The 71,153-nt window shown below is 38.5% G+C and overlaps 6 protein-coding genes across 6 annotated transcripts; 3 read left to right on the top strand and 3 right to left on the bottom strand.

Moving 5' to 3' along the window:
* The first annotated feature begins 15,369 nt into the window (after positions 1–15,369).
* Positions 15,370–21,260, top strand: LOC111391717 (UNC93-like protein 3). Its single transcript, XM_023016967.1, has 10 exons — positions 15,370–15,781; positions 15,978–16,141; positions 16,910–16,973; positions 17,063–17,167; positions 17,355–17,399; positions 18,153–18,400; positions 18,511–18,601; positions 19,230–19,342; positions 19,447–19,570; positions 20,512–21,260. The coding sequence occupies exons 1-10, from the start codon at positions 15,629–15,631 to the stop codon at positions 20,695–20,697; spliced, it is 1,293 nt and encodes a 430-aa protein (XP_022872735.1). The 5' UTR covers positions 15,370–15,628; the 3' UTR covers positions 20,698–21,260.
* Positions 21,261–21,805: 545 nt separating this feature from the next.
* On the top strand, positions 21,806–22,623 carry LOC111391734. Its single transcript, XM_023016985.1, has one exon. The coding sequence runs from the start codon at positions 22,083–22,085 to the stop codon at positions 22,449–22,451; it is 369 nt and encodes a 122-aa protein (XP_022872753.1). The 5' UTR covers positions 21,806–22,082; the 3' UTR covers positions 22,452–22,623.
* Positions 22,624–23,250: 627 nt separating this feature from the next.
* On the bottom strand, positions 23,251–27,757 carry LOC111391760 (short-chain dehydrogenase TIC 32, chloroplastic-like). The gene is made up of 8 exons (XM_023017007.1): positions 27,550–27,757; positions 24,583–24,814; positions 24,428–24,507; positions 24,144–24,297; positions 23,986–24,064; positions 23,820–23,904; positions 23,691–23,737; positions 23,251–23,575 (listed from the first exon to the last, which is right to left on the bottom strand). The coding sequence occupies exons 1-8, from the start codon at positions 27,659–27,661 to the stop codon at positions 23,381–23,383; spliced, it is 984 nt and encodes a 327-aa protein (XP_022872775.1). The 5' UTR covers positions 27,662–27,757; the 3' UTR covers positions 23,251–23,380.
* Positions 27,758–29,848: 2,091 nt separating this feature from the next.
* LOC111391731 (probable ADP-ribosylation factor GTPase-activating protein AGD6) lies at positions 29,849–43,260 on the top strand. The gene is made up of 4 exons (XM_023016982.1): positions 29,849–30,867; positions 30,957–31,046; positions 42,152–42,638; positions 43,040–43,260. The coding sequence occupies exons 1-3, from the start codon at positions 30,046–30,048 to the stop codon at positions 42,635–42,637; spliced, it is 1,398 nt and encodes a 465-aa protein (XP_022872750.1). The 5' UTR covers positions 29,849–30,045; the 3' UTR covers position 42,638; positions 43,040–43,260.
* Positions 43,261–44,033: 773 nt separating this feature from the next.
* On the bottom strand, positions 44,034–48,211 carry LOC111391732 (cation/H(+) antiporter 20-like). Its single transcript, XM_023016983.1, has 4 exons — positions 47,994–48,211; positions 46,884–47,894; positions 44,693–45,613; positions 44,034–44,589 (listed from the first exon to the last, which is right to left on the bottom strand). The coding sequence occupies exons 1-4, from the start codon at positions 48,171–48,173 to the stop codon at positions 44,224–44,226; spliced, it is 2,478 nt and encodes an 825-aa protein (XP_022872751.1). The 5' UTR covers positions 48,174–48,211; the 3' UTR covers positions 44,034–44,223.
* A 4,546-nt stretch (positions 48,212–52,757) lies between these two features.
* LOC111391716 lies at positions 52,758–57,055 on the bottom strand. Its single transcript, XM_023016966.1, has 3 exons — positions 56,294–57,055; positions 53,890–56,207; positions 52,758–53,832 (listed from the first exon to the last, which is right to left on the bottom strand). The coding sequence occupies exons 1-3, from the start codon at positions 57,053–57,055 to the stop codon at positions 52,758–52,760; spliced, it is 4,155 nt and encodes a 1,384-aa protein (XP_022872734.1).
* Positions 57,056–71,153: the final 14,098 nt, after the last annotated feature.

Raw genomic sequence — 71,153 nt, 5'->3', positions numbered from 1 at the left:
TCGATTATACGGACTCAGACATGTCCGTTCTGATAAATTAGCTTAACCCATTAATTTCAGCATTAGAACGTCACCGTGTGGGGGTGACAATAGGTTAGGGGTTGTCATTGCTTGGTAGCCATTGCTTGTGCTAGAAATTAGGATTATTTGCTCTTAATTGTTGCGATTGAGTACTTATTTTTTGGATAAATTAGCGTATTGTGTTTTGTACTAAAATTGTCATGAAATTTCATTTGATTGGATATACCTATTTTGTTACATCGTAAATTCCGCTATGTTGTTACTTCCGTTAGAATACCTAGACCTTACCCATTCGAACGTTTCCTAGATCTAAGATCGCGAGTATTACGAAACCCTAGGAATCTAGAACGGTGTATATTGCGACCGTATGATTACTTTGTGTGATCTATTTGCCCAATTGATTGCTTCGTTTTTCAAAAATGTCTTCACATTTCGAAATTGGTATTTTTAATGGAAAAGGTGATTTTTCAATCTGGCAACAAAAAATGAGGGCATTTTAGTCCAACAAAAGGTGTCAAAAGTAATTAAAGGCAAATTTTCAGCTAATTTTTCAAAAGAACAAAAAGAAGAAGCCGATGAGCTTGATTATACCTCAATCATTTTACATTTGTCTGACGTTGTTTTGAGAAAAGTAGGAAAACTGAAAACCACAAAAGATCTTTGGAAAAAATTGGAAGATCTATATTTGCTTAAATCCACTCCCAATAAACTTTATCTTTTTGAGCGTTTCTTCAGTTTTAAAATGGATCCTTCAGAGGATCTTGATGACAATTTAGATATTTTCAATAAACTTGTCCAAGATATTGTTAACTGTGAAGAAACCGTATCTGAAACCTACAAGCCTATAATCTTGGTTAATTCTATGCTTGAGTCATATAAGGAAGTTAAAAATGTCATTAAGTATGGTAGGGATACATTGACTCCCGAGATTGTCATAAACTCATTTAGGAGTAAGGAGATCGAAATGAAGGCTGAAAATGAAGATAAGAGGAGTGGTGAGTTACACATGATAAGGAGTGAGATGAAGTTTAAGAAAAAGAATTTGGATAGAGCTCAAAATAATGGTGATTCGAGTAGTGACTCGAGTGATGAAAGTGGTAAGATGAAGGGCAAGGGACGGGACAAGTCTAGTGGTAGGCGGTGTTATAGTTGTGGTAAGTATTAGGGATTGTCCTAAGAACAAGGATAAGCAAAAAGGTAAGATGAAAGGTGAGACGAATTTGGTTGAGGGGTCGAGTTATGACCCCAGTGAGGTTTATTGAAAGAGTAAACCTAGTCACTGTATATGCATCTGTGTGTGATCCTTTCAGCATGCGTGTGATTGCCTAATTTGTTGCATGACTATATGTTGCATTTGAATTTGTCTGATATATGTGTTTGCATGAATTTGAGGTAATGTGATTACTTGTGTGATTGTATGCATGCATAGTGGGTTAGGATGCATTAGCAGTGTGTTAGATGTCTTTTGATAAGGTGGAGTATAGATAACTAGGGGTACATGGTGATTTGTACCGAGGGATGTGGAGTGTGACATTTGGATCACGAGTGGAGATGTGATCAAATGTCTAAAATTCTTTATCTGGAAAGAGACCCTGTATAGGTGGAGTGCGAGAGAGACACTTCTATCACTTCTGAAAAGTGGAGTCCCATTATCCATATAGGTTGAGAGAAGTGATGTGGTGATAAAGGATTATCTCTAGAACTTAGGATTTATTGTGACTTGCTATTTTGACATGAGTTGTGTGATCTATTTAGTGAGCATGGTGGGCGATGAGAGGAGATATATGTTCTCAAGGTAGGAGTAACACGAAATGAGATAGGATAAGTGTGGTGAGATCTTTCGTGAGGTTATTTATGCATTTGTTGCATATGTGTTTGATTGTGTGCTGATTAAGTTGGTGTTAATCTTTAATTCTATGTGAACGTGAATTTGAAAAAATCTGTGTGAGGTATCCTATATAATATCTTTATCGCATGATTAATTGTTCACTGTAAGTACTTGTTTCTACCTAAGTGTTCTTGACCTTAGCCCAGGTGAGTATACGGAGCAGGTATGGTGTGTGTTTCAGGTTGGAAACATAAGATTTGTGAGCCCGATTTTACTGGATTATCTTGATTTTGCAAGTATAAACTGTGTGTCTTTTATTGCTTGTAGGTTATTGGGCATCAAGGTGGAGATTGTTGGGTTTTGATACCCAATAACTCCCCGGGCTATGATATAAGACTAATTTTTGTTATCAGTCGGCTTGGACCAAATGGTTGAACGAAATGTCAACGCAACTATTAGAACGAGCCAACCCCAAATTGTATGGACCACTAGAAGTGACCTAATTTAATAGTGTCGCTCGTGGCCCATTACACCTTTACTTGGAGGGCTTTACGTTGTTACCTATTTTGGAGCCCATTGACTTGAGTGTTGGGCCTTTGGGCCGTGACTTTAACCTATATCTAACTTACCATATTTGGACTCCTTACTTGGGCTATATACTTGCTTCTTACTCACTGCCTCCAAAAAGACTCGTGTGTGCAATTGGAGTCTTTTTCTCATTTTCTCTTCTATCTATTCGGTTGTTATTCACCTGTGATTACTTTATGATCATTTCCTGTGTGGTATAGTACATCTTGGTGAGCTCTTTGTGGGCAAGTAAAGCAACCGTGAAGGGAAGAAACCGTTTTGGTTGATTGGGTTTGAGTTCGACAGTGGTGTTGACATTGGTGAAACTGAGCCCGAAAAATCCACCAATTGGAGGTCGATTATTCAACAGTTATTATCTTATAATAGAAAATAATATAATTTTTCGAATTTGCTTTTTGGACACCCCATTAGCTGTTTTACAACTTTAATTTTCGAAGGGTCCCTCAGCTCATGCAACGATCCATCAACATCACCTCTATTCTTTCATTTCTTCACACTGGGGGCTAGGAAGTAAGCCCCACAAACCAAAGCATAAAAGATTAAGCTCTCATTTGATTTCAATTCTTCTAAAAATTCATTTTCAACCACATATTATTCAATAAAATAATAATACATGCAATCTAAAACTTTTTTTTTTAACTTTTAACCACATATTCTTTATTAATCTACTATTCAAAATGCATTATTTCCTCCAAAATGGGAATCAAACAAGGGTTAAGTAGAATTTATTATAAAAACTGGTTAACGAAGATATTCATTCGTATGAGAACACAATAATGTAGAATATAAAAGTATTATAAAAAATGGAGCAAAGGAATTTAAGAGGTTGTCTTATGAAAAAAATAGCAGATTTTGATGATATGGTTGTATAAAAGTTGTGGGATTCATAAATATATGATTAAAATTAATTGTTGACCTTCACTCCAAATTTTTAGCAAATTTTAGTCTTCCAAAACAAATACTAAATTTCACTGCAAGATAAATAATTTTCTCATAAAAAACTATTAGTCCACAATTTATAAATTCTATGTTATTAGTCCCCAGCTTATTAATCTTAATCACGTATCTTAAATATCTATTGTTGAGATAGTAAGAATTTTAATATTAATACACTATCATGCTAACAAATACATCAATCATTAATTTTATCGATAAATTTGAAATGATATTGGAAGTGTCTATATAAGATTGAATCTTTAATTTATTTTATTATTATTATTATTATTATTTTGGGGGGGGGGGAGCTTGAATATAGAGAAAATTAAAAAAAGACGAGACAGAAGAATGATCAAATAGATAAGATTATAGTGTTTGCATCAATTCAACGTGGTCAAGTTGAAGGCAAGTCATTTGTTAGTCAAGTAATTATTTTTAATTATAACATAGGTTGACATTTTTAACCAGTAAAAATGATCAAGAGGAAATGGTCTGGTGAATAAGGTAACTAATTCGCACGTGGTTAGTAATTGGTAGATTGTATTTATGAAACCATGAGCTACATGAAGTTTGACGATTGACTGGCTTGGTTGACGAAAATAGTGTAGAAAGTCGAGCTAGAGGAGCAAGTAGAATAGGAGACTAGGGGAAAATGCAATGAGCTCCACTGTCATTACTTCAATTAAGTGTACAGTAAATCGAAACATAGAAGATACATTCTGATGACCCCAGATCTAGTGAATCCCGAATTCAACCCATGAACCTCGAACTTGATGTCCCCCAAAACCATCAAATCAAGGTCGGGCCTGTGAGGTCGGGTTTGTATGTCTACTCGTCAGTCCTTCTTGACGACCTATGAGAGCACTAATTCTACTCAAACCACAATCCTTAGCCTATTTGACTCCTTCTTCGACTCAAACAGTGGTTGAATACTTGGAATGAAATACTAACTCCTTATCCTACGTGGATAAGGATCACAAGTGGATAAGTCTTTCTAGGATTCTATCATCAGCACATATAAATACATAACCCGTGCTCATTCTTCAGTTATGTTTTTCATTATTTTCAGTTTATAGCCTCACGCACTAAATTTCTTATCTAACTTAAGCATCGGAGGGGCGACGAGCACACATCTCGTTGCCTTTGTTTCAGGTATTCGAAGATCATTCGTGTTCATCCAAGCTCGAAGTTCGAGATCTTTCAGGTACTATTTTTTGGTAGTATCATTGGTACCGTCTGCGGGAAGCGCTACCAAAAGCCGTCGTCAATACATGTTCAGGTCTTTCTCCAGCAAGCTCATCCGTCTCAGATAACCCTCCTCCTCCTGAGGAACGCCATGTCCCTTAAGAAGAATCGTCAGAGATGCCAGCACCTCCTCAAGCTGTTGTTACCGTCGGAGCTTTTGAAGAACTTCGTCAGCATGTTGCTACATTAACCCAATTGTTAAGCCAGAGAAATTTGCACCCGTCCCATACTCTAACCCCCGAAGGTGGTTTTATGGTAGATGCTCGGGCTCGAGTCCGACGTACAGCTCATGATGAAGGCGGGGTTAGAACTTCAGGTGCACCGCAAGTGGCTTCAGGTTCAAGGTCCATTACAATGGACTCCGCTGAACTTACTAGAACCATTCAAGAAGGGATAGTAGCGGATATGCAACAAAATACTCGGCCAGCAGTAGGGTTCACCCCCTATATGCCATTCACTCCAGAAGTCCTCTTGTATCCTCCCCTGGACAGGTTCAAGTATCCTTGGATAAAGGAGTACGATGGGACCACCGACCCCATCAATCATCTCAATGTGTACACCGATATCATGAACTGACAGGTTGCACCAGATGCAGTTATGTGTAAGGCCTTCCCTCAGACCTCACAAATGCAGTTAGAGATTGGTTTTCCACATTGGAACCCAACTCTATTGCCTCCTTCTTAGATTTGGCCAATAAGTTCTTCACTTTCTTTGCAAGCAGTAAGCGAATCAGAAAGACAGCCACATCACTCATGTAGATACGTCAAGGACCTAACGAGACACTGCGCAGTTTCATGACCAGGTTCAATAAAGAAAGGCTTCAGATTCTCGATCTACATATCACCGTCGCAGTCTCAGCTTTGACATACACCATTAAATGTGAAGCATGTAAGATGTCCCTATCTAGAACCCTATCGAAGTCAGTAACCGAGCTACTCACACGAGCTGAGAAGTATATCAATATGGAAGAAACCATGGCCCCAAGAAGAGAAGTTTCCTCGTCAGGAAAGTCTAATTAGAAAAGGCCGCATGAGTCCAATCTGAGACAGGATATACCTAGGGTCAAGCCAAGCCAAGACCCCTCTTCAACATTCTTGACCTGTTTGAACACCTCGAGGTCCAACATTCTGATGGAGATCAAGGATTTGAAGGAACTATAGTGGCTTCCTAGATTGCGGTCTCCACCCGATACTCGCGACAAGAGCAAGTATTGTGATTTCTACAGAGACCACGGGCATACAACCGAGGATTGTTTCACCTTGAAGCGAGAGATTGAAGCTCTTATAAAAAGGGGTTTTTTAAGTTCTTATGTTAGCAATGACAAGCCCCAAGGAATAATCAGAAAATAGACAAGGGCCCAGAGGATCAAGGAAACAAGCAACCAACTGCAGGTACTATCAATATCATTGTCGGAGGAACAACCTCGGGAGGGATTCTAGTAGCAGGCGTAAACAATATGCCAGGGAGCCTACAATTATCTCAAAATCGGATCTTGGTTCTACAAAGGACATCACTTTTGGAACAAGGGACTTAGATGGCATAGCGTTCCCTCATGATGATGCTCTGGTCATATCGGCTATCATCGCCAACTTTGAAGTTAAGAGAATTCTGGTAGACAACGAAAGTGCAGCTAATGTACTGTCTCGTGAAGCCTTTGTTCAAATGGGGATCTCATCGAAACAGCTCAAGCTAGTGAGAACACCTCTCCAAGAGTTTGGAGGTAGGGTCATCACCGCGAAAGGTATTATCGAGTTGCTTTTAACATTGGGGACAGAAGGTAAACAGGTGATGCAGATCACCACTTTCAAAGTTGTCCGTACTCCAATGGCCTACAATACCATATTGGGAAGACCACTGCTCAACAGAAGTCGAACTATAGTCTCAACATTCCACCTGGCTATGAAGTTTCCTACGAGTAATGGAATCAGGGTAGTTCGAGGCAGCCAAACAGTAGCACGACAGTGTTATATGACTAGCGTTCAAAAAATCAAGAACGACATCATGCAAGTTATAGGGCTCGAGCATGAGAATCACGGAAGACTGGCTCCGGTGGAAGGACTAGTAGAGGTCGAGGTCGAGCTTGGCAGGAAAGTGACAATTAGTCGGGGGCTAGATACAGTAGTCATGTCTGAACTACTGAATTGTCTCTCTCGTAACATTGATGTATTCGCTTGGAATGTTGAGGACATGCCTGGAATTGACCCAAAGGTTGCGGTGCACAGACTGAATGTAAAACAGGAGGCAAGACCTGTAAAGCAAAGGAAAAGGCAATTTGCACCAGAAAGATGAAAAGTCATAAAGGAAGAAATCGCTAAGCTTGCTAAGGCACAGTTCATTCGGGAAGTACAACATCCTGATTGGCTTGCCAATGTAGTTCTTGTCAAAAAAGCTAACGAAAAGTGGCGAGTCTGTATTGACTTCACAGATCTGTATAAAGCATGCCCCAAGGATAGTTATCATCTACCTCGAATTGACAATCTTGTGGACGGCACGTCAGGTCATATATTGTACAGCTTCTTGGACGCCTTTTCGTGTACCACCAAATACTCATGGCGGAAGAAGATCAGGAGAAGACCTCATTCATGGCAGACTCGGCCATTTATTGCTATAGGGTCATGCCCTTTGGGCTGAAGAATGCTGGAGCGACGTATCAAAGATTAGTAAACAAGATCTTCGCCAAATTAATTGGGAAAATAGTTGAAGCATATGTGGATGATATGGTGGTGTAGAGCAAACAGGTGAATGGTCATGTCTCGGATATTGAGGAAGTGTTTGTTACATTATGAAAGTTCAACATGAAGCTCAACCCTACAAAGTGTGTGTTTGGGGTGGCATCTGGAAAGTTTTTGGGTTTTTATGATCACGCATAGAGAAATAGAGGCAAACTCTGATAAAATTCAAGCTTTGATGAGTATGGAGGCCCCTAAGTGCAAAAGGGACATTTAGAAGTTGACAGGTCGTGTAGCAGCACTTAACAGGTTTGTCTCCTAGGCAGCGGACATATGTTTCCCCTTTTTCAAACTACTTAGGAGAAATAAAAGCTTTGACTGAAACGAGAAATGCAACTTTACTTTTCAGGAGTTCAAGCAGATGTTATCAACACCTCCAGTCCTTACCAAACTCGAACCTGAAGACACGTTGCTATTATACTTGGCCGTTTCTCATAATGCAGTAAGCGGAGTCTTGATAAAGGAGAAAGGAAGAGTTCAACAGCCTATCTATTATGTAAGTAAGGTACTCCTTGATGCAGGAACATGATACACACTTGCAGAACAGCTCGCCCTCGCTTTGGTAATGGCTGCCAGAACGTTATGGCCGTACTTTCAGTCACATCTAATTGTTGTGCTCACTAACCAACCTCTTAGACACATACTCCAGAAGCCGGACGTCTCAGGAAAACTGTCGAAATGGGCAATTGAACTTGAAGAATTTGAAATAGAGTTCAAGCCATAACCTGCCATCAAGACTCAAGCTTTGGCTGATTTCATAGCAGAGCTCACTCCAAGGCACCCGAAAACACAGGCTAAAGACCTGAGCACAACTTTGAAAATATGGGAGGTCTTTGTAGATTAAGCATCCAATAGCTCGGGCTCGGGGGCCAGCGTTATCATCACCAGCCTGGACAAGACTACAGAAATACAATGTGCGCTCAGATTTGAATTTGAGGCTACCAACAACGAAGCTGTCATTATAGCCCTTGAACTGGCCAAAAGTCTTGAGTTGGAGCATGTCAAGGTTTTCAGTGACTCACAGCTAGTCGTTGGGCAGATCGAAGGTCTTTCGAAAGAAATGATGAAAAGATGAGCTTATACTGTCTGAAAGTACATGACCTTCGGAAGTAGTTCGTGAGTTGTAAAATCCTAAAGGTAGCCAGAGTTGATAACGCCAAAGCCGATGCACTATCCAAACTCGTCTTCATGGGTGTGAACGGGCTCGATAGAACTGTGCACGTCAAGATAGTTGCAGAACCCAGCATAGCTCAAAAGCGAAGTGTCATGGACATCGACCATGAGCCCTCCAGATGGATCCAATAGTTGATTACATAAATAATGGCAACCTACCCGCTAACCCTCGGCTTGCTAGAAGCATTCGGTATAGAACTAACAGATATTGTCTAATCGAAGGAGTTCTGTTCCGTAGAAGTTTGACACTCCCTTATTTAAGATGTCTCAAACCTTCTGAGTCTCTTCAAGCTTTGACTGAAGTTCATTAAGGCATTTGTGGAAATCACCAAGGGGTCTGAGCTCTTGTATATAAGTTGATAAGGTATGGGTACTACTGGCCAAGTTTGAAAAAAGATGTTGCAGATTACGTTCGAAAGTACGACAAGTGCCAAAGTTTGGCAACGTCATACATGCCCCTGTTGAGGAGCTAACTTCCATCCATTACTTAGCTCCCTTTGAACAATGGGGAGTCGACATTCTTAAGCCATTTCCCTTGGCCAGAGGACAATTAAAGTTTGTAGTTGTGGCAGTTGAGTATTTCACAAAGTGGGTAGAGGCTGAACCACTAGCAACAATTTTGGAGTCGAAACTCAGATCATTCATATGGAAGTCTATCATATACAGGTTTGGAATACCGAAAGTCCTCATCACGGGTAATGGAAGGCAATTCGATAATCCACAGTTCAAGAGCTTTTGTGTTAACCATGGGATTGATCATCGGTTGACCTCGATGTCACGTCCGCAAAGTAATGGGCTTGTCGAAGTAACTAATCGGATCATATTGCAGGACCTTCGAACAAGAATAGGGGATGCCAAAGGCGACTGGCCTGATAAGCTGCCTTCTATACTATGGGCGTACAGAACTTCGCATAAGACAGCAACGGGGGAGAGACCCTTCATGCTTGCCTTTGGACTTGAGGCTACCGTTCCAATCAAGGTCAACCTTCCCACAATAAGGAAGCTCGAGATGAATAGAGAGAGACAAACTATTGAACACATTGACTTGCTTGAAGAAGTAAGAGAGCAAGCCTCACTTAGAGCTGCAAATTATCAGAACAAAATGCCAAGGAACTTCAACAACAAGGTCCAGACAAGAAGGTTTAGAGCTGTGGATCTCATCCTTAGAAAAGCAGAAGCTGCCGGACACCTACCATGGAAGCTCGGACCAACATGGGAAGGACCCTTCGAGGTCATCAGAAAATTAAAAGGTGGAGTTTACAGTCTCAGGGACACATTAGGAAAGCCTCTCCCAAGTCCATGGAACGCCGACAATCTTAAAATTTATTACTAGTAACTAGCTATAGCTATAATTTTTCCTTTTAAGGCTTGCATGCCCACTTTATGTTTGCTTTATTTCATTTTTACTTTTCGAGCTCAAACGCCCTAACAGCTCTTGCTCCAATAAGCTGGGGTATGAACGCCCTTGAGCCCTTTTAATAATACATGAAATTTTCTTTATGATATTGCTTCCCTATTAACAAAATTAGCATAAGGTCGTGCCCCACGCATGCAGCTAAAACTTTAACAAAATTAGCATAAGGTCGTGCCCGACGCATCCAGCTAATACCTTAACAAAATTAACATAAGGTCGTGTCCCGTACATGTGCCTCAAGCATGCAGCTAATGCCTTAACAAATTAGCATAAGGCCGTGCCCCGCGCATGCAGTTAATACCTTAGCAAAATTAGCATAAGGTCGTGCTCCGCGCATGTAGCTAACACTGAACCAAGTTAGCATAAGGTCGTGCTCTGCGCATGTAGCTAACTCTCAACCAAGTTATCATAAGGCCGTACCCCATGCATTCGGTCGACACTCGACTAATAGAACCAAACACAAGCTGCCAAGACCTCAAATGGCAGTAGGTCGGGATCATCAGGCTCGACCTCATTGATCCCAGAGTGTCCTCATAACAAAGAATATCAAGGTCGAGGTCGGGGTATGATATAAAGATTATCATACAAGACCATACCCATCTTATCCACAAAGGAAAGAAGTTGTTTAAATTACAAGGGACAAGCCCGAGCTTATCCTTTAAATCATCAGCGACCCAATAGTTGTCCCTCGATATGCGAAGTTAAAAATTACCGCGCGCAATACCGATACTTGATCTCGTTCACCCTTGCCCAACATTCCTATTCGAAGCCTGAAAATACATCCTCGAGCTTCAACGTCGAAGCCCAATTTTTCATAGTCTTGACGTTAAGTATTATTAAGCCATACTATATCCTCGAATTATTACTCACACCCAGGCTATATATGTTAACAATCGAGTTAATTTTTTGTGACATATGATCGAGCTCTTAACAATTATAACAGCTAGAATTCAAAATCATAACACACACACACACACGAACACAAAACCCACGCACGATTTCACAGCAAAAACAAGATGCATGACTAATAACAAAAAGCCCCTCAAAGATCGAAGCCTAGTTCGGGCAATATATTTTACATTTAGAAGTCAAAAGTTCATAAGCCCAGGTCGGGCAATGTATATAGCAATAATAATAATAATAATAACAACAACAACAACAACAACAAAAGAAACCGATCAGGGGTCCCAACATCGTCCCCTCCATCACCATCTTCTTCATCATTGACCTTTGAGGCAGAAAGCTCAAGGTCCTTGGCCAGTTCATTCACCGTTCGTAGCTCCTCGACCATAGGCTTCAAATCCTCACGAAGTTTGGTCCGAAGAAAAGAACGAGCAAGCCGCAAGCCATAATGATATGGTCCAGCCCCGTACTGACCAAGAAGGGTCTTGAACTCGTTGGATTGTTTGAAATCTTCAACAGCCTGAGGTCGAGCCTCTTCTCCGGCCCTCACCAGTTCATTTTCAAAAGTATTTAGACACTGAATGAGCTCGAGCTTTGCCTCCTCAGCTTCATCTTTCGCAGTCCCAACCTCGCCTTGGGCCTTCTTAAGGTCAGCAGGAGCCGCCTCTAGGGCCTTTTCAAGGTCGAGAGCCCTCTTATGCGCAGCCTCGCTTTTGGCCTCGAGCTCGGCTATTTGATTCGAGGTATTTATCCCCTTGAGCCCCAGACCTCGAGCCATGCTTAAAATCTGCAAAAAACAAGTATCACACTGACGTCAGGACGAAACAAAAACTTTTCAAAGGAGACAAAAACAACCATATTAAAAACAAACATTCAAAGTAAGGAGCTCGAGGGTTCGAACCCCTTCATGAGAATCGACCTCTTTCTCATACTTGTCAACTATTTTCTGGATAAGAGCACAATCAGCATACTCCTCGAGCAACTTCGTGGGCATAGGGTTGTCATCATCGGCTAGGAGGTCCGGCCCAAAACAAGGAGTACGGACCCGAGCTGGCTTCTGTGGCATTGGCTGGCTGGGAGATGTCGGGCTTCATGAGCTCTGATCTTGACCCATAGGGGCAGGACGCACGACCTCCCTTACCTGCTTCTTCCCCTTCGATTGGGTTGAGGTCGGGGCCTTGTGATGAACATTATCCAAGAGTGCGGATGGATCGAAAGACATTTCAAGTTCTGCAAACAGCAACAACAAAGGCATTAGCTCGAACTATAGATCGATGCTTAGACATGAAATTACAAGATTACAACAAAAAAAAAAAGAAAAGAAAAGAAAAGAGAAAAATCATACCCTCGAGGCCTTTCACATTGGCAAGGTCGAGGATGTCATCCTCGAGTAGATAGTCGATCTTCTTTGCCAAAGGATGGTCGGGGTCTTGAGGCTTTACAAAAAAAGAATCGTTTTTTCCAACCTTAAAGAGAGCTCGGGGTCTCAGGTGTTCTAAACCCCCCTTCGTGGATAAGTAAATGAAACAGTTATACCTCGGGGAGAATTTCATATCAAAGACCATTCATAAGAGATCGAGTCTGGGCTCGATCTCGAGACATCTACATAATATAAAGAAATATACTAGCAACCTCCAACCATTCGGGGCTAGTTGGCCAGGGCATAAATAGTACGAGGTCAGGAAATGGATGAAAAACCGGTGAAGGGGCCACCTAAGCCTGGCCTTAAGAGCATCTCCAAAAAAGGTTATCTCTCCCTCTCGAGCTCCTAACACGGTCTCAATAGGCCCTGGGGCTCTCACATCACAAATGGGCATAACCTCGAACTCTCTCGCTATCTTAATAATCACATGTTCCTTATACTAGGTCGGTTCTTTGGGGTAGACCAATGTGAGAACTAACAGGAATGGCCATGGGGATTAGGGATGTACCTACGTCCTCAGGTTTATCACTACAGTTCGAGGCTCTGGATGGACAGCTACTATCACTCTTACTCGACCCTTTACTACTGCTACTACTACTCGACATAATACTAAATCAAATAATTAAAACTTAAAGGCCCTGTTCTCTTTACCGTTTTCGGGCCGTTTTCTGTTTTCGATTTTTCAAAACGGTGAAAACGTGTTCTCTTTCCCGTTTTCGAAAACGAATTTTCGAAAACGAAAAAAAAATTTGTGAAGAAAACACAAAACGACTTTTTTGTCGTTTGGGCGTTTTCAGTGTAAAACTTGAAAAAACTGAAAACGCGGGAAACACCTTTTTTTTTTTTTTTTTTGGAAAACGAAAAAAAAATTTGTGAAGAAAACACAAAACGACTTTTTTGTCGTTTGGGCGTTTTCAGTGTAAAACTTGAAAAAACTGAAAACGCGGGAAACACCTTTTTTTTTTTTTTTCGGAGGGGGTATGGTGATTCTCAAAATTTCAAAAAAAAAAAAATTTTGATTTTTTTTTTTTGAGAAACTAACAAAAAGAACGCATTTTCAACAATTTCAAAACAAACACTCAAAATACAAAACTCAAAATGAATTTAAAACTCAAAACATAAAACTGAAACACAAAGAGAACACCCCATTACTTTTTTGGATGATTGCTCACCAACCCACTATCCTCGAGCTCGAGCTTTCTTTTACTGGAGAGTGAAAAGTGAAAGTGAAATGTGGGGACTATTTATAAGGGTCTTTGGAATGTCAACGGTCTATTAATCCTGGCCTTTGAACGAAGACACGTGGCGGCCATTTAAGCTTGTGATCTGACATTGCATGTGGTAGCCATCTAAGATCGTTCTCTGTCATCCCATCGAACGTCTGACACGTGGAAAGACACCTGGATATTTATGCCTCTACATCTTCGCTCGCAGATCATGCTTGGACGAAAATCTACGACCTCGATGCACGGGGGCCTGTGATGACTTCAGATCTAGTGAATCCCAAACTCAACCCATGAACCCCGAACTTGATGTCCCCCAAAACCACAAAATCAAGGTCGGGTTTGTATGTCTACTCGTCAGTCCTTCTTGACAACCTATGAGAGCACTAATTCTACTCAAACCACAATCCTTATCCTATTTGACTCCTTCTTCGACTCAAATAGTGGTTGAATACTTGGAACGAAACACTAACTCCTTATCCTATGTGGATAAGGATCACACGTGGATAAGTCCCTCTAGGACTTTATCATCAGCACCTATAAATACATAACTCGAGCTTATTCTTGAGGTATGTTTTTCATAGTTCCAGTTTATAGCTTCACACACTAAATTCCCTACCTGACTTAAGCATTGGAGGGGTGACGAGCACACACATCATTGTCTTTGTTTCAGGTATTCGAAGATCGTTCATGTTCATCCAAGATCGAAGTTTAATCATCAAGTTCGAGATCGTTCAAGTACTATTTTTGGTAGCATCACATTCAAATATATACACGAATATTTTGACGAAAGATTATGACATTGCAATTATAATTTTGGACCGGCTCAGTTCATAGAGTATATCAAGCACGACTATGAAAATCAGAATTGTGCATCTACTTCTTAAGTTTGTATTTTACAACATGGGTCGAATTTTTTCCCTTTTTCTACTTTAAGTGAGTTTGAGCTCCATTTTTTAGAAAGAATTATTCTTATTGTACAATTGTAGTTGACAACCCGATTGACAATGCACTCACAGGAGTGGGGAACACGATTTTTTTATTCAACTTGAGCCCCCTCCCATGTATCTAATTGTCAACCGAAGTTGTCAACCCCGGTTGTACACATAGCACCACTATTTTAGAAAAATCAGATTGTGTAATAGTGGGTTTTAAAAAATGCGTAATTAAAAGGTCAGTAAAAATTTTGAATTTACATGTACAATTATTTTATTGTAAATTCACATGTTTAAAAATGAGTTTGAGGAAAAATATATTTAAAAAAAATGGAGGTAAAGTAGGGAATTTGTTAAAAATGGAGCAGGTTTATTTTGATAAAATTTGAAAGCAAATCCAATAGAAAAGAGGTCTTATATGCTCAATTTTACATATATCAACTCAAAAATATCTACTTTTGATAATCTTTGCAAAATGCCATTTTTGATTCCAAATTCTCTATTTTACTCTTAATGAAAGAGTAAATAATTTCATATTGCACATATCAAATCACAATTAATGCTAGACACAAAAATATTGAGAATAACATCTAAAGTATAGAGAAATGTCATGTTCGAAATGAAATGTCATTTTAGACATTTAATATGTCGAGAACAACATTTGAAATATTGAGAACATTTAATATTGTGATTTGACATGTGCAATTTTGAAATATAAAAAAATTCAAATATCAAGAAAGATATTTGAAATATCGAGAACATCATTTTAATGTAGCTTGAGTAGCTACTTAGGGATACTCTCGTCCAAATAATTGTAAAAATGGACATTAAAAAATTTTAGACATTTTTACAATTGATTATGTCGAAATGAACAATTTATTTTTATTTTTTTGTAATTTCCTCTTTAGAAAAATCAAACGAAACAAGAACCAAGCAACAAAAAGTCAACATCATCCCAAACAGAGAACTCGGAAAACAGTCCAGTCTCTATAATTAATGGCCGGCTGAACCTGTCTTTTCTTGAGATTCAGAATCTTCGCTGGTTGCCCTCAAATATAAGAAACAGTGAAAACACAACCCTCTTCTCTATGTCTTTTTCTTAACTTCACTCTCGCCGGCTCAAATTCTCCTCTTTCCAATTAGTGTATATATGTGTCTTTACATGTGGGTGTTATTATTTGACTGATTGAACAGAGTATTTTGTTCTTCGATGGCTACGGATGAAGAAACCCCACTTCTCATTGAAACCCCTCCAACTCCAACCTTAAACCACAAGAAAGATGTTCATATTTTATGTTGGGCTTTCCTGCTGATTTTCTTGGCTTATGGGGCTGCCCAAAACTTAGAGAGCACTATCAATACCGTGAGTTCCGGATTATTTTTTTCATACTTTTCTGATTATTATTTCATTTCGTTGTAAAAGATGGGAAATTTTACAATTTGGGATTAGTCTTAAAGTGTGCAGATGAGGGTGAAATCACGAGTTGGTTCGACACCAAATTGCATGTAAAATTGACACACAAATCAATTCCTGATTAAGTATTATTTGATTTTCCTAGGAAGGAGATTTGGGGACCATATCACTGGGGATTTTATACGTGTCCTTTACATTCTTTTCTGTGTTAGCTTCATTGGTGGTGAAGAAGCTTGGCTCAAAGACTGCTCTAATTCTTGGTACAACTGGATATTTGCTGTTCATAGCTGCAAATTTGAAGCCTACTTGGTATGGTCCTTTCGTTTAGTATGATCACTACAATTAAGCTTTACTTGGATTGATTTTAGAAAATTGTACCGCAGCTGACTTTGGGGTCCCGGCATGTTTTTGCAGTTAATATGGATGATCTTTGAAAAGATGTCATTGAAAATAAGTTTACCTTGAATAATTGACCTACTCAATGGGCATGTATAAATTGTTGTCGTCCATAAATTTCAGTGTTCAGGATGTTGTAGTCTAATGCTCAGGATGTTGTAGAGTCTAATGCTCGATGACACTTCCATTCAAAGTTAAACAGCGATGCTTTTCAAGTTATTTTGCACGAGAAGGGAAACCAATGGGTTTTATAATGTTCTCACTTCAGTGTAGCTATATTAAGTTGCTTTAAATATGGGTAACTATGATTTGGATGAACCTAAATTCATTCTGTCTCTAGGTGATTATATGTCATTCTGCCATCACATTTTCTTTTCTTCTGGTTTGGTTTTGCATTACTTTGAAAATTGTAACACTGATTGTTTAATGAGTTAAAACGTCCATATTCCAGACATTGTTATTAATTAATATTCAGGCTGTTCAACTTTTCATATTTATGTTGGATTTTTGAAATTCTTGCAAGGCAACTACTTTCCGTATTGGTTTTTTGGTTTGCTGATGCCAATACGTATGAATCTAAATCTAGCTTCTAAGAATAAATGGAATAATCTGATTTTATGCTCGCATTATTGTCCGATGAATCTATTTTCACACTGGAGTATTTCTCGATTTATATTTTAGGTATACTATGGTGCCAGCATCTTTGTACCTTGGATTTGCTGCTTCAATAATATGGGTTGCACAGGTTCAACATGTTGTTTCAACATCTCAGCATTAAATGGTCAGTCCAATTGAGCTATTATGTTTTACTCTTACCTTTGTGTCTACTGTCAGGGGACGTATCTTACTTCCACAGCTCACAGTCATGCTGCTCGACTTAATAGTGATTTGGCTAAAACCATTTTTTTACACGTTTCTTTCAAGTCAAGGATTCAACTTGTTTAATTATTTCCATTACTCGACCTACAAGTTTATCTCTGTGTGTGTGTGTTTCAAACTCTAAATTTGTTTTTTTGTGATTCCATTTTGATAAATGAGACAATGAAATAGGGTGATGCTTGAATTTCCCCCCCAAAAAAAAAAAAAAAAAAAAAAAAAGGTTACTATTTCGCATTGCATATTGCAGCTTGTCGGCAACCTCATCACTCTGGCCTTGTTAAGAGATGAGAAGGTATGTAAACTTGTTGGAAGCTATGTTTTATATTATCAATATTTACCTTTTTGTAGTAAAAAGTTGTTACATATCTCTTATATACATTATGCCCCTGTTTGATTTAGATAAAAATCAGATTTTTAGTTAATTTTGATAAGAGTTAATGAAATGTGTGGTTAAAAGTTAGACAAAAGTTATGGATCCCATAAAATGTGTGGTTGTAAATGAATTTGAGAAAATAAGGGCCAAACAGGGGCTATATCATTGTTATTTCGATATGAATGAATGAAGAAATAGATTAATAAATTACTTCACTTTCCTTCGTCTACGATTCTGTACAGCATTGTTCAACACTTTGAAGTTATAATTAACGGACGCAACAAATGATTCTGTCTTCTTTGGTTTTATGCACTCTAAGGCATCACTTAGAAGTAAGATAAAACTTGTGCTTTCTAGTTTTTATTATCACTTTTAAGTTTGAGAACTGAAAAAGGGAGAAAGAGAAGGATCCTTCACCATATTTATAAGTGAGGGGGGGTTGGCTGCGTAGTCAACTAGTGATTTATTTAATAAAGCTTTCCACATTGATGTGCTTAACTATATAATGACAGTAGTTGATTGGATGTCCTGAAATGGTTCGCGTGCATTGTTATGCCAAAAAATAAAAACTGCAATTTTTGAGTGATGTCCGGATTTTGTATACTCATATACGTACAAAAGACACAACTATTTATTTAGTAAGTGCTGATGGGTTTGGTGATATGATTGCAGGGAGGAAGTACCAGCGGCACAACTTTACTCTTCATTGTATTCCTTTGTAGCATGACCTTAGGTACTATTCTTATGTGCTTCTTAAGTAAGAGAAATGGTAAGGAGGAACAAATGCAAGATTCTCGTGTCACTTTTTCTTCTTCGGTGGTGTCTTTGCTGAAGGCAATGTTGAATCTATTACTCGACATAAGAATCCTCTTGATCATCCCGCTTATTGCATATTCAGGCTTACAGCAAGCATTTGTATGGTAAAGAATGCCCCAGAATTATGATCTAAGTACTTATGTTGTTTAGACCGGGTTCAATGCTATATTTCTGTTTCTGCAATTGAGGGGATTCTTTTTTTTTTCCCATACAGGGCTGAATACACGAAGCAAATTGTCAAGCCTTCACTTGGCGAGCGTGGTGTTGGTGGTGCAATGGCTGTTTACGGGGTTTTTGATGCTATAGTGAGTAGCAAATTTTGATATGATAACAATTAGTTATTTGTCAGTCAAATTAATTTGATTGTGCCTCTTTACATGCATCTGTCCCAAACTCAATGCTATTTATTTTCCTCTTAATTTGAGTTGGTTTCAAAATATTTATTTTCTTCTAAGTGTCTTGCTCACCTTAAGCAAATCCCTATGTACAGCAACTTCTTCTCGAGACTACTACTATTTATATGATATCCCCTTCTATGGAATTGGAGAATTAGAACAGCGAATTTTGCCTTTATCCTTACTTAGAGCATGTATGGCTAAGCTTTAAAGGTTTACTTATAAGTGAATAAGTAAGTTTCAAATTAATAATTTTTATTGGTCAAAGTTGGAAATTAGTAAATTATTTTGGTGATAAGGTGTGAATTACTTTAAATACAATTATTTATTATTTATTTATTTTTATTTTTAACTATAAGTAAGAAACGAGCAAGTCATCCAAACATGTTTAAAGAAAAAAGTTATTTTTTTTGAGCATGACTCATATGTAGATTTTCTGGCATCTTTAATATGAAGGTTGTGGATGCTTTTTTGTTGCATATATGTGGCTTCAAGTAATTGGTTAACAGTTGCCTCTTGCTCTTGGAACATGTCTCAGTGTTCACTTGCTGCTGGTCGACTTACCTTCGGTCTTTCATCGATCACTATAATAGTCTCTGCTGGAGCTTTGATTCAGATTATTGTACTGCTTTGGCTTCTGCTGGGCTACAGGTCGACTTTCCTATCCTTTTTCATATATTAGAGAACCTTTAGAACTAAGTTCATACATATAATTGAAGCCTATCAAAATGATCATTTGTGTCTTCTTTATTTAGTGTGGCTGGAGGAGTGCTTGGCACAGTATACCCACTTCTCATAGGGGCCTTGTGGGGTATTGGCGATGGAGTACTGAACACACAGCTAAGTGCTTTGCTTGGAATCCTATTTAAGCATGACCTGGTACTCAGTTTTCTCTATCTCCTGTAATCATTTTAATGCTAGAAACATCTTGTCAATATGAACCTCTCAGCATAAGCACAATTGTTTGGACGATTTTGTCTCTCTTTCCCTGTATTTGTTGATTGCCAAAGATGTAGATCATTGTTTATTGTCATCTGAATAATTGATCCCCACCTTTGGCCAGATGCCAGTAACTTGAAATTGATTTATGGTGCCTGGTGTTTGGTTGTTAATATCCATAAGATAAACGTTCCAAAAACCAGGGTACCATACCCAGTTTGACAATCAGTATTTTCAAACTTTTTTTTTTTTTTTTTTGAACATATTTTCAACCACACATTCATACAATAAAATATTCTGCACGAAAATCCAAAATTTTTCTCTACTTTTTAACCACACATTCTCTTAAAAATCATTATTCAAAACTCTATTTTCCCCAAATAGTGGTTGTCAAACAGGGGCTAAGATGGATGTCTAGTCATATTAAAAATGGACAAGATAAGAAATGAGAATATATGCAACAAGTGGAGGTGGCACCAATTGAGGAAAATGACAACTTAGGTGATCGACATATTTTACGTAGACTTAGAGAGGTTCTTGTCTATAGAGTGATGGTTTGAGTAGAACATGTTAGGAGATGTAGACTAGACCAAAACTCATATGACTTATTGTGATTGCTGAGTATCTAATTGCTTTGAATGTTCCAACAGATCTAACAATGAACCTCTCGTAGCAACAAAAAAGGACTTGTTTAGTCGATCCCAAATTTATTAGGAATGAGACTTGGTTTGCTGTTTGTGAGTCCCTTGAAGCTATATAACTTAACTGAGATTTCAGTGTCTATGTTATTTAGATGCATATAACTGTATCCACATTTGACTTCTTGTACTTTATATCTTCTTACCCTACCTATCTAATCTTATAACTTGCGGTGGCTGCAGGAAGGAGCATTTGCACAGCTTAAGCTCTGGCAAAGTGCTTCAATTGCAGTGGTGTTCTTTATCAGTTCATCTATTTCATTGCAGACAATGGTCATAATCTTGTTCGCTGCACTTTGCATTTCACTGGCCGGGTTTCTTTTTCTCATGCTTCAGTTCGAGAAAGCATTTTCATATCATGCATCTTGAACATCACAAACAAGATTTTTGTGACGTTATCCAAGGATTTGCATCACTGTGTTAATATTCCCAAACATGCTGAAAACAAGTATCCATTTTCGATGGTTTGATTGTTGGCCATCGTTTTCTAACACGGCTAATGTTTTCTGCAGCCAATAAAAAAATGATGCTATTCATGCAAAGTGTGATATTTACCTTTTCTTTTGTTGATGTAATCTGTTTGCAAATTGAACTCTTGAAAGCCTTTGTTATTCCTGCGCTAGAAAGGCCTGTTTTGACTTGGTGATGAAAAACATAAAACAAACCCCGAAAAATGAATCCGAGCTATTTAGGATGTGTTTGGTACGCAGGATGTAGCAAAATAAAGAAGAGCAAGGTGATAGAATTTGTCAAATTTTCACTTGTTTTGTTGAATCATGTTCAATTATGTGTCAAGTATGTCATGTAATGGTATTTAAGCTGTAATTTCTACATGGATTTAGTCCGTACCCTGTATTTTCTCAAGTATTTTATGTCTATTGACATTTTTGTTATGTTGATCTTGATAGTACCATGTAAAAGCATTTTGGATATCTACAGGTGTTGTAAGGTCGAGTTATCATATCTCACGTTTCAGTCAAGAATAATGCTACTTTGTCAGAAAGTAAGTGACATAATGGTTGACATAATAGGTGTTGGGCTTGCTGGCAAGATGTGATTAGTTGAAAAAGCTGATTGTGTTTTAAACAGTCGAATGATAGGTTGTTATGTGATATTATGTCAAATATTATGTTAACCATTATGTCTATATAGCATGATTGTCAGTCAACGATGACCGAATTTCCAGAGCCGATCTAAGATTGAAAACGGTTTTCTCTTGTTCGGTTCTTGCTAAATCGATTTCGCAAAATTTTCATTAGTACTGATAGTTCTATATGAATGACTATAATGTTCTCAAGTCGGGTCAAGATTGAATTTGGAAGGCAACGTGTTGCAAAAATGAAATGGAATTCTAATATTTTATTATTATTATTATTATTTTCTATTGAAGAAAATAAATTTAACAAGTCCTTGTATAATAAGAAACTGAGATTATAAAAAATGAAGAAAATGTATTGTGCCACGTAGACCAAAATATAGGTGAAATTCTCCAGTCTTTTCGAACCAACAAAACCAAAGTCCTAACGAAGGAGTTAGTGATCTGTCTCCCTCTTGACATTTTCTTAACCAACTAAACTTTAATCTTTCAAAATTAGTTGAGATTAGGTCCATCTTTATATATATAATTTGCATGCTTGTATTTTGATCATAAAAAAGTTATCCTTTTTCGAGTTTCTGCATTGAGAAATTTGTTCTTCTAGACGAGTTTGAATGAAAATGCTAGAGTTTTAAAGGTTCCCACCAGACTTGTTGAAATGAATTTCAGTTTCATCAACTCAATTTTCCGAAGGCTGTTCTCAAGGGAGCCTCTGATGTTCTACGCTGCCACGTGGACGACGATTTTGACTTTGACAGTGGCTGTGGCATCGTTCTGGCCGGAGTTTGCTTTCGTTTCTGCTATTAGTCCAACTTCCACCTTTTCTCAGGCGTGTCACAGAGAAGGGTATTTGAGATTACCACTGGATATTCCGGGGGAGAATTTTTGTTTTCCGGTTCAATTTTTCAGAAGATCCAAAATGGATATCGTGGTTCCACCGGTTTTTGCGGCCGTTATTGTCACCACCACGGCTTATGCGGTTAGAGCTTTGGGCTTGTGGGAGGGGGACGATGATCAACTACTGTAAGTCGAACGAATCGGAAGGCCTTTCACGTAAAAATCGGTGTATTTCTTATCATTTATTCTCGTACAATTTATCATTTTTAGTTTTTGACCGAATTCTACTCTTTCACACAAAAAGAGGCAAATTGATTTTTCTTTTACATTATAATGAAAGAAGTTAAATTCTTATTTGTTTATTGCTGAGTATTTTCATTCTACGTACAGAACATATTCTATAAATTCTTCTTTGATTTGAGTTTAGACCAATGCAAAAATTTGGTGGCTACTGAACGTTATAACTATGCGAGCCCATGTGGTCACATACTATAAAAAATGTGACTGTTGTGGCCGTTTTTGATCGTTTTTGGTTCGAATTTGGTGGCCTTTCATCCCAATTTTGGCACCACTTCGTGTAAATTGATCAAGACCTATAAATAGGTGATCAAAGTTCAATGAAATTATATACAAAATCATATGAGAAAATTATTTCTTGTTCATCCAAAATCTTGTAGAAACTTTGTCCTTCTACATAATCAAATTCCTTGATTTTCACTTGTTTGTTTGGATTCTTTGGAAGATCATTTTTTGCTTTTGGTGTTCTTTCTTAAGTTTGATTAATTTTGCAAACTATTTGCCATTTTCAATCCTTAAAAGCAAATTGGAAGGAGGTAAATATCATTTGAGGACAATGATACATTCTTCGTGTTTAAGCCTTTGCCGAATTTCATTATCATCTTCTTTTCTATTCTCTCCATTCCTGTATTTTTTTTAACATCTTGTACCATATATAGGCATAGACTATGGAATTCTAAACAAGAAGCAGAGAAGCAGTAATATTCTTAAACAATATTTGAAAAGATCTTACTTACTATGAGGTCCGTGATCATGGATAAAAACGTGTTCTGATGCAAACAAGGTCATAATTTGTTTAAATATCAAGAAATTACATAGGTTTCACAGGGAAACAGAACTTTTCATATTGTTTTGAGCTGCATCAACCAACTTGTTGCTGAAATCCCAGAGCCTCTTGGCTAAAATTTCGTCTCTAGCAAACGTGCCCGATTCATACTCGTTGCAGTCGAGGAAATATTTTCCCGATACACCTTTCAACGCCGGGTGAAGTGCGACATAGCAAGTTGTGGCTGCCCCCTGAATATCCAAATTTACACAGAAATGTAAATAGTGTTGCAACCAAAGGTTCCGCGAAGGTAATACGTGCTGAAATATTGTGCGGTGGTGAGACTGAGACGTCGTGGTGATTTACCTGATGGATGCTTTTCCATAGGATATATGTCAAGAACTTCAAAATTTCTGCAAAGAAATATTAGTAAACACGACAGAATTAAAAACGAAAGGAAGAAGAAAGAATATTTGGTAAAATTTTAGTGCATACTTATGAATAGAGAAGAATGTCTGTAGAGATTTGTTGTTATCAACCCTGGATGAACTGAATTAACAGTAATATTTGCTCCCTCAGCCTGCATCACATTGTAAGATTTAAACCGAAACTTAGCACAGAAATGAAGAAGAGTGATGATAAATGAAGAAGTGGATCGTACCTGCAAACGTCGTGAGAGCTCATTGGCATGTAATATGTTAGCTAATTTGGATTGTCCGTACGCTTTCTTGTCCAAATAACTGATATGTCGCCACAGTAGTGAATATAAACTGGTGCAATTTTTTTTAACTAATATTTTCGATTTGAATAAGAAAGTACCTGGTTTCCTCATTCATCTTATCAAATTGAATCCCTTCATCATAAGTGTGCAGATGTGCTACTGATGTCAAATTTATAATCCTGCCCTCAATGCCAGAAGACCTTGCCGTCTCTTTCATTATGTCAAGGAGAAGGTTGGTCAAGTAGAAGTGACCTGAGAAAAACGAACAATGAATGCCTATAAGGGAATTAACGATTGAAATGTGTCTATTATGATACGTAGTACTCGAAAAGACTAGACAGTACAATATAGTATGTCTTTAGTACTGTCTAGTGATCCATACCAAGATGATTTGTTGCAAATTGCATCTCTATTCCATCTTCAGAAAGCTGATAGGGACAGAACATGATGCCAGCATTGTTTCTGAAAAATTAAGAAATTATTAAAAACATTTCCTTACTATCTGAAATCTGTGCAAGGGCATTGATTTAAAATTACATTAAGATGTTGAGAGGAAGTTTAAGAGCGATGAAGTTATTGGCAAAGGCCTTGACGGATTTAAGGGAGGCGAGGTCGAGTTTCAGTGCATCGAGGCGGGCAGTTTTGTTATCCTTTAGAATGAGTTGTTTTGCTTCATTTGCAGCCTTCATGTTTCTTCCTGCAATAATAACATGTGCATTCCTTAAGGCCAAGACTCTTGCTGTCTCAAAACCTATCCCACTTGCACCACCTGCAATCACACAAGTTTGCAATTAAGAGGGTGTTTGGTAGGAATTTTTATGTGAAAATACATTTTTGAATAGTAAATTGATGGAAAATGTGTGGTTGAAAAATAAGAAAATTTTTTTGATTTACGTGTAATATTATTTTAATAAAGAATGTGTGGTTGAAAAGAAGAGAGAGAAAAATGCATTTTGATAAAAATGGGTGCCAAACAGGGCCTAAACATTTGATTTGGATGCACATGTTTCTATGTATTGAATTGTTAGGCGCACAGTTGACTAAACTTAAAAGTAACTTAAAATTATTATTATTTTTTATTCAATTTTTTTTTTCCAAAAGTAGATCTCTACATACTTTCAAAGTAGCCTAGCCCTGTACAAATTGAGGATTACAGTATAGAGAAGAATTTTTAAACCAGAAGAGAAAAAATGATTTCAACATCTAATTGTGTTTAAAAGTAACTTAAAATAAATTTTTCTTAATGTATGTCTCTGCATACCTTCGAAGCATCCTAGCCTTGTGCGCATTGAAGATTGAACAATGTGCAGTTATGCTTCAAAATAAGCTTTAACCTTAGCAAGCCTCTCTATTTCACAAAATGTTGATTGTGACCAATTTTTTAGTCATTGGGATCTTTGGGCCATTTAGATTTTTCTAATGCTTTGAGAGGTGTACTCAATTGAAACTTTTAATGACTTTTTGAGATTTAAAAAATTTAAGGTATTCAATGTAGAATTTTTGAGACTCTCTAGAAGTATCGATATTTTTAATTGAGATTTTTATAGATTTTTAAGAAGTCACTAAAAGTCACGATATATTCAATTAAAACTTTTTAAAAGTTTCCATAAGTTTTAGAGCATTCAAATTTTAATGACTTTTAAAGACTTTTGTTCTATGAAATAATAATTTTTAAGCAAAAAATACTCATATGAAATTTCAAAATTTGTCTCTCATTAATTAAGAGATTTTGGTAGACATTCACGAAAAGAAAAAGTTTTTTTCCCCAATTTTCTTTCCTTTTTCCTTTTACGTACATTAGAGGTATGATTAAAATTTATTTTTTCTATTGATTATATTTATTTCCATTTATCTTTCTCTATCTCTTATTGTCTATTTCTATGAAAATGATTAAATTATATTCTTGTAACTTTCTTTTCTCCCTTTTTCATTCATATATTTTGTGAAAAATATCTATTTTTTATTAAATTATAAAATTTTATATGAAACATTTATAATTAAATTTAAATATATTTATTTTTAAAAGTATATTATATTAATAATATTGAGTATTAAATTTATTTTTTATTTTATATATATGTATAATTTTGATTATTATTTATTCAATTAAGGTCTTAAATTTTTATTCTTTTTAAAATAATTTTTTATTATATGAAGAGGGGAAGGGAAAGGATAATTGTCGAAAGAACTTTGTGATTTGTACGCTGATTTTTGACACTTTAATTTACACTTGTATTGTTGTCAATTGGATGAAAAAACCGTTTTAAATTCAAACTGCCCAATAGAATAATGACATGTGATAAAATGTAAATTAAAGTGTACATCATAGTGTACACATATCAAGGTTCTTGTTGAAACTACCATCTTGTATGTGATAATTTCACATTACTGTACTGGATTCACCTGAATTCTACTTCAAATGAAAGCTTTTAAAAAGTCTTTAGAAATCTATAAAAGTTTTAAAATGAAAGTTTATAAAAGCCTACGAAAGATTTCGACTAATTTTATTTAAATATATGAAAAATTCATAAAATCTACAAAAATCATCACTTAAAATATAAATCCACCCATTAAAAATTTCAAAAGTCCCAATTGAATACACCGTTTTAATATAAGAATTGATTAATATGTGTAGTTATTGCAGTAGGTCCAATATAATGTAAGCATGTTTATCATATTGGGCTAAATCGTGTTGCGCTAAATCTGGTTGAACTGTCCGACCTCACCGGACCACCGGTTCATGTGCAAGGCAATATAGAGAAAATAGGAAATTGTGAGCCAAAAGGTGAGAGAAAAAGTTGAACTCTTTAATGGGAATTAATTCGGCGGTGCATTTAAGTTTTTCGGTGAGGTGTAGTTTCAAACCCATGCTGCATATGATTTTGCCCCTAACTCCATTCTTTCAAAACTCATTTTTAACCACCCATTTTTATAATAAAATATTTTTCACGCAAGTCCAAAATTTTTTAACCACACATTTGTTCAAAAACTCATTTTTCCCAAAAGTTAATTACTTTTATCACATTTTTAAAAATTATAAAAAAAAAATTTAACTCAAAAATAAATTATCTATCTACTATCCACCATCTGCCAGTTATACTATATTATGACACAAAAATTGCTATACAAAATAAGTTGTAAAATTCATGTAAAAAGATTAAGTCCCTGTTTGGTATGGCTTAAGATTTTGCTAAAAATTAAGTTAAAGGAATCACAACTTTTCAAATTTCAGCAACTTTTATCAAAATCAATTAAAAATCTGACTTTTAACTAAATCAAACGGGGGCTAAATCATTGAACACGACAAGAAATTCCAATGTCTTGAACTGTCATTAATGAAAACGAGAATTAATTAAACTCAAGACGTTTGCAATCTTGATCCCGGAACCAAGATGATGATATACAATCAGATTTTTATTTTCTAATTTAAAATCTGCAGATCTTATTTAAGTAAATGTGAGTGTTTTTCTCCATGTATACACATAAATATGAAATATATCTAACCTGTGATAAGAACAGTGAGATTGGTGGCATCAATCCCTTGAGTGACTTGTTCAGCAGTTGATGCTGATCCAAACCCACTGGGGCCTGCTATTCCTGTGATCAACCTAAACATCCTCTACCACCGTCAGGCTGACTGCATATATATGTATATATAGCCACAGAGAGAGAGAGAGAGAGAGAGAGAGAGAGAGAGTTTAAGTGGGCTGAGTTTAGAAAATGAAAGCAGTATATAGAAGAGGACTGGGAAAGAATTAATGAGACAGATTATTAGGTGAATGAAAAAGCCAAAGAAGCATGTGGATTAAAATGGATTATAAGTAAATAATTCGGTGAATGAGGACAAACATTTTAATGATAATCGGTGAATGGATGCAAATACTATAAATACCTCAACAACCTTCCACCCTTCACCATCAAGATTTTGGTTATTTAGAAACTAAAAAAAAAAATGTAAAAATATAAAAACAAATTGTTTAGTTGGTGACATGAAAACAAGGGCTCATTAATGATCCCAACAATTCTTCTAATGAGTAATATTATATAGTACCACTGGTGTTAAAATATCAGTCTATATAGCATTAATGTGACATTAAATGAGAGTTATAATTAAATAAATTACTTTTCATTGAATATATTACTTAGCACTATCTAAATTGATGTGGTAGCACCAGTGATGTTAGCTAGTATTATTTTTCTTCTAACTCAGAAAAATGTTCTTTGCTAATGCATTTAAACACCTTGTGCAATAAGTGACGCAATTCTTTGGTCAAAGTTAACTCAAGATTGAGTAACATATTTGGCAAAGCTCACTTATAAGTAAGGTAGCTTAAATTTTTTTAAATAAATAAATTCATTGATAAAAATTAAGATGATGTAACATTTGAAACATTTTTGATGGTCTAAGACATGCTAGATATAGCAAACCCATATTGAAGTTTGAAAAATAATACCGAAAGGAAACTTTATTATGATACGACTGAAAATTGTATCAAATGATACATATCGTGAATTATGAGAGAAGAAAGCAAGACATGGAACAAATGGAATTGAATATGCTAAAGTGAACCTGATCGAATGAGACGTGATTTGATAGGTATAGAATCTACACTTATGTAGATAGTTAAAGGAATATTAGTTGCGTTTTCGACTTCGATTTTATTGATCGGCAATGTGTTTCCATTGTTTTGGAGAAAAACTCCCAAGCTTGAGGTACATTGACAAGAAAGAAGAGAAAAAAGAGAAAAAATGAGGTGTCTTAAAGTGACATTGAAGGTTAGACTCGAAAAGCTAAAATTGAAGTGAATAGAAGAACCAAAACACATAGCTTTTGTGGAAAGTAGAGTGCCAAGTTTTGCGGACATACCATGATAATTGAATTAGGAGAAACACATTTTATGAATCTCAAGTAAGAGTTATATCTAAGAAGTTATACTCGATTTATTGTTAGCAACATCGGAGCATAATTTCACACTCAAGGGGGGCACTTGATTGTACCTCAAAGTTCTTAAAGGTCTGATGATTTGAAGAAGACGAATAATTGAAAATTTTGAAGATTCTACAACCTTCTCCTTTCTTCTATTTTCTCTATATCGGTAATGTCGGGCTCAACTCTTATATGTTTGAATAACTTTAGCAAAACTTTCAATTACAAGGAAGACGATGAAACTTGCAATTTTTGAAACTATAATTCAAGTCTCAATTTTTTACTTCGAATATTATCATTTTTTGACTAAATACTTTGTTATTGATTTTACCATTTTAAATTATATGGTCAATAGTTGAATGATTTACGAATTTCGTTGAGAGCAACAAGTGAACTCATGTTTAGATGGAATAACAAGTATTTATTAGGATAGACCAATAGAGATAAAAAATGTATCCCTATAGCCCATGGTTAGGAAAGAAGGGTTGGGTGAAAGAAGATGATTAGCTCGTGAGATAGGTGGCGATTGCTTTTGGTGATTGACGGTGAGGGAAGAAGATGACCTCTTTGTTATTCTTTATTTTTCGAATATATTTCTTTACTTTTTATTTCTCGTTTTAATTTTTGTTGTTTTTTATTTTTTATTTATTTAAAAGGAAGATAATTTTATTTTTTTATGCAACATTAACGGTTGAACGGATTCTGTCGCTAGGGACATCCATGTCTATTCACTCAAATGTGGAAACGTTTGGTGCAGTTTAAAAGTTGGGGGATTTCCTATACATTTTCAAAAGGTTGGGACGAAATATGCTATTATCCCTTGAAGTAAAAATCCCCCATATACATATATTGCAGAACGTGGAATTGCACACTCTCTTCCTTCTAAATTTCTTCATTCTCTCGTGCCAACTTGCCCATACAAATCACCCCATGGACCATACAAATTAGCTATCATCCCCTAATCACTGCTACCTTCCAGATCCGATCCAATAACCCACCCAGATCATCAGACAACACACCCATTAAACGGGAATCGGAACCATAACCGGACCAATAAAACGATCCATCACGAAATGGCGGCTTCGCGTCGGCTCCAGGAGCTCCAATCGCAGCTGGGCAACAAGATCTGTGTGGACTGCTCGCAGAAGAATCCCCAGTGGGCCTCCGTATCCTACGGCGTTTTCATGTGCCTTGAATGCTCCGGCAAGCACCGTGGCCTTGGTGTTCATATCTCGTTCGTCCGATCGGTCACTATGGATACGTGGTCGGAGATCCAGCTCAAGAAAATGGAACTCGGAGGAAATGATAAATTAAATCAATTTCTGGCCCAGTACGGAATCCCCAAGGAAACTGAAATTGTTACGAAGTATAATACCAATGCCGCCTCCGTTTATCGCGATCGCATCCAGGCCCTTGCCAAGGGAAAGCCCTGGTGCGATCCCCCTATAGTAAAAGAAACTTTGAAACCAACTACCAATAGCAATGTTACAAACAAAAATAAACCGCCATTGAGTGGTGGTGTTAATGGTGGTAGGAATGATAGTTTTGGGAATAATGGGGGATGGGATAATTGGGATAGTTATGATGACGGAGGATTCAATAGTAATAATTCTAATAATATTAGGAGGAACAATACCGTGGGGGACTTTAGGGGCGGGGGAAGTGCAGGCGGTGCCCCAGGAAGGTCGAGGTCCGCTAATAACATATATTCTCAAGCCCAATTGGAGGCTTCAGCTGCCAATAAGGAGGGCTTCTTTGCAAGGAAGATGGCAGAGAACGAGTCCCGGCCCGAGGGCCTCTCACCCTCCCAAGGTGGGAAGTATGTCGGATTTGGCTCGAGTCCGGCCATGCCTAGAAACAGTTCTGAGCCGGATGTTCTTTCCACAGTTACTCAGGTATCTCCGGGCAAATGTTAATATTTTAGATGTTTTATTCTGTTGATATTGATATGTCTTGTTGCTAATGCTGTGTCGTCTGTGTATAGGGTTTTGGTAGGTTATCTGTGGTTGCTGCATCGGCTGCTCAGTCAGCTGCAAGTGTTGTTCAAGCAGGGACTAAGGAGTTCACTTCTATGGTAATTTAGTTTTTCGCCACTGTATCGCTTTTGTTGCTTGTTTTACCTAGTAATGCACTTCTTTTATGCTGCTAGTATGCAGAAACATTATTTGAAAGGGGTAACAATTAGAGGTTTTGAGTGGTTTAAAGTTGCAGCAACAATCTAAGCCTTATCACAAATATGGTTTACCGTTTAAATATTTTATGTATTAAGCTGTCTAGTGTACTAGTAATGCTATTCATTAGAAGTGGTGATGAACAATAGTCTGTGGGGTTAATGCCAAATAGATTGAAATGACCAGTCCCGAATCGCCCTAATGAACTCGATACATGCCGAATAGATACCAGCTAAGTGCTGTACCCACCAGCAGGCAAACTTGACCTGTTTTGGCTGTGACGAAATTTTAAAATAATTTTGACAGAGTTTCCTTGAATTATGGACTAAAACTACCTTATCAATAATCAATTTTCTCAAATTTGTAAGCCCCCGGGGCACATCCAAGTTGGCGGAACAATCACATTGGGGGGCTCTGGAACTGAGCGTGGGGAGTTCGATTCCTGGAAGGCACAACTTGGAAGGCAAGATTTATCTTGGAAGGCAAGTTGCTGTAAGGCAGTGAAGAGGCTCCCTTTGGGAAAGGAGTAAAAGTCGTGTGGGAACCTGGGAACCAATAAGGGCACATCCCGCGATTTACCTTCCTAAGCTGCTGAGGGGTCGGAGGTTCAGGGATGAGGATATAGTCTGGCTCAAGTTGGGACACCTCGTTAAAAAAAAAAAAAAAAAAAAAAAAATTCTCAAATTTGTACATATACTCTAGGGTTCACTAGCCCTTCAAAACATAAACTATTCAAAATAAAGTGCACTAGAATGAAATTTACACTCTTACACAAATCATAAGACTTCAAATGCACGACATATATAAAAATGCAGCAAACCCATGATATGGATATATTTTTCGACAAAAGATGCATTTATCTCAAAAATATAAATTATATAAACTGATAAAATGAGTCATACAACTATTGACTATGTGTGGCTCAACCTGGTAGATTAACAAGCTTCAATGTTGTTCAACTTAGCTATTATTTGATAAAAAAGGGTGACAAAATATATGAGCTTGTAACTCAATTAGTGAATATTTTGCAAATAAGTATACTTGTCCATTTATGCAAACTTTCTAAAAACACATATGCCTTTACAACTTTAAGAAAGTTTGAAATTTGAAAATTCTTTTAGGATTAAATTATATTGGAATCATAAAACTCTTTATTCTTTATTTTGAATGAACAACTATAAGATATAACGGATATAATGAATCTAATATCTATACTATGAGTAGAAATATCATTTCACCATACTATAAGCTAAAATCTTTATTCTTTAAACTGAATAAACTAAATTCTGTAATTTGAAATTTGATATGCGGTATGTTACTGAAAAATCACACCAAAAAAGGTATCAGAAATAACCTTACTCATGTATCGATTAATATCATTATACATGGGAAAGCTATTAAATTCTATAATTTTGAAATTCTGAGATTCTGGCCATACTCACGTAGAGCTACCCAAAGGCTATAATCACCATAAGTAATCATACATTGTAGAAACACATTTACTCCAATGCAGAGCGGACAAAATAGCCATATGGGGTTAGAGATGGCAAACACACGAGCATGAGCCGAGCTCGTAGCTTGTTAATAACGAGCCGAGCTGGGCTCATGCTCAAGGGGCGAGCTCGGCTAGTGAACTCGGTCCACAAGCCGCTCGCGAGCTTGAATGCTGGGCTCGTTGGTTCCCACCCTTGGTCGGTGACAAGCCTGAGCCACCCACGACTCGGCCCCTTTGACATTCCTATATGGGGTCATATTCTATGGTGACACATTCATACAAGTGTAGACTAGGGTAAAATCTTCTGGGTACTTTCTGGTAGTTTAAAAAATAACTTTAGATATGATACAATATATAATACTGATATAACAGCCAACGAAATGGATAAATTGAACTGAATTTAACTTTAAAAGGAATTGACTATAAAATCCATTTTATTTTGAAAATGATGTTGTCAAACCAACATATGAAATAATTAACTTTCTAATGTAATATAAATTTAATAAATACTTAATTCTGAAAAATAAGCTTTTCTACTCACTCAATACAAGTTACAGGCTATGATAGTTGGTAAGCTTTTTCAATCTCTTCATTACCACTTGAAATATTCAAATCAAGAGACCTTTAATATCTAATGCTACAATGCTTAAACTAAATTTTTCGCTAATTGATTAAATTTCTCAAATTTTCCTTTAACCAATTGGAGCTAATTCCACATTTTAGTCTCTTTACTAATGACTAATTCATCAAAATGACCTTCATCCAAAGCATAAAAATAATTACCCCTTTCAATCTGGTGAAAATTAGCACAAACAACTCAGCCAACTTAATTTGATGTTGCTCCATAAATTCATGCTTTCATGTGAGTATTTCATCACCATAACCATTTCCACTAACAATACTTATTCAACAATCCAAATAAAACTAGGGTTTGCCCAAACTTGATATTTCTTACTAGGTTATTAGCACAAAACGTCCCTACCTTTCATGATTTTTGTGAAAAACGTCTCTACCTTTCGTCTTTTGGCGCATTTCATCTCTATCTTTACCTTTTCTTGTGGAAAACATCATTTTCATCATTTTTCTCAATAAAAGGCTATAAAATGACTAATATACCCTTCAATTTAAATAAAAAAAATAAAGAACTAAATATAATCGTAATTCCAAATAAAAAAATAAAAAAATTCTCCACCTCCACCTCTTCTTTTGAACTTTTTTAAAAATTGGAACTATGATTGCAATTAGTTTTTTATTTTTTTATTTAAATAGAAGGGTATATTATTTATTATTTTTCTCAATAAAAAGCTATAAAATAACTAATATACCCTTCTATTTAAATAAAAAACTAAAGAACTAAATGCAATCGTAATTCCAAATAAAAAAATAAAAAAATTCTCCACCTCCACCTCCGCTTTTGAACTTTTTTAAAAATTGGAACTATAATTGCAATTAGTTCTTTATTTTTTAATTTAAATAGAAGGGTATATTAGTCATTTTATAACTTTTTATTGAGAAAAATGATGAAAATGATGTTTTCCACAAGAAAAGGTAAAGATAGGAATGAAATGCGCCAAAAAACGAAAGGTAGGGACGTTTTCCACAAAAATCATAAAAGGTAGAGACGTTTTGTGGTAATTACCCTTTCTTACCTTACTGTAAATGGAAAGTACCCAACCAAGGAACTTCAACTAACAATGACACTAATTTCTGTTACTCTGAAAATTACACCAACAAATCAAAGCCTAAAAATTAGGCATAAATTATACTTTATCTCTTGGAGAAATTAGGCAAATTGAAGAATGAAATTTGAATAGCCAAACCTATCTTCTTTCCTCTTTTTTCCTTCCTTTTCTTCTTCCTTTTTCTCCTTTTCTTTCTTCTTTCTCAGTTTTTTCCTCTCTGCCCATTTCCTTCAGCTTTGTGTGTGTGATATGGAGATGGGTTAATAGTTTTTATAATTGCCACATGACCTCCACTACACTAACAATTGCAAATCAAGTTCTTCAGTCCTTAACTTCATTTAATAAATGAGTACATCCTCAAAATTTTATTTTATCCATCTTAAATGTCAACTTTTGATTTTTGACTAATTGAGATGAGCAGTGGCGAATTTAGAATTTTGAGTCAGCACAGACGGTCGTTGATTGTCGACCGTCAGCCGCAATAAAGTATTAAGAGTCCGTTTAATATCTTTTTTTTTTTAACAAAAAAATGCATTTTGAAATAATGATTTCATGGAGAACGTGAGGTCAAAAATAAGACAAAGGTTTTGAATTTGCGTGTAATAGTATTATATTGAAGAATGTATGGTAAAAAATAAGATAGATAAAAATGCATTTTGAAAAAAAAAAAGGAAAAATAAACAAGGCCTAAAATATTGAACATATATAATTTCGTTATAAAAATAAACCGTATATTCACGAAATGACATTGTTGCCAAGTATCGTATAATTTAGAGAAATAGCATGATTTTGAATCTTTATAATTTTATTAAACTCAATAAATGTAATATATATTTTTTTGTTGAATTAAGTGCCAAAAGCAATAGATGCCACAGTGGTCAGGCTTTCAATGATTATAATAGGGGTTCAAGGTTCGAATCTCATTCAACTCTTTCCTATTGCATTAATTTTGGTAGTTGTTGTAAACTAAAAAAATTGCACAATGAATTGGCTGTGAAGAGAATCGAAATCGGGACTTGCAGAATGTAAATATAAGCTCTAACCACTTCAGTTAGAAGGAGAATATGGAAGAAGAAAGAATTATCAGTAATATAACCTAAAACGTTAATCTATTGTCAGAAAAAAAAATGGCTTCCGGCGGATCCAGCTAGGGCGGCTTCCTTAGCTCGTCACTACCTAGATCCGCCACTGGACACGGGTAGTAACATAGATGATGTTCATAACCACTGCTAATGAATAGTCTTCTTATGTAAGCTACACATTTTACCTTTTGCTCTCTTGTTGATGTTTGTTATTGGGGCGAGGAAGTTTCAACAAATGTGTACGTAGTTCCCCTTCCAGAAATTTAAGCAATCCATCCTTTAAGTATTTCTTTCACCTCGATGTCAGAAATACATGCAGACTCTCTCTAGGTCTGTGAAGCTCTTCTGAATAATTTTCTGTTGTTCTTGGATGTCTGTCAAGACTCGTTGCCAATATTCAAGTCTCAACTTCGCCATTCTGAAGTCGCCTTCATTATTCATGGTGAATTGAGTACTTGGACCGTTAAACCATCTTCCATGGATGGTGGTTTCCTTGATCTTTTAGGATCTAAAACTTTCACTACCTTCCTGACTGCTCTCCAAATTATTTCAGTAGAGGTTACATGGGAAACCTGGGTATAATAGCTTTTGGGATATTCCCTTTTTGGGCTTTTCTGTTCTTGTGTAGGACTTTTGCCTTGCTTCTAAATATTTTCAATTTATGTAAAATAAGACTACCTCCTCCACAGAAAAGATTGTGATTGAGAGGTTTATCACAGAAGCTTGGTACTTTTCTGGAAATTAGTTTTCAGGCGACTGAGAAGCCTCCAATTCAGTATACATATTCTAGAAGGAACAAGAGGAGAGGCAGTAACTAATTCTGTTAGGTGGGGGTGTGAGGTGGCCAAAAAATCTGTTACAAGGGCCTATAAATAGAATAAGATGGATAGATGAAGATATCAAGAAATTCAGTGAGTGGGTCATTTAGGGAGAGTCTCAGTCCTCTCAATCGGTCATTTGTTCTTTTCCTTTACATTTCCTTGTAATTCCAATTCCAGAAATCAATTCAGCATTTCCTGTGTTACTTCTCTTGTTTTCCCTGGCACTTGGTAATTTTTTTACAGATTGGAATCTATCATATTGGTATCAGAGCACCCTTCACCATAAGCATGACACTTGCAGATCGAGTTGGGGAACTAGAACAGAAAGTAGAAGTCCATCATCAAGAGCTGCAGGCAGGTCTTGAGTCCATGAGATCTGAGTTCAAAGTAATGCATGCAGAGATGCTGGAGAAATTTGAATTATTAATGAAAACATGGGATAATCAGGAAAGGGGACGGAAGGAGAAAGGGATGGCCTCCGAAAAATCACCAACAGAAACTGCCGGCTTGGGAATATCTCAACTCCGGCAAGACCTTACTCAAGGTACTGGCGGAGGAACAGGAGGTGACTGGAGGGGGGAACCGCGAGTGTGACGATTGGAGATGCCCATGTTTGACGGGGATGATCCGGATGGATGGGTTTTTTCGGGTGGAAAGATACTTCACCCTCAACCGGTTGACTGAAGAAGAGAAAGTCGAGGCAGCTGTGGTATGCTTCGACGGCGAAGCCCTAGCCTGGTTCAAATGGGAGGAGAAGCATCGAGCTATGAATAGCTGGGAGGAGGTGAAGATCCGGCTATTGCGTCGATTCCACCCTTCGCAAGAGGGGTCCCTGTGTGCTCAGTTTTTATCCCTAAGGCAACGCTCCACCGTTCGTGACTACCGCCGGCAATTTGAGACGTTAGCTTCCCCGTTAGTGGAAATATCAGAGGAAGTGTTGACATGCAGCTTCCTTAATGGGTTAAACCCAGATATCCGGGCTGAGGTTCTGTTGTTAAGACCCTTGGGCCTGGAGCAGATAATGGAAGTGGCCCAAATGGTGGAGGAACGAAACATGGTAACTAAACAAACCCACTGGAATGCTGGACCTATTAAACCAAAGAGTATCCCCTTCCATAACCCAAATCCACCACAATCATCTTTCAAGAGCCCGACCCACACCCATCACTCCCAAACACGCCCTACGGTTCCTCTGAACCTCCCCCCAAATCGCCCAAATTCTTTCCCCAAATCATCCATACCCTACAAACGGTTGACCGACTCTGAAATACAGGCCAAGAGGGAGAAAGGCCTCTGTTATCGTTGTGATGACCGATTTACCATTGGCCATAGGTGCAAGAATAAGGAGCTACAGGTGTTGGTGATTCGGGAAATGGAACTCAACGACGAGGAACCCGACATTGCCATGGCCAGCGAAGGTGAGCCCAACGCCGGCGAGTCGGTTTATGCTGCAGAAGTGACCCCCGGTCCGGGACAGCCGGTAGAGTTGTCGATCAACTCAGCCGTGGGGCTGACCACCCCAGGTACTATGAAGCTAAAAGGGATGCTCGGCCAAAAGCAAGTGATAGTTTTGGTTGACAGTGGTGCTTCCCACAATTTTATTTCAGCATACCTTGTCCAACAGATGGGATTTCCATTGACAGGCACTGCAAGCTATGGGGTGGTCATGGGGACGGGCTTAACAGTAAAAGGGGATGGTATATGCCGACAAGTACCTCTGAAATTGCCGGGGCTGTTGATAGAAGAGGACTCTTTACCTCTTGAGCTGGGCAGCTCGGATATCATTCTGGGAATGCAATGGTTGAGGACACTAGGCAAAATGCAGGTGGTCAGTCACTGGTCCGCCCCGCCCAGCCCCCCGAGGTTTTTTGCAGAGATTCTGGAGGAGTTCACAACAGTATTTGAGGAATTTACTCAACTGCCTCCTAAGAGACTCCAGGATCATGCAATTAATTTGAAACCAGGGGCGGGACCAGTAAGTGTAAGACCGTATCGCTATCCCCACTTCCAGAAAAACGAAATAGAGCAGCTAGTTAAGGAGATGTTAGCAGCTGGAATCATCCAACATAGCACTAGTCCTTTTTCAAGTCCTGTGCTGTTAGTACGGAAGAAAGATGGGAGTTGGAGATTTTGTGTGGATTATAGAGCATTGAACAAAGCCACTGTCCCAGACAAGTTCCCAATCCCAGTCATCGATGAATTGCTTGACGAATTGAATGGAGCTACGGTGTTCTCAAAAATCAATCTCAAATCTGGTTATCATCAGATACGGGTGAAGGCCGAGGATGTCCCAAAAACAGCCTTCCGAATTCATGAAGGCCATTATGAGTTTCTAGTCATGCCCTTCGGCTTGACCAACGCACCAGCCACCTTTCAATCATTGATGAACTCAATTTTCAGAGAACAGCTCCGAAAGTATGTGCTAGTATTTTTTGACGACATTCTTGTTTACAGCCGTACAAAGGAGGAACACCGAGATCATTTACGAAAGGTCCTGCAGACTCTAGTAGAGCACCAGCTCTTTGCTAACAAAAAGAAATGCCTATTTGGGCAAGAGAAGATAGAGTATCTTGGCCACATTATATCAGCAAAGGGGGTGGCAGCAGATGAATCCAAGTTGTCAGCAATGAGGAATTGGCCACGTCCCCAGACACTTAAAGAATTAAGGGGATTCTTGGGGTTGACCGGATATTATCGACGGTTTGTGGAGTCCTATGGGAAGATAGCCTGGCCGCTAGCTCAACTACTAAAGAAGGACTGTTTCAGGTGGAATGACGCTGCAGAATCGGCCTTCGCAAAACTGAAGGAGGCAATGACAACTGTACCAGTCTTGGCTCTTCCAGATTTCTCGCAGCCCTTTGTACTTGAGACTGATGCTTCTGGACATGGGATAGGGGCTGTCTTGATGCAAAATCAGAGACCAATTGCCTATTTCAGTCAGGTGCTGCCCCAAAGGAGTCAGAATAAATCGATATATGAGAGGGAGCTCATGGCTATACTGGCAGTGCAAAAGTGGAGGCATTATTTGCTGGGAAGGCGTTTTGTGGTTAGAACAGACCAAAAAAGTCTTAAATTCCTACTCGGACAGCGCTTAGTAAATGTGGAATATCAGAAGTGGTTATCTAAATTGTTGGGTTTCGATTTGGATATTGAATACAAGCTAGGATTGGAAAACAAAGCCGCAGATGCCTTATCCAGGAGGGGAACAGCAGCCACACTGATGGCCCTTAGTATACCGAACACAATACAGTTAGAGGGGGTGATAAAAGCAGAGGAAGAAGATCCTGAACTAAGCCGAATCATATCAGCCATAAGGGTGGACCCTTCTTCCTGTCCTGGATTTGCTATAGTAAGAGGGGCTTTGTTGTATAAGGACAAGATCACCCTACCTAAAGGTTCTCCCATTATTTGTTAGCATTACAAGAAGGCCATGATAGTAAAATGGGCGGCCATGGGGGCTTCCTTAAGACCTACAAGAGGATAGTCGGGACTTTTTATTGGAAAGGTATGAAGAAGGATATTAGAAACTATGTGGCTGCTTGCGAAGTTTGTCAACAGCACAACTACTCCACGTTAGCACCTGCAGGACTGCTACAACCTCTGCCTATACCACAGAAGGTATGGGAGGACATCTCCATGGATTTCATAGAAGGGTTACCAAAGTCAGAGGGGATCGATTCAATACTGGTAGTGGTCGACCGCCTAAGCAAATACGGCCACTTCATTGGCTTAAAACATCCTTTTACAGCTCCGATTGTGGCTGCCATGTTCATCAAAGAGGTGGTTCGCTTGCATGGGACACCAAACTCAATCATAACTGACAGGGATAAGGTATTTATGAGCAAATTTTGGAGTGAGTTATTCCGTTTACAGGGGACTAAATTGAAGTTTAGTTCAGCCTATCATCCCCAAACTGATGGCCAAACAGAGGTGGTGAATAGAGGGATAGAGACATACCTACGGTGTTTTACTTCAGCTCGACCGAAAGAGTGGTTTCGTTTCCTTCCATAGGCGGAGCTATCTTACAACACATCATTTCATGTGTCTGCACAACTCACCCCATTCCACATAGTTTATGGACGAGAGCCTCCGCCTCTAATACGGTTTGAAAAGGGGTCGACACCTGTATCATCATTGGAGCAGCAATTGGCAGAAAGGGATGGACTTTTGGATGAGCTAAAGCTGCATTTGAGCCAGGCACAGCAACAGATGAAAAGTTCAGCTGATAGACATAGGAGGGAGGTGGAGTTCTCAGCTGGTGATAAGGTCTACTTGAAAATGCGACCCTATCGCCGCAAATCATTGGCACAACGCAGCAACGAGAAACTTGCACCACGGTACTATGGGCCGTTTGAGATTTTAGCTAAAGTGGGGAAAGTTGCTTACAGGTTGGAGCTGCCACCTGGTACCCGTATTCATCCTGTATTTCATGTTTCGCAGTTGCGAAGGGCGGTAGGAGAACATCATCTGCCTTCTATGTTGCCTGATAATTTGGGAGTGGATTGGGAGTTAATGGTTGAACCAGAAATTGTGTTGGGAGTCAGGACTGCTTCGTTGGGGACAACTGACTGCTTGGAAGTGTTAATTCAGTGGAAGGGCCTATCTCCATTGGAAGCTACTTGGGAGCCATTCAGCCTCATTGATCAACAATTTCCGGCCTTTCACCTTGTGGACAAGGTGACTGAATTGGGCGGGGTAGTTGATAAGCCTCCAATTCAGTATACATATTCTAGAAGGAACAAGAGGAGAGGCAGTAACTAATTCTGTTAGGTGGGGGTGTGAGGTGGCCAAAAAATCTGTTACAAGGGCCTATAAATAGAATAAGATGGATAGATGAAGATATCAAGAAATTCAGTGAGTGGGTCATTTAGGGAGAGTCTCAGTCCTCTCAATCGGTCATTTGTTCTTTTCCTTTACATTTCCTTGTAATTCCAATTCCAGAAATCAATTCAGCATTTCCTTTCATTTCCTGTGTTACTTCTCTTGTTTTCCTTGGCACTTGGTAATTTTTTTACAGATTGGAATCTATCAGCGACCCACATAATCTGCCCATTTGGCATAGATTCACATCACAGTGCTTCAATCACATACGAAAAATTGATTTGAATTTTCTTATTTCTTCCTTGATTTGTTGGCTGAGAAGCTCAAAGGAAGGTTATGGAGAGAACTTGATGTGCTTAATTTAGTGTGAACTGGGTAGACGCGACATTTTTGTTCTAAGCGGTGAGGGCATAAGGCCTTGGTGAATTCGAAAACTTGTTTTTGGTTAATTGTGGAGAAACTAGAGACAGCCTGTTCTTATTTTGGTGCCCCCATTTGGCACAATATTGATAAGGTCTCAACATATTCCCCAAGTGCATTAAAAAATAGAAAACAAGCCCTCAGTAAGTAGCTAATGCAATTTATCTCAGAATTTGGTGTAATTGCAATTTAGCCCCCGTTTGGCCCCCAATTTGTGGTAATGAAAATGGGTAGAATAGTGTTTTTTTTGAAAAAATGAGTGGTTAAAAAAGATGGAAATTTTTTTGATTTACGTGTAATATTATTTTATAGAAGATTGTATAGTTGAAAATAGGAGAGATAAAATTGGAATGTAATGAAATGGAATTTAATGGGGGCCAAACGGGGGCTAAATTTGCATGGCATAACTAGAGCAATAGTGGAGATGACCTTCTGGTCTTCTAAAATGTTAAATATTTGTTTTTTCCTTTGAAAATGCTGGTAGGAATGTATTTTAGTCTTTGTTTTTTTCTGTTTATTTTTTACTACAGTACAATTTTTACAGAAGTTCAAATATAGCTGGCTGGCTTACATGGGTGATTTAGGCGTAATGCTTTCTCAATTTGATTCCCTTATAATTCTTTCTCCAAAAGTTTTTGAGCATATAGTATGGCGTTAATCAACATGCAAATCGATCCTATTTTGCAGGTAAAAGAGGGAGGCTATGATTACAAGGTGAATGAAACTGTCAATGTTGTGACTGCAAAAACTTCAGAGATTGGTCAGAAGACATGGGGACTCATGAAAGGGGTAGTGGCTTTGGCTTCACAGAAGGTTGAGGAGTACAATAAAGAAGGCTCTGACTGGAAGAATGGCTGGCAACAAAATGAAAACGAAGGAAGTGGTTACTATCAGGAATTTGGACAGGAGTCTAAAGGATGGAATTCTTCAGCTGCGTCTGGTCGACAATTTAACTCTGCCAGTTCTGGTTCCTGGGATGATTGGGATAGCAAAGACAGTAGGAAAGAAGATTCATCACAGGGGTCAATATCCCATAATGGGCATAGCTGGGCAGGCTGGGATGATGTTAAAGATGATGGGTACGATAATTTCTATCAAAAAGCATCTGGTCACAAGGCTGCAGGTTGTAATGGGAAATCTGAAAACAAGTGGACAGAGGGTGGTTTTCTTTAAGGTTAGCATGCCTCATTCCAATATTTTTCTTTTATTTATTTATTTTTCTTTTTTGTCGAATTTTTTCCCCTTCCCAGTTGAACTCTGTAGAGAACTTTTCAGAAGGTTGCATGTTGAAATAGTTTATAACTGTAATATGTCCTATAGTGGGCTTGCAATATGCACAAGGAAGATAGAGACTATTTCATGTTGAAAGGAACATCTATTTTTTGAGTTTTCTATATTATAGACTGCATTTTGTTGTAATGACTTCAATTGCTATTTAACGTCTTAGCATCTTTACTGTGATCGTGTTAACTCAGCTACTGTGAAACATTCACCCTTTTCCATTTGGTTTCCCATGGTTTGTAAATATTCTAGATGGAATCTGTGTATGGTTCAATAATCCATGTTTGTCCACAGGTGATTGCTTGGATGTTGGTGCGAAATTGATGGAGATCCATATGGATATTCTTTGAAGACTTATGTAATCTAGATATTCATTTTAGGCAGAACAGTAAGAAATACTTTGGAAGATATTTTGATTAATTTACTCTCTTTCCTTTCTGTAGTTATTTGTTTTGAATTATGTAATTTTCCATGCTGTTGGTTTTATAGATTTCCTTCTTTACTGGAGATTTCAAGTACAAGTACATGTCGGGTATTAGGATTCTTCAACTATATATAGACTATTGAATTAAATTGATATTTAAATTGAAGTTCCGTCCCCAAATCGTCTTCTTCTTCTTTCTTTTCCTCTACCTTGTCTCTTCTTTCCCTTCTATATTCTGTCATTCTACATAGTGGTTGGATCAGTTGGCATCAGTGATGTGTTACATTTCTGTATGCACATGGAACGATTGTGCACAAATACCTAGAATGTATAGTTCTCCATGCAAATAAAATTAAGGTATTATTAAAAAAAAGGTTGAACTCCAATTTTGAGGACTCCTACTGCCCCGCTCATAGAGCTTTGTGAGCGAGGTAAATCGCGGGATATGTCCCAATAGGTCAGGGAACAAGAATTGCTTGTACACTGCGTCTACAAGGAGTTCAATTCTATGTCTCAGGAATTGAACCTTCACACTGCGACTGCCAGCAAAGCGTGAGATAATTTCACTCCTGTCCTTTACACCATTGGGCTGGGCCCCGAGAGGCAAATTAATGTATTACTTATGTCACATTTGAAGTACATAGGGTTTCTCTTTACCAGTTCCATATTGGCATGAGAATAAAATTATGATCACAGTATTCTTCAATTAATAAATCTTTATGGCTTATGTTGGTAGATGGTGAAAAAGTCTTTGTTAGGCAGTCATAATTCAATTATGAGTATAAATAAATAAAATATATATATTACAACGTGGTTTCTGTGGTGGTGATGCGCCATTTTAAGTTCAATAGCTAAGAGCTTAAATATCACAAGGAAAGAGGAAATTAATTTGGAGATTGAAATCTAGGATTCACATAATTTTGATACTAGGATCCTCCGAAATTTTGTATTATTTATTTGACATCTGGGCTGAGGCTCAGCCTAAAAGCTATTATTTCCTTGGACTAGAATCCACAGTAATTTTATTTTGCTTCACAGGCTGCGATGCTGTGAATCACAAATTTGTCACACACTTATCAACTGAGCCATCTTTCTTGTTGAACATCTTCAAATTTAAACTCTTGTCGTCATGGGTAGAATCATGATGTTGGATCACAAGCACAGAACACTTGATTCCATTACCCGAGGAGGCTAACAAGCCTCCAATCGGTCCCAACTCGTTGTATGCATTGTGGTGATTGTCCAGCTCAGCCACCATTGCTGGTGGAAATCTGCCTTTCCCGACCACAATGAGTTCGAATTCACTGCTTTGGGCAATTGCTAAAACATCCTCTGCAATATTTTCTGTTTCTTTCTCAATATACTCTGCAATCCCGTTGCAGCTACCTCTAAAGTCTGCTAGCACAGCCTCATCATGCTCCTGTTTTAATCAGTCAAATGACATTACAGATTTAGCATAGTTTCGAGAAGTTACAAATGTTGGTATGATCTTAAAGAGTATTTAATAGGGAAGAAAAGTCAACCATTTCCTTTCTGTAATTCATAGAGGCAGTAGAGTTGTTATCCAGTTCAACAGAAACTTCTAGTGAGGTCGACTGAGTTTTGATGTTACCATCCGATCCAGCATTAGCAACGAACTTAATGACGGTAAGTCTCACTTCTGGATTGTCTACCATTCTGCCACCAAACTTCAGAACCTTGCGACTGTCGGGGCCACCGAAAAAAACTACACACACTCTCTTTAGCAGATCCCCATCCCTAGGACTTCTTTGGACCCCAAGCCCAAATCCACGGTCTATAAGCACACCTACTGAACACGGTGCATTTATCAGAACCTTCTCATTGACATCTCTCCAACCATGGCCTACATTTATCTCAACGTCTTGATCACCATCTATCTTCCACTGTTTGTGAAAGGGCAGGATGATCATTGCTGCCCTTTTCTTTTCTGCTATATGGCAGATGTCTTCGTGCATTATAGATAATGTTGAGATTGCGATTGTTGGCCGAACCGTGACTCGACCTAGTTGATTGTATGCTTCAAAAGCTGCTGCTCTCTGTTCACTAAACTCACCCTGGTGAAAGCGACCTATGCATGGGATGCCATTCTTTCTGGCACGTTGAACCATAACTATCGAAGAAGATCGATCTGTGAGTTCAACTAGCTGCATAACATACAGCTTTGTTATGAACCTTCGAGTGGACCTAGATGACTTGATAAGGTTTATGAGAGAGGGTGAGTTTCCTGGTCCCCGAATACAGGCTAAGATACGGAGCTCTGCATCTGTCCCTTTGGAATTTGACAACTTCTTCCAAAATTCACACCCACCAATAGCCGGGAGTTTGTGTTCTGGCTTGTATATGGCCATAACTGTTGGAGTTGTCATGAAGGTGGTGAAGAGTGCCATCATGACCAAAATGGCAAACATTTCGTCATTGAGAACCTATTAAAAAAGAAGCCACATCAAAGTCTCTGTGTATGGCACTATTATTATAATTTATGAGATCACAATGGATGGGTAGGGTATACGCAGTGCTAATGAACTCTTTATGAGTTTGTACTGTTTCTGTTTGGTCCACGCATGTTGAGATCCAATTTATTTTAATGCATGTCTCATGTGCCATATAACGAATCATATCATGAGCTAGACGTTTATAAGATATTTCTATTTGTTTATATCACACCCTTTCTTGATTCCTTATCTTCAGGTAGAATTGAGTGGAGAGAGAGGATTCATTTAGCTCTATGATAATGGTAGTGACATTTTCTTTAACATTTTAAGGTGCATGTCAGAAATTACTTGTTCCATCACTGGAAAAAGGTGATTTGGGTAATATTCCACAAGCTTTTGCAAATGGAAAGATTTTATTCGAGTTGAAACTTTTGCAATAAGAACAAGCTTAGAGAATATGAGGAAGCCTTTTTAGGATATATTAATTTGAAATAATAGCTTTAGGGCCCTGAAAGTTGCATTAATCTTTTGGGTCCAATTTAAAGTTTGTTGAAAATATGAAAGTGGGATATTAAGTGCATGTTTGGCAAAGTTTCAAATTTTTAGCAAGTCAAACATATTTTTAATCTACACATTTCGTATGACTAACAACTTATTACTCATTTATTATTCTAACTTTATGTTAAATTCACAATTTAAAAGCACTTAAAAGTATGATCAAGCAAGACTTAAAAAATGTAAGTTAAATACCAAAGTGTGGTGAGTGATGGTATTGTTTCATTGTGACACTAGATGCATGTTGTGTGAATATCATGTGCTGGATGCATGTATTGCCAACTTTTTTACGATATTCTTTGAAATGCCTTTTTAAGTCATAGTTACGCTTCCTTAGGCTCCACTTGACAAGGCTTCTTAATGTCAAAAGCTGCTTCTTAAATTAAGAAGTTGTTTTTGAATATGTTTAGATAATATTATGAATATGTTTTGTCTAGAAGAGTTTTTAGAGAAAGTTGATCTAAGGTAATTTCATAGTAAAACTCTTCCATAAGAAGCAAAAGCAAAAGCAAAAGCAAGAGCCTTGCTAATGATTTATGATTCTTCCACCAAGAGATTTTATGATTTTGTTATTCTTTTATTCACCAAAGGAGAAAATAAGCATATGACAAAATAAGTAGCTATATTATTTTTCAAGCGGGTTTGGAATTTAGAGGGAAAAACATAACTTAAAATTGTAATTATCTTAATGAAAATCTAATGTTACCTTCTTTTCTCTGCCAATGTTGAGAACAACTAACTCCACCAATCCCTTGGTGTTCATCAATAAACCAAGTGCTAATGATTCCCTCACCGGAATAGTACACAGCAGAGCCACCATGAATGTTCCCAAAATCTTCCCGGCGCAGGCGGAGGAAATAACCACCGCTAAAACTCCCCACGCCGCTGCCCCTTGTATCTTACCAACATCAGTCTTTAATCCATTTGATGCAAAGTATAGAGGCAAAAGAAGCCCAAAAACAAAGTCCTCAATTCTTTTAATCAATCTTCCTGCCAATTCTCCCCTTTTCGGTATTATCAGTCCAAATATGAATGCCCCAAATATTGCATGGATTCCTATGAGATCAGTCAAAAACCCGGAAACCATAACTGCAGCCAAGGTTAAGCATATATAGCCCTCGTCGACGATGTTATGATCAGACGAGCACTTTATTGCCACCCAGTTCATCACTGGCCGGACAACGACTATCATGAAACCGATAAATGCAAGGCCAGATAGAAGAACCCAAATGGAAACCAAGGGGCTGTGGGCGCCACCGGCCAGCGCCACGGCCAGCGCAAGCAAGATCCATGCTACCACGTCGTTGAGGGCTGCTGCAGCCATGGCGGTCTCCCCAACTCGAGTCGTGAGAAGTTTGAGCTCGGCTAGAATGCGAGCCAAGACGGGGAAAGCGGTGATTGAAAGAGAGACACCGATGAACACGAAATACTCGGCATATCCTATTCTATCTGACATCTTTATAGCTTTTCTTAGTAGGAAGGTGACTCCAATGCCGAAGATGAAGGGAAGAGATATACCTGCAACGGCTATACCTAAAGCTTTCTTCCCGCTCCTTCGTATCGCGTTTAAATCGAGTTCGAGGCCTACAAGAAACAGAAAGAAGAGAAGTCCCATACTTGCCACAGATTCAAGGATTGGAGTGCTCCATGATGGGAAAACCCAGTGCGTGAAATCTTTGTTTCTGCCAAGTGCTGATGGCCCAAGAATGATTCCACCCTACACCAAGATTTTGCCATTTATAGACAACAAAGATAATTAGTAAAAAGCAAATGAAAGAGCTGCACACATATATAAAAATTGGTGAAAATAACGTACAACTATCTCGGCGACGACTTTGGGCTGGCGAAGGGGCTTGAGGAAGAAGGCGACGGCACGACTCATGAGGATGACTAAGGTGGTTTGAATGATCAACAAGGGAAATGCATATTGAAGTGGATTTTCTCCTTGCCATATTCCATCTGATGAGGTTTTGATGGAGGATGCATTGAATGCCATGACCAAGAAATGTATATGCTAATGCTTTTAATTAAAATCTAATGATCTGGTGTATATATAGAGGGTGGGGGGTGGGGTGACCGGGGATTGGAAGTTGTGATTCTATGATTGGATTCTGTTGTGGGTTTCCTTGTCAAATGATTATGTATCAAGAAAACAGACGAGCAATTTTCAAAATGGGAAAGATACTAAGCAACTTTCATATCCAAGATCGGGACAAGTGACACGACTGGGGTAACGCATGTGGTGCTGAAGTTTACTCAAAGGGCCACTATTAAACATTAGAATGTGAATTGAGTTAGGAAGATTCTAGGGTATTGCGGCAAAGTTAATTTACTAACAAAGTCAACAAGTTAATCGAGTTGAAGTTTGTCCAATTAATATATTCTTGAGTAATGCTACTAAGTTAATATATATCCACACAAAGTCAGCGAGTTAATCGAGTTGAAGTTTGTCCAACAATAGCCAACACTAGTAATAATTCAGTACAACGAAACACTTAAGGTTGGACTATCGAGACTTGTCCAACAAGAAAGTCGGGATAAGAGATGTTTGTCTTCGTGCTTCACAATCTCACAGGATATGACTGAATGAGATAGAATTGTATGTTATCCACAAGAAAAAGCAACGTTTGGCTAACCTTAAGAACTCATCCTTTCACCTATTCCACAAAAGACTAATCTCATCTTCCTTGTTTAACCCTGATGCTACCAAAAGTCGTACCTGAGCAATTCTGGGCTTGACGACTGGTGACGAGCACGAACGTGTTCTTACGGCACCTGAAACAAAGGCGTGGAGGTGTGTCCTCGTCGCCCCTCCGATGCTTAAGTTAGAATATGTGCGTGAGGCTATGGACTGAAAATTGTATAAAAAGAGTACCTGAATGATGAGGTGAAACCATGTATTTATAGTGTCAGGTGGTTTGAACAATTGGGGAATCTTCATCCCGTAGAATCCTATCGGAGGTGGATGTTTGACATGCATAACAAGTGTAGGATTGGTACAAGTTTAACAACAATAGACTCCTCTTACAATTAGAAGTCTTGTGGGGTACCAAGTGTTACACGTCACTGTTGTAGGAGGACGTGGTATCGTTGAGGTAAAAAAGCATGAGGACACGAATACCGAGGACTCCACTTCCCGACCTCATGGTATGATTAAGAGAAGTCGAGGATACACTCCAGTCCTCAGGAATATGACGACGAATATATTTTGCCCACAGGTTCGGGGGGAGTCATCGGGAATATGTGGTCGAGGTAAACATATGGACCATATCAGTGGCCCCCGTGCATCCATGGTCGAGGTTCGAGTGTGGGATGCACAGGTGAAGATGACCCTCGTGCAAAGAAACCCGAGGTCCAGTTCAGAGATGATATCAGCCCTAAAGTGAAAGGCGGTTTAACTTTGGTTACCCCGATGATCGACACGTGTCCAGATCCAACGGTCCAAGCCGGACGACCCTTGGGTTTTCCACAGAAGTTTATAAATACCCCAGTCACTTTCCATTTCTTACCATTTTACCTCTCTGTGAATTTTTCAGAATCCTCGAGCTTGGGCATTTTGTGGGTTTTGGGTCGTCGGTATTAAGGTAAGAGATCGAGAACTTTGAACTTTATTATTTAAGAACACTTCTGGTAGGATGTCTAGTGAGTCTACCTCGTCGTCATCCTCTGGGTCGAGGACAACCCCAGAGAGTTTAGGTAGGTCGATAATCCCTGTAGCCATCCCTATTTATGCACAACCTCGAGCAGAAGATAACTCGACGCTTTTAACATATCCTGACCAACCCTGTACCCTTAAGGAGCACCTGGCCATATCGACGGCTAGAGAGCATGGCATAATGCCGAGCTGCGACATTAGAGTACCCGGGGTAGGGGATAGGATGGCTATAGCTCGAGATGGGGAGTTTGTAATTTTTAGAGATTCTTTGAAAGGGGGATTTAGGTGGCCCCTGCATCCGTTTTTTATGTCTTTATTGGTGGAGCATAACATGAGCCCGGGGCAATTAGTGCCAAATGGGTGGAGGATGCTCGCTTATTTCTTCATCGCCTGTAGATACCTAGGCATTACACCATATCTCGACCTATGTAGAATGGTCTTCGACCTCAAACAGTTACCCCAGTATACATGCTTTGCCTACCTTTCTACCGGCGAGGTTTTAGAATCCCGAAGATGCCCAGTTCCTTAAAAGGGTGGAAGGAGAAATGGTTCTACGTGATTCCTCAAGATATCGACCTTCCATTCAAGTCTCGATGGGGATTTCCAGATACGTCGAGGTTTTGTGAGGGTCAGGCATACTTTGAGAGTCTAGAGAGGGACAGGCAGATGTTAGAAAATCTCGAGCCTCTGGTGTTTGATATGGACGACATCCTCGGGGATGACGTTCTCGATCGTGCAGACATTAAAGGCCTCGAGGGTAGGACATGTACATTTTTTCTTAAATTTTTTGCTTATTTATATGCTCGTTTCTAATATGTCGTCGATATTTTGCAGCAATGACTTTTGATCCAACTGCTTTGCGACAGGCCGTGCAATCAAAGTCGAGGGCTCCTCAGATTCGAACCCCTGGGCAGAAAAGGGGGAAAAAGAGGCCTCGAGCTTCTGGGCCTAAGCAACAGAAAAGAAGCGGGGCAGGAGAGTCCTCGAGGCGCAGAAGCACGTCGCCTGGAGGCAACACTCCTCGATCTATTCCATCTCGCTCTCTTCCGCCTCCACGGGAGCATCCGGTAGTGGATCTCGACGAGGATAATGTTCCCTCGGGCACTGAAAACGTCGAGAATACAGGGCAATCATACTTGATGTCGGACCTTGTCGACAAATACCGACAAAGGCTCGGGTATGAAGAGGCCGGCAAGGACCTCGAGTCATTTATATTCCAGGTGAACTGCGATTATAAGATTTATGGTCTTTTTATATCGAGGTTATAGCTAATGATAAATGTATTTGCAGGCTTTGAGTATAGCTCGAGGTGGCTTACTCAGGGGAATGGATGATTCCCGGAGGGTGATCGAGCTCCAGGAGGCAGTAGAAGCTCGAGATAAGAGGGTAACTGACCTTAAGGCTGAGCGTGATCTTGCGAAGGCTGAGCTTCGAAAGGCTCGTGATGACATAGGCCTCGTGAAAGACGAGGCAAAAGAATTGAAGACAGAGCTCGAGAAGCTAAAGAAATCCCTTGAGGTCAGGGTGGCTGAAGCTCGGGATGAAGCTGTTGAGGAGTTCAAGAACTCCGAGGATTTCAACAGGCTGAAAGGCGACTATGCAATGGGCTCATATTTCCATGGCCTTAAGGAGGCTCGAGCATTTCTTCGATCGAAGCCTGATGCGAAACCCGAGGAGCTGAAGGCAATCCCGGAGGTTGCGGGAGACCTCGAGCTTTCGGAGTCAGAAGAGGGTACGCTCGACGACGAAGGGGTCGACCTTGATGATGACCTCGAGGATGGTCAGGAGAGTCCCGGGGTCTAGATGTAGTTTTTTTACTCGAGCAAAATTTGTAACTTTGTCGCCAGCCAAATCCGGCATTTTTTGCATTACTTTTTATTGAGCACTTATTAATACAATCTCCATGTTCGATACTGTTTTGCCCGAGCTTTTACTTGAGTTGATCTTTACTGCTTTTCAATATATTATGCTCTCGATGATAATATAACGACGTTACATATTTTTAATCGACGATTCAAATAGATCAGTTTACGCCTTTATAATCGACGATCATGATTTACGAACATCTATCTATGGCCACGACATAAATAGATGCGAAAAATGTCTTTCGAATGTTAATATTATTCTCGATGATATATCGACGACTACGTCATCGAATATTAATGTCGATGGTATGCAAATAATATCGACGATAATCTTTGAGGAAACTCAATGTAATCCTCGTGTCGTTGTAATTCTCACTGTATCGAGGATCATTCACCTTGCCTCAAAGCAATGCAAACTTGTCGAGGGCAAGACTCATATTGCTTGTTCGAGGGCAAGGCTTGGAGTGCTTGCTCGAGGGCAAGGCTTGTATTGCTTGCTCGAGGGCAAGGCTCGGAGTGCTTGTCGAGGACAAGGCTTGTATTGCTTGCTCGAGGGGAAGGCTTGGAGTGCTTGTCGAGGACAAGGCTTGTATTGCTTGCTCGAGGGCAAGGCTCGGAGTGCTTGTCGAGGACAAAACTTGTATTGCTTGCTCGAGGGCAAGGCTTAAAGTGCTTGTCGAGGACAAGGCTTATATTGCTTGCTCGAGGGCAAGGCTTGGAGTGCTTGTCGAGAACAAGGCTTAGGTAATTCCTGGATGCAAAATTAACGACGGGGTTTGTTATACCCGAAGCTTCGATTTTTTAATTCTTCGGACTGGACTTAGATTTATATCGTATCCAAGCTGCCTACGTACCTAAACGGGATCAAGCCGAACGTAGTTCATTACAAAAGAGAATTGAAAACATTCATGGGCACGCAGGCCCGCCAAACTAGAAATAAAATGCAAGGGCGCGCAGGCCCGCCAAACTAAAAATAAAATGCAAGGGCGCGCAGGCCTGCCAAACTAAAAATAAAATTCAGAAGAACTAGAAGAAAATCTCCGACATGACGTCGGGTATGCTACTTGTAATATATTTTCAGATTATCGGCATTCCAAGGCCTTGGAAGAGGTCTACCCGAGGCATCATTTAGGCTGTAAGACCCTCTTCTGATTTGCCGTATGACTTCGAATGGTCCTTCCCAAATTGGCCCGAGCTTTCCGAGAGCATGACCAGCAGCTTCGGCCTTCCTCAGCACGAGGTCTCCAGCCCTGAACCTCCAAGATCTGACCCGGCTATTAAAATGCCTTGCCACTCTGCTTTGGTAAGAGGCTACTCTTAGTGCTGCTTGTTCCCGAACTTCCTCGAGGAGATCCAAATGTTCTGTTGTATGCTCCAGAGAATCGGGCATCATTCTCCTTGGGCTGGGAAGACTGATTTCAACTGGGATGGTGGCCTCAATGCCAAATGCTAGCATGAAAGGGGTTTCACCCGTCGTTGTTTTATGCGAAGTTCTGTACGTCCAGAGTATTGAGGGGAGCTCCTCGGACCAAGAGCCTTTGGCATCCCCGAGTCTTGTCCGGAGGTCTTGCAAAATAATCCGATTTGTGACCTCGGCTAGACCATTGCTTTGAGGGTGCGAAACCGATGTGAGTCGATGGTCAATCCCTAGGTTGGTGCAGAAACTTCTGAATTGTACATTATCAAATTGTCGTCCATTATCAGTTATGAGGACCTTTGGTATCCCGAACCTACAGACAATAGATTTCCATACAAAAGCTCTAAGTTTGGGCTCTGAAATTATTGCCAAAGGTTCTACTTCTGCCCACTTCGTGAAGTATTCTACTGCCACTGCCATGAATTTTAATTGTCCTCTTGCCAGCGGAAAAGGCCCGAGGATATCAATTCCCCACTGCTCAAAAGGAGCCGAACATGTTATTGTTGTGAGGTCCTCAGCTGGAGAATGGATGACGTTGGCAAACCTCTGGCATTTGTCGCATCTTCTGACATATTCAGAGGCATTTTTCTTCATGGTGGGCCAGTAGTACCCATACCTTATAAGCTTGAATGCCAAGGCCCGAGCTCCTTGATGATTCCCACATACACCTTCATGAACTTCAGCTAGAGCTCGGGCTGATTCCGAGGGTTTAAGGCATCTTAGATATGGAAGTGTGAAACTTCTTCGGAATAGTACTCATCCAATCATGCAGTACCTAGATGCCCGAGATCTTATAGACCTCAAAAGTCTGGGGTCCTCAGGTAAATTTCCATTATTTATGAACTCTGCAATTGGGTCCATCCATGACGGCTCATGAACAATGTCCATGACCCCAACTCCCTGAGTGATGCTGGGCTCCATTACCAATTTCACGTGGACTGTCCTTTCTAGCCCATCGATTCCCATGAATACCAGTCTAGATAATGCATCAGCTTTACCATTATCAGCACGCGGAATTTTTATGATTTCGCAACTCTTGAATTGTCGCTGGAGATCATGAACTTTTAGACAATACAAACTCATCTTCTCCTCCTTGCTTTCAAATGTACCTTCTATCTGACCGACCACAAGCTGAGAATCGCTGAAAATTTTAAGATGCTCGAGCTCAAGATTTCGAGCAAGCTCAAGAGCGATAATGACGGCCTCATATTCGGCCTCGTTGTTGGTAGCTTCAAACTCAAACCTGAGTGCGCATTGAATATCCACGATTTTGTCAGGGCTCGTGATGATAACCCCGGCTCCGGAACCCGACGAGTTGGATGCTCCATCAACAAAGATGTTCCAAGTGTTTGAAATATGATTGTCCGAGTTATCCCCTGGCCCCCGAGGCTTTGGGGTAAGTTCTGCAATAAAGTCAGCCAAGGCTTGCACCTTGATAGATGGTCCGGATTTATACTCGATGTCAAATTCTCCCAGTTCAATTGCCCACTTTAGTAACCTATCGAAAACGTCGGGTTTTTGTAGTATATGCCTAAGGGGTTGATTAGTGAGCACAACTATGGGGTGAGACTGAAAATATTGTCTGAGCTTTCGTGCTGCCATAACCAACGCAAGAGCAAACTGTTCTGCCAAAGTATATCTTGTCTCTGCATCGAGCAAGACCTTACTGACGTAGTATATGGGTTGCTGGGCCTTGTTAACTTCTTTCACTAGCACGCCGCTTACGGCATTCTGGGATACGACCAAGTATAAATACAGAGTATCACCATGCTCGGGTTTAGTGAGGATAGGAGGGGACGCCAGTGTTTCCTTAAGTTCGTGAAAAGCCCTTTCACATTCCTCATCCCATTCAAAATTTCGATTTCCCCTGAGGACTTTGAAGAAGGGGAAGCATTTATCGGCTGCGCGGGACATGAACCTGTTGAGGGCTGCAACACGGCCTGTTAATTTCTGTACCTCCTTCTTGGTTTTAGGTGACTCCATTGATGCCAACGCCCTTATTTTGTCTGGGTTGGCTTCGATTCCCCTGTGAGTGATCATGAAACCCAAGACCTTTCTCGAGGCAACGCCAAATGCACATTTTTTCAGATTCAGCTTCATTCTGTACTTATGCAGCGTGGCGAACACCTCCTCGAGATCACTTACATGGTGGCCCACTTTCTTGCTCTTTACAACCATGTCATCAACACAGGCCTCAATATTTCTCTCGATCATTCCTGCAAAAACTTTATTGACAAGTCTTTGATATGTTGCTCCTGCATTTTTCAAACCAAACGGCATGACTTTATAGTAGTATATGGCAGAATCGGCCATGAATGATGTCTTCTCTTGATCTTCCTCGGTCATAAGAATTTGATGGTAACCCGAGAATGCATCCAAGAAGCTGTATAATTTGTGTCCCGACGTACTATCCACCAAATCGTCAATTCGAGGTAGGGGGTAGCTGTCTTTTGGGCATCCTTTATTGAGGTCTGTAAAATCAATGCAGACTCTCCACTTACCACAAGCCTTTTTTACCAGGACGACATTGGTGAGCCAGTCAGGATAATTGACCTCGCGGATGAACTGAGCCTTGATTAGTTTATTAATTTCTTCGTTTATGACCTGTCGTCGTTCCGGTGCAAACTGCCTCTTTCTTTGCTTAACTGGATGAGTTCTGGGCTTAGTGTTGAGCATGTGTACTACAACCTCGGGGTCGATGCCAGGCATATCATCCACCTTCCATGCGAAGACATCAATGTTGCGGGATAAGCAATCAATAAGTTCGGTCATGAGGGCCGTACTCAGATCTCGACCAACCCTGACTTTCTTCCCTAGCTCGAGCTCTATCTCCAACAGCTCCTCCACTGGAGCGAGTCTCCCGTTGTTCTCGAACTCTTCCCCCTTTTTTGAGATTTGCATGATGTCTGTCTTTATTTCCCTGACACAGGTGACATAGCATTGTCTGGCAGCAGCTTGGTTTCTGCGTACCACCCCGACACCATGACTGGTGGGGAACTTCATGGCGAGGTGGAAGGTGGAGACAATAGCTTTTACCTTATTGAGCAATGGTCTACCCAAGATGGCGTTGTATGCTATGGAAGACCGAACAATCTGAAAAGATGTAATCACCGTTATCTGTTCTTTTCCTGAGCCTAAGGTAAGCGGAAGCTCGACCACTCCCTCCGGAAAAATAATACCCCCCCAAATCCTTGAAGGGGGGTTTTCACTGTCTTCAGTTGTTCGGGAGAGATTCCCATTTTTGTGAAGGCCTCATGTGACAATATGTTAGCAGCACTTCCGTTGTCGATTAAGATCCTCTTTGCCTCAAAGTTTGCTACTATTGCAGAGATGACTAGGGCGTCATCATGAGGAAACGACACGCCCTCAAGATCCTTCATACCAAATGTTATGTCCTCGAGGTCATCATGATGTGCTTTCGGGGTTGTCATGTATTGTCGGGCATACTGCTTCCTCCCAGTGTTAGAATCTCCTCCTGATGCAATACCCCCGACAATGATGTTGATGATTCCAGCAGTGGGTTGACCATCCCGCTTTGCTTCAGGGGCTCTGTCCCGACCACCATCATTCTTCGGGCGTTTGTCATTACCAATGTAGGAACCCAGAAGTCCCCTTTTAATAAGGGCTTCAATTTCCCGTTGCAGGGCTTTACAGTTTTCAGTGGTATGTCCGTGATCCCGATGAAACTCATAGTATTTGCTCATGTCCCTGGACTGGGGGGGTAACCTCATTCTCGCAGGCCATTTGAGCTCCTTCATATCCTTGATCTCCATCAAAATGTTTGTTTTCGATGTGTTTAAACGTGTGAATGACGTCGGGGAAGCCCCTTGTCTCTGTTTACTCCGAGGTGGTTCTTGATGGGGGCTCGAGTCATGCTGTCTTTTATGCTCGACCCTATCGTGGGATGGTCCAACCTTCCTCGGGTTCAGTGTTTCCTCCATGTTTATGTACTTCTCTCCTCGGGTAAGAAGTTTGGTCACTGTCCTTGGCGGAGTTTTGGATAACGACATTTTGAAAGCCTCGCATTTTATGGCTTATGTGAGGGCAGAAACTGTTGCAGTTATGTGTAGGTCGGGAATCTGTAGTCTTTCCTTGTTGAACCTGGTCATGAAGTCACGTAGGGTCTCATTTTGCCCTTGTCTAAGTTGCATGAGGGAAGCCGCTGTCCTCCTGATGCGTTTGCTGCTTGCGAAGAAGGTGGAGAACTTGTCCGCCAAATCCGAGAATGAGGCTATGGAGTCGGACTCTAAGGTTGAGAACCAATCCCTAGCAGCATTCATCAAAGTATGCGGGAAGTCCTTGCACATCACCTGATCTGGTGCAACCTGTAGATTCATGACGTCCGTGTATATGTTCAGATGATTGATTGGATCGGTGGTCCCATCATATTCTTTGATCCTAGGATACTTAAATCTGTCTGGTAGGGAGAATGCCAATATCTCGAGAGTAAAGGGAGTGTTGGGACTGAATCTTGTCGTCCCTTTGTTGCCCTAAAGTAGGCCCGCCGTAATTCCTTCTTGAATAATCCTAGCGAGTTCCCCGGACTCCATGGTCACTGATCTCGAGGCCGAGGTCACATGTGGTATACCCGAGGCCCCTGCTCTGCCATTGTCAGGGACATGTTTTTGAGCTCGAGCTCGAGCATCTGCCATAAAACCCCTCTGGGGTGCTGGTGTGGGTGACGGATGCGAATTTCTTTGACTTAGCAGCTGAGTCAGTGTGGCGACCTGTTGTCTGAGCTCTTCAAAGGCTCCAGCAGTGACGACTGCCGGCTGGGGCTCTGGCACTTCTGATGATTCCTCTTGAGGAACAGGGATATCCTCATGAGGGGGTTGGTTGAACTTGCTGGTGGAAAACCTGAACGTGTGTTTACCATGGCTTTTGGTAGCGTTTTCCACAGACGGCGCCAATGATGCTACCAAAAGTCGTACCTGAGCAATTCCGGGCTTGACGACTGGTGACGAGCACGAACGTGTTCTTCCGGTACCTGAAAAAAAGACGTCGAGGTGTGTCCTCGTCGCCCCTCAGATGCTTAAGTTAGAATATGTGCATGAGGCTATGGACTGAAAATTGTATATAAAGAGTACCTGAATGATGAGGTGAAACCATGTATTTATAGTGTCAGGTGGTTTGAACAATTGGGGAATCTTCATCCCGTAGAATCCTATCGGAGGTGGATGTTTGACATGCATAACAAGTGTAGGATTGGTACAAGTTTAACAACAATAGACTCCTCTTACAATTAGAAGTCTTGTGGGGTACCAAGTGTTACACGTCACTGTTGTAGGAGGACGTGGTATCGTTGAGGTAAAAAAGCATGAGGACACGAATACCGAGGACTCCACTTCCCGACCTCATGGTATGATTAAGAGAAGTCGAGGATACACTCCAATCCTCGGGAATATGACGACGAATATATTTTGCCCACAGGTTTGGGGGGAGTCATCGGGAATATGTGGTCGAGGTGGGTCATCGAGGAATATGTGGTCGAGGTAAACATATGGACCATATCAAACCCCATGCCATATTACTCCATACGAAAATGGTCTCCAACCCATGGTTTGTAGAAGTTATTTTGCACACTGCTAACGTTGAATTATCAAAAATTGTATCATTTCGACGGTGTGCAAGATAACTCTTACCCATCATGGCCAAAAGATCATTTCTGTTACTCTGTATATCATATAGTAACATTTTTTTTTTCACAATTTTCTTTTGGAAGAGCAATTGACTTGATCGTTAGGGTAGAACTGAAATGTGAGGGCTAACATGCAAACTATCACCATTTTGCAGATTTTCTAGCCTCTTCATATTCTCCAAGTTGACAAGAGACGCTCAACAAAATTTGATGTCAACAAGCTAAAACTGAACAACTTTACCTAAGGATATAGCAAATTGTCCATCCTTCACTCCATCCCATTTGTGGCGGGAATTCTTCAATTAGTCAAGGAATCGTGACAGGGACGCGATACATGGTCTCAGCCCAGACTCTTATTTTTTATTTTTTTTATGTTTTTTAATTAAGTTGTTTTTAAAAAAAAGTAGATAATGAAACACATTTTAATACCGTCCCAGTCTTGACCCGGTCTACCTCTCAAAGTTACAAGAACTCCTATTTTTTAAGAGTTTTATGATATTTTCTATCTTAGAGCGTATGTTAACTCATATTTCTTTTTCGATCGTTTCAATTGTAATTACAATTCATTTGATAACCTATTTAGTTGATGAAATCATAAAACTCTACGATTCATCATAAAAGGGCATGGAAATGACTTTTTTCTGTATAACAGGATTATTAGTTACTCGTTGGATTTATTCGAGACATACTCCACTAAGTAATTTATATAAATCATAAGTCTTCCTTTCATGGAGTTTATTCCCTACTCTTGCCCCCTCCATTTTCATCCTTAACTTTAAATAATAATGATGTCTATCATCATGATGTTCATCAACAACCTATGTGGTAGTAGGTCCCTTCATGAATTAATAATGCCATCATCATCATGGAGAATTAAATGCATTAGACAATGAATGAAGGAACCTCCTATCACTTAAATGATAGAGCATTACTCAACGTTAAAACTAGTCTCATCTAAGTGGCTTGAAAACAATCTATCCAGCTTACAATCCCTAGTTTTATAGTCTAACTAAATCATTTGAAGATATTATGAATTTTGCCACACTATTCATGAGCATGCTTAGAATATAAATAAACGTCTCATCAAATTATTTAAAAGGTTAAACCATTAAAAAAGACATAATTATTTACTTAAATTTATTTTTAAGACTGGCATGTACATGTTGAATTTATTTTCTCATCGAATACGTGAAAAATCTAGTGTTTACTTGAATACGAATTATTTTAAACGTTAAGCCCTTGTTTGTTGCCCATTATTTGAAAAGTCAAAGAGTTTTAAATAGTATTTTTTTTGAGAATGTGTGATTAAAAAGTAAAAAAAATTTGTTTGTTTGTGCATAAAATATTTTATTGTGTAAATATGTGGTAGAGAATGATACTGTAATAAACAATTTAATATTTTAAAGAGTGCCAAACAGGGACTAAATCATTCCATTTATAATTTTGCGAATATGAAAGATTTTTTTATCTTTTTAACAAAGAAGAGTATCTTATGGAATTTCACAGTTTTTAAACATAAGATTTTGATTTTGCACTCACCTTTTCGATTGAGTGGAGTAATTATTCCAAAAAGGGAATCTTTGAATGCAAATACCAAAAATCAATGCTTTTAACAATTCTGCACCTCACTGCCTCAATATGAGAATCAACTTTGTAATTCGAATGTCCAATTGATTGTCACTAATTTTTGTTTGGAATCGAAGGTATCTGGAAATCGAGCCAAGCAGCTCATCGGCTCGAGCTCATATTTGGACGAGCCCGAGCTCGAGCAAAAGCCCAGAAAGGGAACAAAAAAGTCAAAAAAATAAAATAAAATTGAGCTCGTCGGCTCAACCCTTGAGCAAGAGCCGAGCTCGTGGGTAGATTGCAACCCTTATTCATTCCATGAATGTAAGAGCAAATTTAAGGTACAGTCAAATTGCTCACATAGCTGTCTCTATCTATAGAGAGAGGTGTGAAAGTAATAGCCTTATGTTATGATCGCCCCTAATGAAAAATTATTTTTCGATAAAATAGTTGTTTTGGTTTAGATAATTTGTCAAAAAAACTTCTTTCTCGAGTTATCAACCAACATTATCTACACGAAAAATTCAATTAATATAATCTAAAAAGAGAAAAATAAGACTGCTGTTTCTTTTTTTACTGTGTCACACATTTCCATCCTTCGGTAGATCAAAATTTGCTTGCAAATTGTTGAACAAATCTTGTATTTTTGTTTGATTGTGAAAAACCTGAAATCCCATCATTTCAAATTCAGAGAAACCCTGAAACTAATAAAAATTGGCAATTCTATTTCCCAAAATGAAGGGTTTTAGAAAAAAAAAAAAAAAAAAGAAAGATTGAAAAAAATTTGCTTGCAAATTGTTGAACAAATCTTGTATTTTTGTTTGATTGTGAAAAACCTGAAATCCCATCATTTCAAATTCAGAGAAACCCTGAAACTAATAAAAATTGGCAATTCTATTTCCCAAAATGAAGGGTTTTAAAAAAAAAAAAAAAAAAAAGAAAGATTGAAAAAAAAGAAGAAGAAAGAAATATAGGTACAGGAAGTGGACTGCGTTAAAAGAAGAAAGAATCATGCTTAGTATACAATATTTTTGACAACGTTGTTGACAGAATGTCACATTGCATGTTATCATTGGATAGTTTAAAAAACAATTTCTCTTTCTATCCAACAATTTTTTCCTACTTACTAACATTGTCAACAATACTATAAGAAAACATTGTACAAATGACATTTCACATAGAAGAATCATTCCATCAAAACTTGAGAAAGGATCAATTCAAGTTTCTAATCCTCCAAGCTACTGGGTCTGTATAACTCTATCCAATTTGATGCAACTAATTTGTTGTCTGCGTAATGGGACACTGACACCACCAAATCAAAAGTTAGCACTCAAGGCTGGCTATTGATTATAACTACACATTTTCAGAAGGCTGGCTAATGATGATAACTACGCATTTTCAGGATCAAATCAAAAGCATTTTCCATGGACATCCACTAAGGACTTTTTCCTTCAAATTTTCGTTATTAATGTGATTTAGAGTCTTGGATGGCAGCATATGATTTGAAATTTGGATTATCTTTGCATAAATTAATATTATATATTCAATTACGGTTTCATATTTTGATGGGTAATATAATATTTTGTGTTGCGTTTTATGCATCATTGACTATTTTTGTCATTAGAATCGAGTGACTTTTAAGAATTAAAAATATTTCACTTTTATATATTGGATGAACCACTCAATTTTAAGCATGATAATGTGGTTGATAAAGCAGCGATCATGTGGTTAGATGCATGACACGTGAAACCATGATGAATAAAAAAAATTTAAATTTAGAACATGCCTCCTTCAATATTACCTTGAGCTAAAGTGCATTTGTAACTAATTCATTTTGACAATAATAAATTGTTTTTTTAGTAAAGAAATGATTTCATACTTGACTTTAGTAAAGAAAGATGAAAAATTTTGTTTTATACGTCCTAAAGTTGTGCAATTTCATATCAAAAGTGTGGTTTCCATTTATTTATTTTTTCTTTTTTTTCTCAATAACAAAACCACCACAATGATACTAAATTACAAGCGAGCACCAAAGCTGCATTTCCAAATTACTCGACTGGACTTGAACAAGACATTTTACTTTCTCTAACGTACGATTTTCTTCTATTTCACAAATTTCCTTTTATAATTATAATTATACCATCATTTGTGGGTGCACAAAAAATTGCCCAATTTGTAGTTTTATATTTTAATCACTTTATGTAGAATAAATACTATTCATGAATTAACTATCATATTCGTAGTTGTTAATCTATAAATAAAAACTATTTTATTGATTTTTATGAGAAATAGTTCTCAGATTAGTAACGCTGTAGAAAAGTCAAGCGATGGAGTAACCCGATAGCCTGATAAGATGATTGGGTTATATCCGGATCTATATATAAATAGCAATGAAAATTTAAATATAAATAAAGAAAATGGTGTCGCCCGAACTCGAACTGGAGAACTTCAGTGTGGTAGACTGACGCTATAACCAACTACACCATGACACCTCATGTCTTTGCATTGTTTTGTTATATTTATTGATTCATAACTAGTCTTCAAGACGAATAATTCTCTATCCAGCGTTCCTATGTGATTGTTGTAAAATAAAGAGATAATTATTGATGATTATTTAGTGTAATCATGAAATATGGATAAGTCTTATCTAGTTTAGAAGATTTATTTTATTTCAATTATAACTTTTATTTTGGACCTTATAAATATAGGGCATTTGTTCATAATAATAGACAGTAAAGTTTTGACTCTCTATTTCTTTGCTTATTTTTCTCTTCCCTTAGTTTTATAATATGTTATCAGTACGACTTTCTAAAATTTTTTTTATATCAAATTAATTTGAAGGTAGTCTATATTCAATTTCAAATCAAACACGTTATTTTAATTGCCACATGCATGCATAATTAATTTTTTTCTCCTTGAACGTAAGTATTTGTATACATATCTATACTCAATTTTGTAAAACCATTTTTCTACTGCCACAAGCCAATAGAATTATTATACGTAATAATTACTTCCGTTGCTAATGATTATTTTTCTTCATTAATGCATAATTGCGTATGAATTCGTGTTTTCTCCGTTTTTGTGGTATGAATTTCAGACCGATGCAATTAATGTTAACTTTAATATTCTAAATACCTGTATATTTTTGTACACAGAATTTGTCGCCACATCTTCTCTCATAATACACACACACACATATACTCATATGTACATATATATTAATTTATGCCTTTAATTCTGCCTTCATTATGGAATTCACGTGTATATTTGAATTTTTTTCTGATTCTACCTTTAAATAAACTTAGATGTTCACTTTTTAAATTAATAATTTATCATTTTGTTGCTCCTGACGTAGCACACTATTAAAATTAATATTCTAATAGTTCATTGTTGCTCCTATAGTAGCATAATATTTAATTGATATTCTAGAAGAATATTGATATATTGCTCTTGAAGAAGTAATAGTGAAATACAACGAGCTCCCGAAGTAGCACATACTTCGAAGAATATATTATTTAGAATTAGTGTTATCCCTAAAGTAAACACACGTAAATTATGTCAAGTTGATATTGACTATTTGATTAACTATTATGTGACGTTTAATCATATTTTTTGAAACCAATTGTGTTTTCTTTTGCTTTATTGTGTACTTAATCAAATGACAAACATTACAAAACTTGAGTTTACTGCACTGAAATATCTGACAAAAATTATCTATCATGATTCATGATTATTGTCAAAACACCTGTTTAATTGATAGTACAACTACACATGCTATTGTTCAAGACTAAAAATATTTTTTGAACTTAACATTAGTAGAAAATAATGTTAATACGATATCAGGTGCATCGAATATCGTTGAAGGGTCCGGATGAACTTGTATTATTTCATCAAATAATGTAAAATTATATATTGATGATGCACTTTATTCTAACAAATCTAGAAGAAATTTACTTAGTATTAAAGATATCCGTTGTAATGAATATCATATTGAGACGATGCAAGAAAATAATGTTGAATATCCTTGCATACCTTTTTTTTTTTTTTTGTATCTGGCAAGTAGCAGATAAAAGAAAATTTTCATGCACTTCCATCTGCCATGTATTATATATTTATAAAAATGTTTGAATCAAATAATGTTACAAACCAAAAGTTCGTTGACCTAAAAGGGTTTATTCGTTGGCACGATCGACTTGGACATCAGGAACTGTAATGATGGGATTAATAATAAACAACTCACATAGACATCCTTATAGAACTATAAGATTCTTTTACCTAATGATTATCCATGTGTAACTCGTTTGCAAGGCAAGTTAGTCATTAGACCTTCGACTACAAAGGTCAATATTGAATCTTCTACATTCTTGAAAAGAACTCATGGAGATATATGTATGCCAGTACACTTACCATGTGGATTGATAAGTGTATTTTTGTACACTTGTTTAGGTCACAAACATGACTGAATAACGAGCAAAATGATTGAATTGTGACGTAATCTCGTTACATTTGTGAATTGTAGGGAACAACGATGAACATAGTGAAATTTAGGAGAAAAAAGACGCGAAAAAGGACTAAAATGACATAAAGTGAAAGTTCAGGGACCAAGGTGCAATTATTCAAAAGTTGACCCAATAAAAAAATCGAGAAATTGATTAAGCCAATTGTCAATTGACGATACCTTGAGATGATTGAATGAAAAGAATGAAAAAAAGATGCCAAGAAGTGAAGTATTCAAGTGAGAGGACCAAAATGCACAACTTTCATAGTTGGTGGCACTATGCGACCGAATAGTGCTACCCTCTATGCGGTTGCGTAGAGGCATCCTGCAAGTAAAAGGCCACAATATTTTTACTCTATGCGACCGCATAGAGTTGCTCATGCGGTCGCATAGAGCAATTCTCGAGAAAAAATTCAATTACCTTTTTCTACCAAAACTCTTATCGAAACAATATTTTTAGGGTCCTATAAATACAAAAACTCGACCAGAACGTATGGAACACCGTTTTTACATATTTTTTGAGAGATTTTGAAGGAGAAACGAAGGATAGAACAAGAGAACAACGTTGAGCCAAGTGAAGATTGGATTGACGATTGATTTGGGTGATGTCTTTTTTCAAATATTTTTATGTTTTCTTCTTTTTAGCATGTTAGGCTAAATTTATTATTGCTAGGAGATCGATGAACCTTGTAATACTACGTTTGATTGTTGATTTGGATTTTTGACGTATTTGAACACAAGTTTCGGATTTGATTGATTTATTACGTTTTTATTTTTATATGATTATTGTGCACGTAATTATATAATTGAGGTGGCTTGTTTTATGCGTTCAAAAGAAGAAAAATAGGTTCGACATGTGTGAATCATTGGATATTCGTGAATTTATAATGCATTTTGGTATGTTAGTATTCGTCATAGAAATATAGTCGAATCATATATTGGGATATGTTTGGCATTGCTCGAGAGAGATTGCTAAATTAAAATAGGAATATTGATTCATCTTTTGTGAAACTGTGTCAAAGTTGCATAATTGACAATTGAACGGGTATTGCTTGGGGATTCGTGATCCTAGTGCATTAGTATACTCATTAAATCCATAAATTCGAGTTAAATTGCATCCAAGTTATTTTGCATTTAGTATAATTCTTCATTCATACTTACATCAACGGTTACATTTTGTTAGTTAAAGTATAAAACCTCAATTTGATTTTCGTGTTTTGGTTAAGGTCATAATAGGTTAATTTGAACTAATTTAATCCTCGTGGGATCGATACTTGGACTTATAGTCCATTTTATTACTTGTTAACGAACCGTACACTTGCGGTGTATTTTAAATCGGAACAAATAATTTCGCGAACAAGTTTTTGGCGCCGTTGTCGGGGATTGAAATTTAGTTTTAATTTTATCTTTTGTGACACTAATTCGAACTTATCTAGATTAGTAGTAGTTAGCTTACTAGGTTTAGTTTAAAATTACGTCAATTTAATTTTGTATTAATTTTGCTATCTCAGGGCTTGTATGCAAGGAGCACCTGATCAAGACTTGGTTCCCATAGATCCAGAGATCGAACGCACATTCCATCACAGGCAAAGAGAAGCAAGAGCGGCACAACAAATGGCTATCGAGCAAAATTGACCGGTAATTCCACTCAACGAAGGCATGGCAGTTGAAGATGACGGAAATACAGTACTTGGGGATTTCATGGCTCCATTGGTGGTCCAAAGTCAATCTAGCATTGTGTATCATCCATTTCGGCAATCGAATTTCCAGCTGAAAACAAATGTGATTCAACTATTTCAGAATAGGCATCAATACCACGGGATGGCTAGTGAAAATCCGCATACACACATATCTCGATTTCTAGATAAGTGCCAACACTTTAGGTATCAGGGTATCTCGGATGATGCTATAAGACTGCGCTTGTTTCCACACACCTTGCGGGATAAAGCACTTGAATGGCTGGATTCACTTCTCGTCGCAAGCATCACCACTTGGAACGAGTTAGCCACAAATTTTGCACCAAGTTCTTCTCGCCAGCTAAGGTAGCCAAAATGCGGCATGATATCTCTATATTCAACCAATGTGAGTCCGAATCATTTGAAGAGGTATGGAATCGTTTCAAGAATATGTTAAGGAAGTGCCCACAACATGGCTTTGACAAGAAGACACAGATCCGATTTTTCTACACTGGACTACTTCCATCCTTCAAGAGCATGGTGGATTCATCATCTGATAGGTTTATCTCCACTAGAACAATTGACGGAGCATGGGAGCTATTTGAGAGAATGGCTACAACTTCAACCATGTGGTCTACAGATCGAGTGGTTTAGAAGAGAACTCCGGGGGTTTATGAAGTAGATACTTATTCAGCATTGTCTGCAAAGATAGACTATTTGTTCCATAAGGTTGATAGCATTTCACAGACCGCCACTGCAAAACAAGTCAAGAAGCCTGGCTGTGAAGAATGTAGAGCAGACCACAATACTGTTAATTGTCCAATTCTCACACAGGGGGTCGAGCATGCAGATTTTGTGTAATGGGGTCAACGCCAACAGAACAACCCACATTCGGAAACATTCAACCAGGGCTGGAGAAAACACCCAAACTTTTCTTGGAGTAATCAGAATTAAAATAGACCACAAGGTCAATATCAGCAGCAGGATAAAAAGTCACGATTGGAAGAGATGTTTGAAAAGTTCATGGTAACAACCAATCAGTAGATGGAAGCCAACAACCAGTTTATGCGAAAGATAGATGTAACTCTTCAAGATCAAAGTGCAGCAATCAAAAATTTGGAGACAGAAATGGGACAGATGGTAATCTCCATGACGGATAGAGCACCAGGAAATCTACCCAACAAACTGAAATCAACCCTAAAGAGTACGCAAAGGCTATAACAACCAGAAGTGGAGTACAACTATGAGAGATACATTTAAAAAGATCGGTAACTAGCAAGGAATCAGCACCAACTTCAGATGACTAAATTGTGGAACAGACTGAACAAACAACAGGGGATGTCGTCAAGAAAAATTCCAATACATCACAGGGTATAGATACCATTCCTATCAACCCTCATGAGCCTCCTATTTCATTCCCGCAGTGGTTGAAAAAATACAAATTGGATCAGCAATATAGTAAATTTCTTGAAGTCTTCAAGAAACTACACATCAACATCCCATTTGCTGAAGCACTTGTTCAGATGTAGAGTTATGCAAAATTCCTGAAGGATATCCTCTCCAACAAGCGAAAGATAGAAGAAAACGAAACAGTGATGCTAACTGAGGAATGCAGTGCCAGAATCCAGAGAAAGCTGCCTCCAAAATTAAAGGATCCAGGGAGTTTTACTGCACCTTGCACTATTGGGAATTGTCATTTTGATAAAGCATTGTGTGATTTAGGTTCAAGTATTAATTTAATGCCTCTCTCTGTCTCGGCTTGGGAGAAGCTAAAGCCACAACAGTCACCTTGCAATTGGCAGATCGATCCCTTACACATCTGAGAGGGATCATTGAAGATGTGTTGGTAAAAGTGGAGAAGTTCATATTTCTAGCCGATTTTCTCATCTTAGACATGAAGGAAGATAAGGATGTTCCACTCATATTGGGGCGACCTTTCTTAGCTACTGGAAGAGCGATTGTCGATGTTCAGAAATAGCAGCTTATATTGAGGCTTGGCGAAGAGCAAATCTTTTTCAATGTGTTCAAGGCAATGAAATTCCCTATTGAGTCAGACAGCTATTTCCAGATTGATGTAATTGACAGAATAATTCAAGATACATTTTGGCTACATCATCCTTCCAATGCATACGAGGCGTGCATTGTACATTCTCAATCCACTCACACTGATTCAAGTGAGATTGAAACATTTGCATGGTTTTTGAAAACTAATCCACCATACATGCGCATACGTTACTTCGAAGAGCTGGGAACTAGGACTACAAAGTCAGTACCATCTATTTAGCAACTTCCCAAATTGGAACTCAAGCAATTGCTACCACACCTTAGATATGCTTACCTGGCGAAATCTTCTACACTTCCTGTTATTATTTCAAGTACTATCAGTGAAGTGGAGGAAGAGAAACTACTTCGGGTGATAAGGGAGAATAAAACAGTCATTGGATGGTCTGTTGCAGTTATCAAAGGGATCAACCCGTCACTATGCATGTACAAAATACTCATGGAGGAAAAATTCAAGCCAAGCATTGAGGGTCAGCGGAGATTGAATCCACACATGAAGGAAGTGGTTAGAGCTGAGGTATTGAAGTTGCTCGACGTAGGCATCATCTATCCAATATCAGATTGCACATGGATTAGTGCCGTACAGGTTATTCCCATGAAAGGGGGTATCACAGTGATAGAAAACTAGAAAATGAGTTGATTCCTACGTGAACAGTGACTGGATGGAGAGTTTGCATCGATTACCGTAAACTAAACGCTGCTACTCGAAAGGATCACTTTCCACTACCGTTCATTGATCAAATATTGGAGAGACTAGCAGGGCACTCGCATTACTATTTTTCGGATGGGTACTCCGGGTATAATCAGATTCTAGTAGCACCTGACGATCAGGAGAAGATAACTTTCACTTGCCCCTATGGTACCTTTGCATACCATAGGATGCTGTTTGGCTTATGCAATGCTCCTGCAACTTTTCAGCCGTGCATGATGGCTATATTCTCAGATATGATTAAGAAATTCATCGAGGTATTCATGGACGACTTCTTAGTGTTCGGGTATTTGTTTGATGAGTGCTTGGAGCATTTGAGTCTTGTGCTACAGCGGTGTACAGAGACTAACTTGGTATTGAATTGGAAGAAATGTCACTTTATGGTACAGGAAGGCATCGTGTTAGGACACAGAATCTCAGCAAAGGGTATTGAAGTGGACAGAGCAAAGATTCAGGTGATCGAGAAATTACAACCACCTACATCAGTGAAAGGTGTTCGTAGTTTTCTAGGGCATGCCGATTTCTACATAAGGTTCATCAAGGATTTCTCAAAGATTACTAAACCATTGTACAATTTGTTGATGAAGGAATCCACATTTGAGTTCACGGATGAGTGTTTGCTGGCTTTTAACACCTTGAAGGAGAAGTTGATTTCAGCACCTGTGATCATCACACCGGATTGTAATTTTCCATTTGAAATAACGTGCAACGCCAGTGATTTTGCTATTGGGGTCATCTTGGGACAACAAAGAAATAAGATATTTCATGTGATTTACTATGTAAGCAAGACATTGAACGATGCTCAACTAAATTATGCCACTATAGAGAAAGAGCTCCTTGCCGTAGTCTACGCCTTTGACAAATTTCGATCATATCTTGTGGGGTTAAAGGTCATTGTTTACACAGATCACACTGCTATCAAGTATTTAATGGAAAAGAAGGATGCAAAGCCCTGTCTCATTCATTGGATACTGTTGCTTGAAGAGTTTGACTTGGAAATCAGGGATAAGAAGGGTAGTGAAAATGTGGTGGCAAACCACTTATCTCGATTCGAGGCCACAGAGCAGACAGAGATAGTGGAAATCAACGAAGTCTTCCCAGATAAACAGATTTTTGGTGTGAAGGAGGCACCCTGGTACGCGGACATAGTTAACTACTTAGCCAGGTCTATCATGTCGCCTGATTACTCTAGTCACCAGAAGAAGAAATTTTTTGTTGAATTGAAGTATTATTTTCGGGAGGACCTCATTCTATACAGAGAGGGGGCTGATCAAATTGTTTGTCACTGCGTACCAAAGGAAGAAGTGCCTTTGATATTAGAACATTGTCATTTATCTACATTTGCAGGGTATTTTGATGCTTCGAAAACAGCGACGACGATACTTCAATCAGGTTTTTGCTGGCCTACACTGTTTAAGGCTACCTTTGAATTCGTGAAAAGGTGTGACCGATGTTAAACGCACCGGTAATATTTCCAGGAGAAATAAAATGCCTTTGAATAGTATCCTAGAGGTGGAACTATTCGACGTCTTGGGGATTGACTTCATGGGGCCATTCCCCCCATCCTTCTCTAATCAGTACATATTAGTGACTGTGGATTACGTATCGAAGTGGGTTGAGGCAGTTGCATTGCCTATCAATGATGGAAAGGTGGTGATTGAGTTTCTAAAGAAACATATTTTTACCCGCTTTGAAACACCGAGGGCTATAATCAGTGACAGGGGCAAACATTTCTGCAATTGCCAGTTTGAACAATTGTTGACTAAATATGGTGTTAAACATCGTGTAGCCACTGCAAATCATCCCCAAACCAGTGGACAGGTCGAAGAATCTAATATGTAATTGTAGCGAATACTCGAAGTCACAGTAAGCTCGTCACGAAAAGATTGGT

This window comes from Olea europaea, unplaced genomic scaffold (assembly GCF_002742605.1).
Source record: "Olea europaea var. sylvestris unplaced genomic scaffold, O_europaea_v1 scaffold83, whole genome shotgun sequence".
Classification (NCBI taxonomy): Eukaryota; Viridiplantae; Streptophyta; class Magnoliopsida; order Lamiales; family Oleaceae; genus Olea; species Olea europaea.
This window is presented reverse-complemented; position numbering and strand designations above follow the sequence as displayed.

Bases quoted from the DNA above. Each gene is read 5' to 3' on its own strand.
- LOC111391734 (XM_023016985.1), top strand. From the start codon at position 22,083: ATGAATTTCAGTTTCATCAACTCAATTTTCCGAAGGCTGTTCTCAAGG.
- LOC111391731 (XM_023016982.1), top strand. From the start codon at position 30,046: ATGGCGGCTTCGCGTCGGCTCCAGGAGCTCCAATCGCAGCTGGGCAAC. The intron at 30,868-30,956 runs GTATCTCCGGGC...GTCTGTGTATAG, and splicing joins TTCTTTCCACAGTTACTCAG to GGTTTTGGTAGGTTATCTGT. The intron at 31,047-42,151 runs GTAATTTAGTTT...CCTATTTTGCAG, and splicing joins CTAAGGAGTTCACTTCTATG to GTAAAAGAGGGAGGCTATGA.
- LOC111391732 (XM_023016983.1), bottom strand. From the start codon at position 48,173: ATGGCATTCAATGCATCCTCCATCAAAACCTCATCAGATGGAATATGG. The intron at 45,614-46,883 runs GTAACATTAGAT...CTTTTTTAATAG, and splicing joins ACATTGGCAGAGAAAAGAAG to GTTCTCAATGACGAAATGTT. The intron at 44,590-44,692 runs GTTGACTTTTCT...TGATTAAAACAG, and splicing joins TGAATTACAGAAAGGAAATG to GAGCATGATGAGGCTGTGCT.
- LOC111391716 (XM_023016966.1), bottom strand. From the start codon at position 57,055: ATGGAGGAAACACTGAACCCGAGGAAGGTTGGACCATCCCACGATAGG. The intron at 56,208-56,293 runs GTATTATTTTTC...ACATCTTTTCAG, and splicing joins CCCTTCAAGGATTTGGGGGG to ATTGTTCGGTCTTCCATAGC. The intron at 53,833-53,889 runs GTACTGCATGAT...TCCATATCTAAG, and splicing joins ATAAGATCTCGGGCATCTAG to ATGCCTTAAACCCTCGGAAT.
- LOC111391760 (XM_023017007.1), bottom strand. From the start codon at position 27,661: ATGTTTAGGTTGATCACAGGAATAGCAGGCCCCAGTGGGTTTGGATCA. The intron at 24,815-27,549 runs GTTAGATATATT...GTGTGATTGCAG, and splicing joins TCTCACTGTTCTTATCACAG to GTGGTGCAAGTGGGATAGGT. The intron at 24,065-24,143 runs GTACTTTCTTAT...GCGACATATCAG, and splicing joins AAGATGAATGAGGAAACCAG to TTATTTGGACAAGAAAGCGT.
- LOC111391717 (XM_023016967.1), top strand. From the start codon at position 15,629: ATGGCTACGGATGAAGAAACCCCACTTCTCATTGAAACCCCTCCAACT. The intron at 18,401-18,510 runs GTAAAGAATGCC...TTTCCCATACAG, and splicing joins TTACAGCAAGCATTTGTATG to GGCTGAATACACGAAGCAAA. The intron at 19,571-20,511 runs GTACTCAGTTTT...CGGTGGCTGCAG, and splicing joins TCCTATTTAAGCATGACCTG to GAAGGAGCATTTGCACAGCT.